Source organism: Ambystoma mexicanum, assembly GCF_040938575.1.
Source record: "Ambystoma mexicanum isolate Mex_15411 chromosome 12 unlocalized genomic scaffold, UKY_AmexF1_1 Mex_chr12_unloc.2, whole genome shotgun sequence".
Lineage (NCBI taxonomy): Eukaryota > Metazoa > Chordata > Amphibia > Caudata > Ambystomatidae > Ambystoma > Ambystoma mexicanum.
In genome coordinates, this window is record NW_027182323.1 from 12786727 (window position 1) to 12848062 (window position 61336).

The window sequence follows — 61336 nt, forward strand, 5'->3', positions numbered from 1 at the left end:
GTAATTTCTGTCCGCCAGCTCGGGTTGAAGTACGCCAGTTGGCGATTGGCCGCAAGCTCTTCTTTTATCGTGGTGAAAGCCTGTTGGCATTGGTCCGTCCACTGGAAGGGTTGGTCTTTTTTTAGCAGGTGCCGCAGTGGGCATGTTAGTGACGCATACTGTGGGAGATAGCGGGCGCAGTATCCCGCCATGCCCAGAAACGAGCGGAGTTCGGAGGTGTCTTGCGGGCTAGGTAGATTGGTAATGGCGCGGATCTTGTCCGGGTCGGCTTTTATTCCTTGGTCCGAGAAGATGTGGCCGAAGAATCATAGGGTGCGTGTGTTGATTTCGCACTTCTGACTGTTGAGTGTCAGTCCGGCGTCTTGTAAGATGCGACACACTTGGTGTAGGGCTGTGTCATGTTGATCCTGTGTGACGCCAAAGATGAGGATGTCATCGCTGTAGTTGAATGCATTGGGGACGGAGCAAATCAGTCTGTGTATTGTTTCCTGAAATATCTCGGCAGCGGACGAGATTCCAAAGTTGAGTCGCTTGTAGCGGAATAGGCCCTCATGGGTGGTGAATGTTGTGATGGGCCTCGATGCCGGGTCAATTACTAGCTGGTGGTATCCCTGGTTGAGGTCCAGCTTTGAGAATTTAGTGGCTTGGTTGAGCCTGATTAGCATGTCCTCTATGTTGGGGCCCGGGTGCCTTTCCCGTTGGATGGCGGTATTGGGGATTCTCATGTCCACACAGAGGCGGAGGCGTCCATCTGATTTGGGGACAACTACTAGTGGGGAAACCCACGGGGTGGGTCCTGTTGCCCTCTCGATGATGTCATTGTCCAGTAGCGTTTGTAACTCGTGCGATACTTTCGCCTGCAGGTGGAACCCTACCCTCCTGGGGTGTTGTGGTACTGGCTGGATCTTGGGATCCACATGTAGTGTGATGACGTTGTCCTTCAGCTTGCCGACGCCTTCAAATAGGGCTGGGTACGCCAATTTCAGATTTCCTATGTTCGGGGCACTGTGATGAATGGCCTGTATGACGCAGGAATTAGGTGGGACGCCTTGGATCACTTCTGACGCATCGTAGTGAAAGTCGATGAGGCCTAGGGCTGTGGCCGTCTTGTGGCTGAGCAGGCATCTGGCTGTTGCCTGGCTGAGGATGACGTGTATCGCGGTCGTTGCTCTCTTGCCCCTGTGTATGAGGTCACATGTGAATTGTCCTTTTGAGGTCAGTGGCTGTGTTGCGCCCCATTGAAATATGTGGGCGTAGGATGGTTGTAAGGGAAACTTGTCTGCTAGATGCTCGTATGCCATGTAACTCATGACATTCACGGTTGCGCCCGTGTCCACTAGGAATGGTGTGTCTCTCTCTCCCAGGTGTACCATCACTCTGGGTGCCGCGCTGTCGTCGGAGGCTTCCGAGATGAGTCGGACGTATTCCCTGCTGTATCGGTCGTATTCAGCATAGGGTAGGTATTCAGCAGGGTGTTATTCCACTGGTGGGTTTTCGTATGGGTCTCTAGTGTTATCTTCCCTCCGGGTTTCCTCTTCAGGGTATGCTTGCATGTGATATATTTGTTCTTGGTTGGCATACGGTGCATCTGCTTGGTCCACTTGTAGATTTTCGACCGCTCTGATGAACCCCGAGTTGTTTGGTGCTCTGGGGTTGACAGCTGGTTTGGCGTATTCTCGTTCCGCGTACGGTCTTGGATTGGGTGGTCTCATTGGCTCGGGCCGCGGCTCGAACTTCTTTGCGATCGGTTGCTGGTTGTGTGGTCTGTATGTTGACAGTGGGGTTGTCTTCTCTCGACACATGCTCTGAAAGTGATTCTCTTGTCCGCACCTCAAGCACATCTGGCCAATTGCGGGGCATTGGCCTCTGTGGGGAAACTCAAACCCGCATCGGTAACATTGTCTTTCAGGCGGTGGGCGTCTTGCGTTGTTCCATTGGTCTTGTCTGTATGTGTTGTTGTGTTGGCGGCTGATCTGATTGGTGGTGATGGCCGCGATGGAGTCTATCTTTCTTGGGTTCTCCATGTGTGCAGCTTGGGCATCCACTCTTTCATATACTCTGGCGAGTTCAGCTATTTCTTTCAGAGGGAGGGGTTTTTTCAGAAGATGTTTGCGGAAAATGGATGACAGGCATCCCTCTATCACTCTCAGGCGGATGGCCTCGTCATCGTTGAAGTTGGCGAAATCACAGTATGCTATTTTCCTTTGCAGGCGTAATATGAATTGGCCAATTGTTTCCTGGGGTAGTTGGGTGCATTGATTGAAGATGTAACGCTCGTAGTCTCTGTTCGGGACTATTATCAATCGACCGTCGATTGCTTCAATGAGTTTTTGGTATGTGTTCCTTTCTGCTGCAGGGATGGTCTTGATGACGCTTTTTATGTCTTTCCCAACCAAGTTAGTGAACATGTCTAGTTTGTTCGGGGCGTTTTGGTTACCTACCGCCCTCATGAATTCCTCGAACTCGTCCATCCATTCTTGCCACCTTTGTCCTTGGTTTTCTTGTGGTTCCAGCGAGAATGGGTTTGGGCGGCGTAGGAAGGAGACTGGATTTGTGGGAGTCACGCCGGGCGTGGCAGGTGCCGTGTTGTCTCCCGTTGCGCTTCCACCACTTCCTTGTTGCGACATGGCTGGTGGGGTCGAGTGTCTGCTGGTATGCGTGTTTTACTTCCCTTACTCTCGGGTTGGCACTCTTTCTTGGTCGTGCTCGGTTGTGCGTAACGTTCCTCGCTTTCAAGTGGCCGTTGCCGTGCTTGTCCGCTCATGCAGTTCCTCTTTTTTTTTTTTTTTTTTTAAGTGGCGCTTTAACGCGTTCCTCGCTTTCGAGTGGCCGTTAACACGCTCACACGTGCGCGCAGTTCCTCGCTTTCAAGTGGCTCATTAAGTGTGTCAGTTCCTCGCTTTCAAGTGGCTCATTCAATCGTATGTGTGGGCATAAAGTTCCTCGCTTTCAAGTGGCTTGTGTTGCTTTGCCGTGCCTACCTCCTTTTTTTCCTGGGCCTGTGGGGTTTATGCAGTGTTCGCGTGTGCTCTTGGCACCTCACGACCTCTAGTTCGCTGTTCCGCGGTCCTCGGCGGCGTGCGTCTCCTTTCCTTGCTTCCGCGGGTCCCTCCTCGGCTCCTGCGCTGTTCCGCGGTCCTCGGCGGCGTGCGTCTCCTTTCCTTACTTCGCGGGTCCCTCCTCGGCTCCGGCTGTTCTCCTCGCGTATGTCTGTACCTCCGGCGTCGGGTCCTCCCGTTGCGCTGGGCTCCAGCTCCTCCTCGCTCACGTGCGTATCTTCGTGCGCGTAGGTACCTCCGTCCCTCGAGTCCAGTCCTCGGCGGCGGGTCCTTATGCTGCTCCGGATATCTTCTTCGGGCGCGCTGGCTCCTCCTTGCCTCGCGTGCTCCCTGTCTGGGCCTTTTCTTCGTGTGCGCGGTCCGTCTGTCTTCGTCGCCAGTTGTTGTGAGGCCTCCGGCCTACAAATACGCTGCGACACTGGGCACGTCTTCACTCCATCTTTATTCATACAGAACTGCCCACTTCCCAACTTTCCCGCTTCCCCCTCCCCTTTGTCCCGCCCCCCGTTCCCTCTGTCCTTTCTCTTCCCTTAAAGGGGCCCTGTCCCTTTCCCATGCCCAACACTCATTTCCTTCCTTTTTTGTTGTTGTAATATTGCCCCAGTTATAGCATCGGATTTTCCATTTCTTTGTTTATTCTGTAACCAGCAAGTACAATGGAACAAAACGGGTGGGATGTCAGGAAGGAGATCAATAGAGCTGCTCGCCAAATCATTTCGAAAGAAAAATCGCATTTTCGGCTCCAGGTGCAACTATCACGTGCACGGCCCCTCTCTCCATCGTGCTGTTTCTTGTAGATGTGTGATGGGCCCTTGGCTGTGTTCTAAGTTGATCTTTAAGTACTTTCGAACCGAACCCGCACGGTACTCTTGGTGTCAAAAAATCACGCGGTATACAGCCTGATAATGAATTTAAGGCATTGAAGTGCAACTATAGGGAGCAGGATCAATATTGAAATCACACGTATAAACAATGATATCTGTCACATTGTGTGCTGGTCATTCAGCATGCCATTTGCAAGCTCTTGTACAGGTATCCTTCGATAGCTCAGTTGGTAGAGCGGAGGACTGTAGTGAGGTAATCAGATATCCTTAGGTCGCTGGTTCAAATCCGGCTCGAAGGACATTTTGCTAATAAAACACTTCTGCCACGTAATATCAATGGAAACCGCACACTTATACTGCGCTGTATTTGGTCACATTGAACGACCGGTTCTCAACATTTTTATGACTTTTGGAAACCAGATTGTGATCGTTTGTGCTGGTTGAAAGGTGAGTTGTCTTCCTTTTTAGCAGGACAAGGTTGCCTGTGCTCGGATTCTGTGTCAAGACTGGAGGCCCGAATTATGCTTACGCTTCTCTTTTCTCGAGCAGCATTAAAGCAAAGAATATTAAAAAGAAACCATCACAAAAACGACATTTCCCATTAAAACAGCTGTTTGTAGTCCGTTTATGATAGGTCGAATGTTGTTTCCATGTGACTATTGTATCCAATCCTCTCTAACCACGTCCATAAACCTGGCTTCCTTTCTCTTCCTTTCCTCTTTCTTTGCTGCTTGGGCAGCAGTTAAGTCAAACTTTATTTACAATTGTGTAGAGATATGCGAGACCTACCGGTCTCGCGAGATCTCGTGCGCGGCCGGAAGTGTGGGCCCCGCACGCTCAGCGAGGCATTCGAGCGGGAGAAAGCCACGGAGCAGGACGTGCTCCCGGGCGCTCCTCCCAAGAAGAGGCCTCCAAGCCGCAAGAGAGACTCTCAGCATGTACACGAGTTGCATCGCAGCTCCAGGGCCTGTTGCCCATCATTGACTCATATCATATATGTTGCAGATTTACTTGAGTGGCACAGAAGAATAAAAGCACACAACTTGTAACCACACCGCCTCCTATCATTTATTGTGAGAATTACACAACATAATTGGCGACGAGGATCATCACTAAAACCCGCATGGAGCCATGCAAGGAGCGACACCACCACCGCCCTTCCTGCAAACTCCAGGTAGGCTTGCCATTCCGTGGACACAATGGCAACCCTTATTCACAACGTATGTAGAGGCCATGGGCGGTGCGGGCTACTCGGCGGCGAGACACAGAGCGATGTTACTAAATGCCCTGGGCGTTGAAGGACAGAGGGTGTTTGGGAGTCTCACCCCGGAGCCAGTAGCTGGTGATAATGATGATGAATTCAAGGAGGCTGTGCGAAGGATTGTTAAAAGGTTCGCCAGCAAGGAGAATACCGTCCTGCACAGGATTCGGTTCTACAGCCGAAAACAGGAGGCGTCCGAACCCGTTGATGATTATGTCACCAAACTGCGCGAACTGGCGGTGCTCTGCAGTTTTGGTAACAACGCTGAGACTCTCATCTGCGACATGCTGGTGGTCCACACCAACAGCAGAAAAGTACAAGATAAGTTCATTTTAGAGAAGGAATTGCAGCTGGAAAAAGCTATTGAAATAGCGAGAGCAGTTGAGGAGATGGTAGGCAGAAGGAAAGAATTTGCAAGCGGCCACGGCCCTACCGAAGTTCAATCAGTGGCAATCCGCCCAAAGAAGGAGAGGCCGGTCCTCGATGCGAGAGAAGGAAAATGGGGAAAGAAAGAACCTTTGAAATGCCACAGGTGCACCAGCACAAAGCATCTAGACTTCGATAGAGAGTGCCCAGCAAGAGACAAGGAGTGCTCAGTATGCAAAAAGATTGGTCACTTCTCAATTATGTCTCGGTGGCGCAACAAGAAGATCACGAGTGTTAACGCTGAACACAACACAGAGAGGGATTCGTCCTCGGAAGATGAAGGGAGACCGACAGTCATCATGGTGAACAGCTCACGGGCCAGAAGGGAAAAGCCCCACTGTGCAATCAAAATAAATGGACTGGAAACAAGGGTCATGGCTGATTCGGGTTCTGATCTCACCATAATACCCCTACGCACGTACAAAGAGATGATGGGTACAGAGACGGTCCAAGTACTCAGCACACGGCACAAGCCTACAGTTTTTGGTGGTGCGTCTGTAGACTTGTTGGGCTACATCAAAGGGAAAGTAGAGTTCAAAGGAAGAGAGACCACCACCAAAGTTTACTTTAGTCAAGAAGGCCCAGGGGTATTAGGGTGGGACGACCAGGCGAAACTGAAAATCAAGCTGGACCCCAGCACAGAGGATCAGATACTGTCAGTCAGTTGGAGGAGCGCACCAGTAGTGAAAAGTGATTACCCCAAACTATTTTTGGAAGAATCTGATCACATCAAGGGCTTCGTCCACAAAATATTACTCAAAACCAACGCAGTTCCGGTCAAGCACAGATTAAGGCCAGTACCGACAACGGCAAGAGACACACTCAGAAGCCAACTGGACAGAATGAAGAAAGATGGCGTCATCGAAGAAATTGAAGCTTCTGAGTGGCTGAGCCCAGTGGTACTCATAAAGAAACAGAACTCACAAGAGCTAAGAGTATGCATTGACCTCCGCAGCCTAAACCTGGAAGTTATTGCAGACAGCTACCCGCTGCCGAGCATAAATGAGTTAATCCTCATGATGAAGGAAGCCAAAGTATTCTCGAAACTGGACATGAGGAACGCCTACCATCAAATTCAACTGCACAAGGAGTCCAAGCCACTCACCGCTTTCATCACCCTGTTTGGCACGTACCAGTTCACCAAAATGCCATTTGGTTTATCATCTGCAGCCTCAGCGTTTCAACGCATGATGGATGCTCTACTGCGGAACGTCAGGAACGTGGCTTATTTCCAGGATGACATCCTTATCTACGCAAAGGACGAACAGATGCACGACGTCACATTGAGAACAGTCCTCACCAAACTGCAAGAAGCGGGTGTGAGATTAAGGTACAAAAAATGTGTGTTCAAAGCAAAAGAAGTTGTGTATTTGTGGTACAAAATATCAGAAAAAGGTATAAGTCCCAAGCAAAACTTACTGCAGGCCTTAATTAAAGCTCCAGAACCCACCAACAAAGACGAAGTGAGGTCATTCCTCGGGATGGCGGAGTACTATGCAAAATTCATCCCCAAATTCTCGGAAACCTCAGCACCGCTCCGAGAGCTCCTCAAAAAAGGGTCGGAGTACACGTGGCAGGAAGATCAGAAGAAAGCGGTGGAAAGCATAAAACAACACATAGTTGAAGCGCCATGCTTGCAACCGTTCAACCCAGAGTGGAGTACAGTCATGACTACAGACGCCAGTGCATATGGACTAGGGGCGGTCCTCACTCAGAAGAAGGGCGACACGGAACATGTGGTAGCGTTTGCCTCGAAAGCCCTATCGTCAGCTGAACAAAACTACTCCACCATAGAGAAGGAGATGTTAGCGTGTACATGGGCTGTGGAACATTTCAGGACATATGTGTGGGGCACGAAGTTCAAGTTGGTTACCGACCATAAGCCCCTCATCCACATGCTCAGCTCAGGTGGCACCAAAGTGTCAACACCCCGATTAGCACGCATAGCAGCAAAACTGCAGGAATACACCTTCGAGGTGCAACACATCTCCGGATGGAAGAATTTGCAGGCAGACTGCATGTCAAGATTGCCAGAGGGCAAGGACAATGCCACCACTTTCTTACAAGAAGAATGCATTGTAGCATCCATTACAGATCTCAAGGCGCCCGACTACCTGGAACTCAGCGAAAAACACTGGATGGAAGAAGACGGAAAGGATCCTACCATGGTGAGAATCAGAGAATGGATCAAAAACGGATGGCCAGACGAAAGGGCAGTGCCAGAAGGTATGAGACCTTATTGGAAAGTGGCAGATGAGATCTCAGAAGCCGACGGCATAATTATGAAAACCGACCAGATAATCCCGCCCGCAGGCATGAGAAAAATCATTCTGTGCAGGGCCCCTGCGGGCCATCTGGGGAACACCATGACACGTTGCAGAGTGAGAGAAGCCTACTGGTGGCCGTCCATGGACCTGGAGATCCGCACCATGATTGAGAGATGCCATGAGTGTCTCAACAGTGACAAGCGCCTGAAAATCGGACAGGCGCCCATGATTCCCACAGAAACCCCGGAAGCGGTGTGGTCAAAAGTGGGTCTAGACTTCATAGGACCATTGGAGACGATGGCGCCCGAGCATCGGTACGGCATAGTGCTAGTGGACTATTTATCGAAATGGTCGAGGCCGAATTTGTTCCTAACATCACGACCGCAACCGTAATAGAGGTCCTGACGGCCATTTTTCAGAGCGAAGGGCTCCCCAACGAGTTAGTAACAGACAACGGAGTACAACTTATATCCAGAGACATGGAACTGTTTCTGAGGAAGCACAACATACACTAGAAGAAAGCAGCACTCTACCATCCCCAAGCAAATGGGCTCGTCGAGAGGGACAATAGGTTAATTAAGGGAGCCATCCAATTAGCAACCGCTTCAGGATTGGATCCCCTCAAAACAACAAAAGAGGCCATCGCAGCTCACAGACTTACCCCCAACGGGATCACCCAAATTTCTCCTTTTCGCATGCTGAGAGGGAGGAGAGCAGCATCCACGCTAGTACCGCCATGGTTGGCCAAAGTAAGAGAAGACGAAGAAGTAAACATGTCGGAAGTGGTGTGGAGAATAGAGAACAACAAGGCACGCATGAAAAGGTGGAGCGACAGAAGAAGAAGGACCAAACAAGAGTCAGAAGTAAAAGAAGGAGATTGGATCAAAATACGGTTACCGACCAAGGATCAGATCACGGGCTCACGGTTCAGCGGACCTGTGAAGGTGATTCACCGAGGAGCCAACCATGTCCGCACCGAAGATGGGCACACATGGAACATGGAAAGAGTAGCCAAGTTTGAAAAGAGGTAAGAGAGAGAAAAGACTTATGAAAGGTCTGAAGCTGAAGGAGTAATGGACAATGAGAGGGGGGAAGAACGAGAGCCGGAGACAGACAGAAGAGAAGTTGAAGGAAATGAGATTCAAGTGGATGCCCCAACTCTCGAGCGAGAAAATGACCAGCAGGACGTGTGCAGTGAGAGAGGCGATCGTCCGCGAAGGGAACACAGAAGACCGGTGAGATACAATGACTATGTATTGCAATGAACTGCCTTTGCATTATCAGGGGGAGGTGTGTAGAGATATCGCAAGACCTGCTGGTCTCGTGAGATCTCATGCGCGGCCGGAAGTGCTGGCCCCGCGCGCTCAGCGAGGCATTCGAGCGGGAGAAAGCCACGGAGCAGGACACGCTCCGGGGCGCTCCTCCCAAGAAGAGGCCTCCAAGCCGCAAGAGAGACTCTCAGCATGTACACGAGTTGTGTCGCAGCTCCAGGGCCTGTTGCCAATCATTGACTCATATCATATATGTTGCAGATTTACTTGAGTGGCACAGAAGAATAAAAGCACACAACTTGCAACCACACCGCCTCCTATCATTTATTGTGAGAATTATACAACAAATTGCTCTAATAACTTACAGGTAATCTTCATTACTCTTAGTCGTACCCTTCCTCGTCACAGCATTTACTTCATGAGGCCCCTGCCTCCGATACAGGACTTTCTTCTATTTCTTTTCTTTTGTCTAACTTCTCCCCTTGACCCTCAGCTTCCTGTTTAACGTATTCAAGCCGCAGCATGGAACCCCCGTAGGGAGGGAGAGGCGGGTCGTCAGTACTGTGACGAGGAAGAGTAGGATTAGGAGTAATGAAGATTGCTTGTAAGTAATCAGAGCATTACCTCCACGTCCACTCTTCCTCGACCCAGTACTTACTTCATGAGGCATACCATAGCAGCAACAGGGAGAGGTCCCAATGAGACACAGAGACAGAAGTGCAGCAACAAAAAAAACACCTTTATTGACTCCAATAATCACATCCCAACAGACAAAACACCAACCCTGAAGGAACCATCCCTAGAGTGAGAGACGTTCAACTGATAGTGGTTGACAAGGTGCTCTGATCCGCCCAGGTTTCAGCCAAACCCCTGTAGAGAAACGCCCAAATCTTCTGTAGAGATAACAGCATCTGGCCAGGAAGCAGCCTAACCCCCTGGTAGATCGACCCTGAACGTGGTCAGGTACAGGCAGGCCAGAAACCAAATAGGACATGGAGACAACAGTACGGATCCACCGGCTAATGAAAACCACAGAGGCCTTACGCCCCGCTCCACGGGGCCACAAGTAACCAAGAGACTATCAGACTGCCGGAAAGGGGCAGTCCGAGCCAAATATTCCAGAACTGCCCGCCGCACCTCAATGGCATGCCAAGCCACCTCGTTCGGCGCCTGGGGTTTCTGAAAAACCGCAGGGAGAACCAGATCCTGAGAAGTGTGAAACTGAGACACAACTTTAGGCAGAAACTTGGGATCACACCGCAAAACCAGAGTCCGGCAGAACTCTCAAGAAAGAGGGTTGACACAACAGAGCCCCAACCTCCCCCAGCCTATGGGCAGACGTGATGGCAATCAGGAAAGCAGTCTTCAGAGTAAGGTGCTTGATATCAATTTCCGACAGGAGCTCAAAGGGATGCCCCTGAAGGAACTTTAAGTCTGGAGGACGATCCCTGGGGGAAGGCCCTTATAGGTACAAGGACGGGAAGCAGAGACACCCCGAAGAAACTTCCCCACCAACACCTCCCCATCCAGGTGGCCATCAGAGTCCCCCAAGAGGATTTTAATGGAGGCCCATTGGGAGCAAAGTGTGGAGATCGCTATGCCCTTGTCAAAACCCTCCTGGAGGAACTGGAGAATAGCGGGTAGACGGTAAGTGATGCAAGTACTCTCCCACCCTCGACACAGTCTGGGCCAAACTTTGCCAGTGTAGGCCAGGTAGCTTGTAGGTTCAACCCCTGCAGTTGCACGTTGCTCTGGCTCTCAGCAGCTGCGGGACAGGACGATCGTCTGTGGCGGGACAGTAGCCTTTTCTCAGCTCACGATGAAGAAAAGAGGACAGTTCCAGTGCAGCACATCACAGGCCACAAGGGGCAGGCAGGCAAGGCTAATACAATAACCGTCACCACATCCGGGCAATGCAGGTACTGCAAATGCTCACGGCATGACACACTCTTTTAAATCGCGACCCAGAGGAGCTAGGACAACATTTGGCGGGAGAGGACCCAGGACCACAAGCTAGCGATTCCCCAAGTCTCGAGTTTCAACTCGGAACAGCAGTGCTCCTATGCGATACCCCAGGTTCAAGCTTGTCAGTTTGCTGGATGGCCCAGGAACACTTCTGATGAGGCTCTTTTTGAGGGTAATCAGGAGGTGCTGAGAGTAGTTGTTCCCCCTACTCCAAAGGGTCGAAGCGCACTTGCAGGCCTTCTGTGGTGGATACAAGAGCAGGGGTCTGACGGAACAACAGCAGGCTCAGGGTGCCAAACCTTCCAGCACTTCTCTGGTGGTTCCAAAGGTCTCCTTTGGCAATTCAGGATACTTGGTCCTTATGTAGTTTGGAGAGAACTTCAGTTGATAGACCTGGAATGGATACAGAGCCCCCTCTCTCATCCGAAATTCGTTTCATGCTCAAATCTAGGATAGCCAACAAAAGATATGCTCTCTTGCATGAACGTCAGGCATGAACCAATCGCGGTCCACATTGGTTCCAGTCATTCAGGCATACCAGACATACTGGCACCAGTAGTGTAGATTGGGACCAGAGAGTCCCAATCCTCTTCCTGGGCATTAGCACACGTGACATGCAGGAGCCCGCGAAAGTTGTGGTTTTCACGGGTGGCTGCATGCCCAAAGCCCTTGTCTGATCGAGCTGGGGGAAGACAAAGGGACAAAATGGACAAAGGACAGAACAAAAGACTTTGTGCCACAGCCATTTTGGCAGTGGTCACAGTCTTGAGCCAAACGCAGTAAACGCAGTATGGTTAACTAAAAAGAATTACAAATACTATAAAAGTAAACTGCTGCCACCAGTTTGTCCTAGGCACACCTGTACAGTCACCAGAAAATCCTTAGAGTGTGTCTAGGGCCATAAAACAAAAGGACCCCTATGTGCGTTACTGTAAGGTACTTGGCACATAGATCAAAAGTTATCAAGAAATGACAACATAATCAAAGACTAAGGGAAATATAGTTTGTCAGTACTGACAGTATGAAGGACGTGTCAGTATCCCCATAACAGATGAACAAAAGCCCAGAGGAGTGCAGCTGAAGGCTGCGCTCCACAGGAAAAAGTCTGGTTAGGTTAGCCAAACAAAAGCAAAAAGTTTGGAGCGGTCCATAAACAGAGGGAAAATTGCACCTAAGGAAAATCTTCCCTAGCGGTGCTTTATTTGGCAAGAGTTAACTTAGTACGATTCTGCTCTGCACTGGCATCCTGGATATGCCGGTGAAGACATTCTTGGCCTCCTCATCCAGGCACCCGGGCAAATGGCACTAAGGTTGGCAGCTTGAACACTCCTTTCATGGGGGCAAAGCTCCCAGCTGAAACCACTGACCGACCACTTCCCTTGCTGAAATCTCGTAACTCCCTCCATTCCTATCCTTTCCCTCTTTCCCCTTTTCTTTATTTGACCCTCCTCATTTCAATGTACATACTTACCTGTTAGCTGGCAGCTTAGCCCCATGGCAGACGCTGTCTCTTGTTGCAGTTCCCAAACCCCCCCACAACCCTCCTCAATCATTGGATTGCCCTGTGGCCATTACTAAGGACTTGTACCCCTGGGTGCCGTGCTCTAACTCCTGGTTGCAGTGGACCCTTGTGGTCTCAACCTGCACTTTTTTTATGTATACACCTCATAACTCCGCCTCGGGGCTCTGAAAAAACGAACAAAGTAGTGCTCAGTACGACAGTAAAATAGAGAGAAAATTGATACAGAAACAATATAGTTATGAGAGAAAGGGAGGGTAGTTTTCGGTTGCACCCGTGCTCGATCACTGTCTGGGGACTGGATAGGACCGGGATGTATAAAACCTTGCCTGGGGGAACGAAACGCCCCTCTGATCTTCTGCCACTGCCTAGATCCTGCCTCTGATCCGCAGACCGCCTCCGACGTTCAGCCCTGCGACTCTCTACCAGATATACAGACAAAGCCCGGCACCGTGGTGGGTCCATCTCCGCTCCATCCTTTTTTGCACCCCTTGTCTCCCTATCCAGTCCTGTGTGATTGGTGCGGTACCCGGCTTAGCCGCATCAACACACACTTGCCCTCCGCAAGATAAATTAGAAAATTGGAACACTTATACTGCTTCATGGGGCATAGCTGCACCCCCCACCCCCCGATCTTGAAACATTTGACGCCCCCGCCCTTACCCCCTTCCCGAACCACCATCACCTTAGCCGGACAAAAACAATAGACACGAGTGGTGTGTGTTGAAAGAAAACACCTGCTGCGTGCTTTATTTGGCAAGAGTTAATTTACGGGTGCTCCGTGTACAGTGCATCACAGTGACAGGATTCTACTCTGCACTGGTGTTTTGTATATGCTGGTGAAGATATTCTTGGCCAACATAATTATAGGGAAGGTTACACAGAAGAATGGCACGTGCCAGTGATTGTGACTTCTGCAAAATCTTAAATCCATCACTTTTTGTTTTGGTGGGAAACTGGACATCATTAACAAGGACTGTGTGTCGCTCACAGGTAATTGGATGTCACTGCTTATGATGTCATGTTGTGTGATGGCATTCTGTAGAATATAATTTCCCAGGACATCATCTGGGTCAAAAGTTGCACCAAATGGTTCACCCACCTACCCTACCCCACCCCACCCGCGCAAATTCAAAAGTTGTCACCACTTCACCTATTCCTTCAACCGCAGCCCTTTAAAAAAAAAAACACCTATGCAACTGGAAATCTTTGCAAAAGCATTAAACTAAATAATGCCCAGTACTGTGAGTTGTGAATTATGGCCATATGTGCCCTGAGTCACATTGAAATATGATGACCCCTATAAGTCTCCTTTCCATTTCATGGCACAGACAGGACATGTTGAAATGAGCAACAAGTTTTAACATGGAAATTACATTTGGGGAGATATAGTAGAAAAATAAGAATTAGAGATTTATTTCCACTGCATCGTCTGCCATTCAATGATAACTTTAAGTGTGAAAAGATTCTGATTATCAAATGGAGCAGCATGAAAAACCTTTAAAAAATATCCCCTGCCGAAACCCGGGATCGCACCAGGGACCTTTAGATCTTCAGTCTAACGCTCGCCCAACTGAGCTATTTCGGCTGATTGATTGTGCTCTTCGGTCGTCTTGCAAAGAAACAGACATCTGCAATCCTAGACCTCATTTCCTTCCTTTTTTGTTGTTGTAATATTGCCCCAGTTATAGCATCGGATTTTCCATTTCTTTGTTTATTCTGTAACCAGCAAGTACAATGGAACAAAACGGGTGGGATGTCAGGAAGGAGATCAATAGAGCTGCTCGCCAAATCATTTCGAAAGAAAAATCGCATTTTCGGCTCCAGGTGCAACTATCACGTGCACGGAGCCTCTCTCCATCGTGCTGTTTCTTGTAGATGTGTGATGGGCCCTTGGCTGTGTTCTAAGTTGATCTTTAAGTACTTTCGAACCAAACCCGCACGGTACTCTTGGTGTCAAAAAATCACGCGGTATACAGCCTGATAATGAATTTAAGGCATTGAAGTGCAACTATAGGGAGCAGGATCAATATTGAAATCACACGTATAAACAATGATATCTTTCACGTTGTGTGCTGGTCATTCAGCATGCCATTTGCAAGCGCTCGTACATGTATCCTTCGATAGCTCAGTTGGTAGAGCGGAGGACTGTAGTGAGGTAATCAGATATCCTTAGGTCGCTGGTTCAAATCCGGCTCGAAGGACATTTTGCTAATAAAACACTTCCGCCACGTAATATCAATGGAAACCGCACACTTATACTGCGCTGAATTTGGTCACATTGAACGACCGGTTCTCAACATTTTTATGACTTTTGGAAACCAGATTGTGATCGTTTGTGCTGGTTGAAAGGTGAGTTGTCTTCCTTTTTAGCAGGACAAGGTTGCCTGTGCTCGGATTCTGTGTCAAGACTGGAGGCCCGAATTATGCTTACTCTTCTCTTTTCTCGAGCAGCATTAAAGCAAAGAATATTAAAAAGAAACCATCACAAAAACGACATTTCCCATTAAAACAGCTGTTTGTAGTCCGTTTATGATAGGTCGAATGTTGTTTCCATGTGACTATTGTATCCAATCCTCTCTAACTGCGTCCATAAACCTGGCTTCCTTTCTCTTCCCTTCCTCTTTCTTTGCTGCTTGGGCAGCAGTTAAGTCAAACTTTATTTACAATTGTGTAGAGATATGCGAGACCTACCGGTCTCGCGAGATCTCGTGCGCGGCCGGAAGTGCGGGCCCCGCACGCTCAGCGAGGCATTCGAGCGGGAGAAAGCCACGGAGCAGGACGTGCTCCCGGGCGCTCCTCCCAAGAAGAGGCCTCCAAGCCGCAAGAGAGACTCTCAGCATGTACACGAGTTGCATCGCAGCTCCAGGACCTGTTGCCCATCATTGACTCATATCATATATGTTGCAGATTTACTTGAGTGGCACAGAAGAATAAAAGCACACAACTTGTAACCACACCGCCTCCTATCATTTATTGTGAGAATTACACAACATAATTGGCGACGAGGATCATCACTAAAACCCGCATGGAGCCATGCAAGGAGCGACACCACCACCGCCCTTCCTGCAAACTCCAGGTAGGCTTGCCATTCCGTGGACACAATGGCAACCCTTATTCACGACGTATGTAGAGGCCATGGGCGGTGCGGGCTACTCGGCGGCGAGACACAGAGCGATGTTACTAAATGCCCTGGGCTTTGAAGGACAGAGGGTGTTTAAGAGTCTCACCCCGGAGCCGGTAGCTGGTGATAATGATGATGAATTCAAGGAGGCTGTGCGAAGGATTGTTAAAAGGTTCGCCAGCAAGGAGAATACCGTCCTGCACAGGATTCGGTTCTACAGCCGCAAACAGGAGGCGTCCGAACCCGTTGATGATTATGTCACCAAACTGCGCGAACTGGCGGTGCTCTGCAGTTTTGGTAACAACGCTGAGACTCTCATCTGCGACATGCTGGTGGTCCACACCAACAGCAGAAAAGTACAAGATAAGTTCATTTTAGAGAAGGAATTGCAGCTGGAAAAAGCTATTGAAATAGCGAGAGCAGTTGAGGAGATGGTAGGCAGAAGGAAAGAATTTGCAAGCGGCCACGGCCCTACCGAAGTTCAATCAGTGGCAATCCGCCCAAAGAAGGAGAGGCCGGTCCTCGATGCGAGAGAAGGAAAATGGGGGAAGAAAGAACCGTTGAAATGCCACAGGTGCACCAGCACGAAGCATCTAGACTTCGATACAGAGTGCCCAGCAAGAGACAAGGAGTGCTCAGTATGCAAAAAGATTGGTCACTTCTCAATCATGTCTCGGTGGCGCAACAAGAAGATCACGAGTGTTAACGCTGAACACAACACAGAGAGGGATTCGTCCTCGGAAGATGAAGGGAGACCGACAGTCATCATGGTGAACAGCTCACGGGCCAGAAGGGAAAAGCCCCACTGTGCAATCAAAATAAATGGACTGGAAACAAGGGTCATGGCTGATTTGGGTTCTGATCTCACCATAATACCCCTACGCACGTACAAAGAGATGATGGGTACAGAGACGGTCCAAGTACTCAGCACACGGCACAAGCCTACAGTTTTTGGTGGTGCGTCTGTAGACTTGTTGGGCTACATCAAAGGGAAAGTAGAGTTCAAAGGAAGAGAGACCACCACCAAAGTTTACTTTAGTCAAGAAGGCCCAGCGGTATTAGGGTGGGACGACCAGGCGAAACTGAAAATCAAGCTGGACCCCAGCACAGAGGATCAGGTACTGTCAGTCAGTTGGAGGAGCGCACCAGTAGTGAAAAGTGATTACCCCAAACTATTTTTGGAAGAATCTGGTCACATCAAGGGCTTCGTCCACAAAATATTACTCAAAACCAACGCAGTTCCGGTTAAGCACAGATTAAGGCCAGTACCGACAACGGCAAGAGACACACTCAGAAGCCAACTGGACAGAATGAAGAAAGATGGCGTCATCGAAGAAATTGAAGCTTCTGAGTGGCTGAGCCCAGTGGTACTCATAAAGAAACAGAACTCACAAGAGCTAAGAGTATGCATTGACCTCCGCAGCATAAACCTGGAAGTTATTGCAGACAGCTACCCGCTGCCGAGCATAAATGAGTTAATCCTCATGATGAAGGAAGCCAAAGTATTCTCGAAACTGGACATGAGGAACGCCTACCATCAAATTCAACTGCACAAGGAGTCCAAGCCACTCACCGCTTTCATCACCCTGTTTGGCACGTACCAGTTCACCAAAATGCCATTTGGTTTATCATCTGCAGCCTCAGCGTTTCAACGCATGATGGATGCTCTACTGCGGAACGTCAGGAACGTGGCTTATTTCCAGGATGACATCCTTATCTACGCAAAGGACGAACAGATGCACGACGTCACATTGAGAACAGTCTTCACCAAACTGCAAGAAGCGGGTGTGAGATTAAGGTACAAAAAATGTGTGTTCAAAGCAAAAGAAGTTGTGTATTTGTGGTACAAAATATCAGAGAAAGGTATAAGTCCCAAGCAAAACTTACTGCAGGCCTTAATTAAAGCTCCAGAACCCACCAACAAAGACGAAGTGAGGTCATTCCTCGGGATGGCGGAGTACTATGCAAAATTCATCCCCAAATTCTCGGAAACCTCAGCACCGCTCCGAGAGCTCCTCAAAAAAGGGTCGGAGTACACGTGGCAGGAAGATCAGAAGAAAGCGGTAGAAAGCATAAAACAACACATAGTTGAAGCGCCATGCTTGCAACCGTTCAACCCAGAGTGGAGTACAGTCATGACTACAGACGCCAGTGCATATGGACTAGGGGCGGTCCTCACTCAGAAGAAGGGCGACACGGAACATGTGGTAGCGTTTGCCTCGAAAACCCTATCGTCAGCTGAACAAAACTACTCCACCATAGAGAAGGAGATGTTAGCGTGTACATGGGCTGTGGAACATTTCAGGACATATGTGTGGGGCACGAAGTTCAAGTTGGTTACCGACCATAAGCCCCTCATCCACATGCTCAGCTCAGGTGGCACCAAAGTGTCAACACCCCGATTAGCACGCATAGCAGCAAAACTGCAGGAATACACCTTCGAGGTGCAACACATCTCCGGATGGAAGAATTTGCAGGCAGACTGCATGTCAAGATTGCCAGAGGGCAAGGACAATGCCACCACTTTCTTACAAGAAGAATGCATTGTAGCACCCATTACAGATCTCAAGGCGCCCGACTACCTGGAACTCAGCGAAAAACACTGGATGGAAGAAGACGGAAAGGATCCTACCATGGTGAGAATCAGAGAATGGATCAAAAACGGATGGCCAGACAAAAGGGCAGTGCCAGAAGGTATGAGACCTTATTGGAAAGTGGCAGATGAGATCTCAGAAGCCGACGGCATAATTATGAAAACCGACCAGATAATCCCGCCCGCAGGCATGAGAAAAATCATTCTGTGCAGGGCCCCTGCGGGCCATCTGGGGAACACCATGACACGTTGCAGAGTGAGAGAAGCCTACTGGTGGCCGTCCATGGACCTGGAGATCCGCACCATGATTGAGAGATGCCATGAGTGTCTCAACAGTGACAAGCGCCTGAAAATCGGACAGGCGCCCATGATTCCCACATAAACCCCGGAAGCGGTGTGGTCAAAAGTGGGTCTAGACTTCATAGGACCTTTGGAGACGATGGCGCCCGAGCATCGGTACGGCATAGTACTAGTGGACTATTTATCGAAATGGTCGAGGCCGAGTTTGTTCCTAACATCACGACCGCAAACGTAATAGAGGTCCTGACGGCCATTTTTCAGAGCGAAGGGCTCCCCAACGAGTTAGTAACAGACAACGGAGTACAACTTATATCCAGAGACATGGAACTGTTTCTGAGGAAGCACAACATACACCAGAAGAAAGCAGCACTCTACCATCCCCAAGCAAATGGGCTTGTCGAGAGGGACAATAGGTTAATTAAGGGAGCCATCCAATTAGCAACCGCTTCAGGATTGGATCCCCTCAAAACAATAAAAGAGGCCATCGCAGCTCACAGACTGACCCCCAACGGGATCACCCAAATTTCTCCTTTTCGCATGCTGAGAGGGAGGAGAGCAGCATCCACGCTAGTACCGCCATGGTTGGCCAAAGTAAGAGAAGACGAAGAAGTAAACATGTCGGAAGTGGTGTGGAGAATAGAGAACAACAAGGCACGCATGAAAAGGTGGAGCGACAGAAGAAGAAGGACCAAACAAGAGTCAGAAGTAAAAGAAGGAGATTGGATCAAAATACGGTTACCGACCAAGGATCAGATCACGGGCTCACGGTTCAGCGGACCTGTGAAGGTGATTCACCGAGGAGCCAACCATGTCCGCACCGAAGATGGGCACACATGGAACATGGAAAGAGTAGCCACGTTTGAAAAGAGGCAAGAGAGAGAAAAGACTTATGAAAGGTCTGAAGCTGAAGGAGTAATGGACAATGAGAGGGGGGAAGAACGAGAGCCGGAGACAGACAGAAGAGAAGTTGAAGGAAATGAGATTCAAGTGGATGCCCCAACTCTCGAGCGAGAAAATGACCAGCAGGACGTGTGCAGTGAGAGAGGCGATCGTCCGCGAAGGGAACACAGAAGACCGGTGAGATACAATGACTATGTATTGCAATGAACTGCCTTTGCATTATCAGGGGGAGGTGTGTAGAGATATCGCAAGACCTGCTGGTCTCGCGAGATCTCATGCGCGGCCGGAAGTGCAGGCCCCGCGCGCTCAGCGAGGCATTCGAGCGGGAGAAAGCCACGGAGCAGGACGCGCTCCGGGGCGCTCCTCCCAAGAAGAGGCCTCCAAGCCGCAAGAGAGACTCTCAGCATGTACACGAGTTGTGTCGCAGCTCCAGGGCCTGTTGCCGATCATTGACTCATATCATATATGTTGCAGATTTACTTGAGTGGCACAGAAGAATAAAAGCACACAACTTGCAACCACACCGCCTCCTATCATTTATTGTGAGAATTATACAACAAATTGCTCTAATAACTTACAGGTAATCTTCATTACTCTTAGTCGTACCCTTCCTCGTCACAGCATTTACTTCATGAGGCCCCTGCCTCCGATACAGGACTTTCTTCTATTTCTTTTCTTTTGTCTAACTTCTCCCCTTGACCCTCAGCTTCCTGTTTAACGTATTCAAGCCGCAGCATGGGAACCCCCGTAGGGAGGGAGAGGCGGGTCGTCAGTACTGTGACGAGGAAGAGTAGGATTAGCAGTAATGAAGATTGCTGGTAAGTAATCAGAGCATTACCTCCACGTCCACTCTTCCTCGACCCAGTACTTACTTCATGAGGCATACCATAGCAGCAACAGGGAGAGGTCCCAATGAGACACAGAGACAGAAGTGCAGCAACAAAAAAAACACCTTTATTGACTCCAATAATCACATCCCAACAGACAAAACACCAACCCTGAAGGAACCATCCCTAGAGTGAGAGACGTTCAACTGATAGTGGTTGACAAAGGTGCTCTGATCCGCCCAGGTTTCAGCCAAACCCCTGTAGAGAAACGCCCAAATCTTCTGTAGAGATAACAGCATCTGGCCAGGAAGCAGCCTAACCCCCTGGTAGATCGACCCTGAACTTGGTCAGGTACAGGCAGGCCAGAAACCAAATAGGACATGGAGACAACAGTACGGATCCACCGGCTAATGAAAACCACAGAGGCCTTACGCCCCGCTCCACGCGGCCACAAGTAACCAAGAGACTATCAGACTGCCGGAAAGGGGCAGTCCGAGCCAAATATTCCAGAACTACCCGCCGCACCTTAATGGCATGCCAAGCCACCTCGTTCGGCGCCTGGGGTTTCTGAAAAACAGCAGGGAGAACCAGATCCTGAGAAGTGTGAAACTGAGACACAACTTTAGGCAGAAACTTGGGATCACACCGCAAAACCACAGAGTCCGGCAGAACTCTCAAGAAAGAGGGTTGACACAACAGAGCCCCAACCTCCCCCAGCCTATGGGCAGACGTGATGGCAATCAGGAAAGCAGTCTTCAGAGTAAGGTGCTTGATATCAATTTCCGACAGGAGCTCAAAGGGATGCCCCTGAAGGAACTTTAAGTCTGGAGGACGATCCCTGGGGGAAGGCCCTTATAGGTACAAGGACGGGAAGCAGAGACACCCCGAAGAAACTTCCCCACCAACACCTCCCCATCCAGGTGGCCATCAGAGTCCCCCAAGAGGATTTTAATGGAGGCCCATTGGGAGCAAAGTGTGGAGATCGCTATGCCCTTGTCAAAACCCTCCTGGAGGAACTGGAGAATAGCGGGTAGACGGTAAGTGATGCAAGTACTCTCCCACCCTCGACACAGTCTGGGCCAAACTTTGCCAGTGTAGGCCAGGTAGCTTGTAGGTTCAACCCCAGCAGTTGCACGTTGCTCTGGCTCTCAGCAGCTGCGGGACAGGACGATTGTCTGTGGCAGGACAGTAGCCTTTTCTCAGCTCACGATGAAGAAAAGAGGACAGTTCCAGTGCAGCACATCACAGGGCACAAGGGGGCAGGCAGGCAAGGCTAATACAATAACCGTCACCACATCCGGGCAATGCAGGTACTGCAAATGCTCACGGCATGACACACTCTTTTAAATCGCGACCCAGAGGAGCTAGGACAACATTTGGCGGGAGAGGGCCCAGGACCACAAGCTAGCGATTCCCCAAGTCTCGAGTTTCAACTCGGAACAGCAGTGCTCCTATGCGATACCCCAGGTTCAAGCTTGTCAGTTTGCTGGATGGCCCAGGAACACTTCTGATGAGGCTCTTTTTGAGGGTAATCAGGAGGTGCTGAGAGTAGTTGTTCCCCCTACTCCAAAGGGTCGAAGCGCACTTGCAGGCCTTCTGTGGTGGATACAAGAGCAGGGGTCTGACGGAACAACAGCAGGCTCAGGGTGCCAAACCTTCCAGCACTTCTCTGGTGGTTCCAAAGGTCTCCTTTGGCAATTCAGGATACTTGGTCCTTATGTAGTTTGGAGAGAACTTCAGTTGATAGACCTGGAATGGATACAGAGCCCCCTCTCTCATCCGAAATTCGTTTCATGCTCAAATCTAGGATAGCCAACAAAAGATATGCTCTCTTGCATGAACGTCAGGCATGAACCAATCGCGGTCCACATTGGTTCCAGTCATTCAGGCATACCAGACATACTGGTACAAGTAGTGTAGATTGGGACCAGAGAGTCCCAATCCTCTTCCTGGGCATTAGCACACGTGACATGCAGGAGCCCGCGAAAGTTGTGGTTTTCACGGGTGGCTGCATGCCCAAAGCCCTTGTCTGATCGAGCTGGGGGAAGACAAAGGGACAAAATGGACAAAGGACAGAACAAAAGACTTTGTGCCACAGCCATTTCGGCAGTGGCCACAGTCTTGAGCCAAACGCAGTAAACGCAGTATGGTTAACTAAAAAGAATTACAAATACTATAAAAGTAAACTGTTGCCACCAGTTTGTCCTAGGCACACCTGTACAGTCACCAGAAAATCCTTAGAGTGTGTCTAGGGCCATAAAACAAAAGGACACCTATGTGCGGTACTGTAAGGTACTTGGCACATAGATCAAAAGTTATCAAGAAATGACAACATAATCAAAGACTAAGGGAAATATAGTTTGTCAGTACTGACAGTATGAAGGACGTGTCAGTATCCCCATAACAGATGAACAAAAGCCCAGAGGAGTGCAGCTGAAGGCTGCGCTCCACAGAAAAAAGTCCGGTTAGGTTAGCCAAACAAAAGCAAAAAGTTTGGAGCGGTCCATAAACACAGGGAAAATTGCACCTAAGGAAAATCTTCCCTAGCCGTGCTTTATTTGGCAAGAGTTAACTTAGTACGATTCTGCTCTGCACTGGCATCCTGGATATGCCGGTGAAGACATTCTTGGCCTCCTCATCCAGGCACCCGGGCAAATGGCACTAAGGTTGGCAGCTTGAACACTCCTTTCATGGGGGCAAAGCTCCCAGCTGAAACCACTGACCGACCACTTCCCTTGCTGAAATCTCGTAACTCCCTCCATTCCTATCCTTTCCCTCTTTCCCCTTTTCTTTATTTGACCCTCCTCATTTCAATGTACATACTTACCTGTTAGCTGGCAGCTTAGCCCCATGGCAGACGCTGTCCCTTGTTGCAGTTCCCAAACCCCCCCACAACCCTCCTCAATCATTGGATTGCCCTGTGGCCATTACTAAGGACTTGTACCCCTGGGTGCCGTGCTCTAACTCCTGGTTGCAGTGGACCCTTGTGGTCTCAACCTGCACTTTTTTTATGTATACACCTCATAACTCCGCCTCGGGGCTCTGAAAAAACGAACAAAGTAGTGCTCAGTACGACAGTAAAATAGAGAGAAAATTGATACAGAAACAATATAGTTATGAGAGAGAGGGAGGGTATTCGGTTGCACCCGTGCTCGATCACTGTCTGGGGACTGGATAGGACCGGGATGTATAAAACCTTGCCTGGGGGAACGAAACGCCCCTCTGATCTTCTGCCACTGCCTAGATCCTGCCTCTGATCCGCAGACCGCCTCCGACGTTCAGCCCTGCGACTCTCTACCAGATATACAGACAAAGCCCGGCACCGTGGTGGGTCCATCTCCGCTCCATCCTTTTTTGCACCCCTTGTCTCCCTATCCAGTCCTGTGTGATTGGTGCGGTACCCGGCTTAGCCGCATCAACACACACTTGCCCTCCGCAAGATAAATTAGAAAATTGGAACACTTATACTGCTTCATGGGGCATAGCTGCACCCCCCACCCCCGATCTTGAAACATTTGACGCCCCCGCCCTTAGCCCCTTCCCGAACCACCATCACCTTAGCCGGACAAAAACAATAGACACGAGTGGTGTGTGTTGAAAGAAGATTTAACAAGGGGGGTCCTGGGAGTCCCTCTGCCAGACATTAGTCCTGGTTACGAGTGACTTACCCAGAGTCTTTAGCTCACTATCTTTCACAGAGAAGAAATATCCCAAACATATCAGTCTTTGTCCTGCCCTGGGGCAGTCCAGCACCGAAATGCGAGGCAATTCTCCTCTGAACAAGAGTACCAACAGAAACCCCAGACACGTGTTTCGGTCTGGTTGGACCTCATCAGTAGGGTGGATCTGTGCCTCTCTAAGAATAGTGAGCAAGGGGTCCACGTCTGGATTCCCCTAGTAACTTAGGGTGAGACCCAAAGTTACTTAAATATGCAGATTTAACAAGGGGGGTCCTGGGAGTCCCTCTGCCAGACATTAGTCCTGGTTACGAGTGACTTACCCAGAGTCTTTAGCTCACTATCTTTCACAGAGAAGAAATATCCCAAACATATCAGTCTTTGTCCTGCCCTGGGGCAGTCCAGCACCGAAATGCGAGGCAATTCTCCTCTGAACAAGAGTACCAACAGAAACCCCAGACACGTGTTTCGGTCTGGTTGGACCTCATCAGTAGGGTGGATCTGTGCCTCTCTAAGAATAGTGAGCAAGGGGTCCAACCAGACCGAAACACGTGTCTGGGGATGCTGTTGGTACTCTTGTTCAGAGGAGAATTGCCTAGCATTTCGGTGCTGGACTGCCCCAGGGCAGGACAAAGACTGATATGTTTAGGATATTTCTTCTCTGTGAAAGATAGTGAGCTAAAGACTCTGGGTAAGCCTCTCGCAACCAGGACTAATGTCTGGCAGAGGGACTCCCAGGACCCCCCTTGTTAATTTGCGTGTGTTGAAAGAAAACACCTGCTGCGTGCTTTATTTGGCAAGAGTTAATTTACGGGTGCTCCGTGTACAGTGCATCACAGTGACAGGATTCTACTCTGCACTGGTGTTTTGTATATGCTGGTGAAAATATTCTTGGCCAACATAATTATAGGGAAGGTTACACAGAAGAATGGCACGTGCCAGTGATTATGACTTCTGCAAAACCTTAAATCCATCACTTTTTGTTTTGGTGGGAAACTGGACATCATTAACAAGGACTGTGTGTCGCTCACAGGTAATTGGATGTCACTGCTTATGATGTCATGTTGTGTGATGGCATTCTGTAGAATATAATTTCCCAGGACATCATCTGGGTCAAAAGTTGCACCAAATGGTTCACCCACCTACCCTACCCTACCCTACCCCACCCCACCCGCGCAAATTCAAAAGTTGTCACCACTTCACCTATTCCTTCAACCGCAGCCCTTTAAAAAAAAAAAACACCTATGCAACTGGAAATCTTTGCAAAAGCATTAAACTAAATAATGCCCAGTACTGTGAGTTGTGAATTATGGCCATATGTGCCCCGAGTCACATTGAAATATTATGACCCCTATAAGTCTCTTTTCCATTTCATGGCACAGACAGGACATGTTGAAATGAGCAACAAGTTTTAACATGGAAATTACATTTGGGGAGATATGGTAGAAAAATAAGAATTAGAGATTTATTTCCACTGCATTGTCTGCCATTCAATGATAACTTTAAGTGTGAAAAGATTCTGATTATCAAATGGAGCAGCATGAAAAACCTTTAAAAAATATCCCCTGCCGAAACCCGGGATAGAACCAGGGACCTTTAGAACTTCAGTCTAACGCTCTGCCAACTGAGCTATTTCAGCTGATTGATTGTGCTCTTCGGTCGTCTTGCAAAGAAACAGACATCTGCAATCCTAGACCTCATTTCCTTCCTTTTTTGTTGTTGTAATATTGCCCCAGTTATAGCATCGGATTTTCCATTTCTTTGTTTATTCTGTAACCAGCAAGTACAATGGAACAAAACGGGTGGGATGTCAGGAAGGAGATCAATAGAGCTGCTCGCCAAATCATTTCGGAAGAAAAATCGCATTTTCGGCTCCAGGTGCAACTATCACGTGCACGGAGCCTCTCTCCATCGTGCCGTTTCTTGTAGATGTGTGATGGGCCCTTGGCTGTGTTCTAAGTTGATCTTTAAGTACTTTCGAACCAAACCCGCACGGTACTCTTGGTGTCAAAAAATCACGCGGTATACAGCCTGATAATGAATTTAAGGCATTGAAGTGCAACTATAGGGAGCAGGATCAATATTGAAATCACACGTATAAACAATGATATCTTTCACGTTGTGTGCTGGTCATTCAGCATGCCATTTGCAAGCACTCGTACATGTATCCTTCGATAGCTCAGTTGGTAGAGCGGAGGACTGTAGTGAGGTAATCAGATATCCTTAGGTCGCTGGTTCAAATCCGGCTCGAAGGACATTTTGCTAATAAAACACTTCTGCCACGTAATATCAATGGAAACCGCACACTTATACTGCGCTGTATTTGGTCACATTGAACGACCGGTTCTCAACATTTTTATGACTTTTGGAAACCAGATTGTGATCGTTTGTGCTGGTTGAAAGGTGAGTTGTCTTCCTTTTTAGCAGGACAAGGTTGCCTGTGCTCGGATTCTGTGTCAAGACTGAATTATGCTTACTCTTCTCTTTTCTCGAGCAGCATTAAAGCAAAGAATATTAAAAAGAAACCATCACAAAAAGGACATTTCCCATTAAAACAGCTGTTTGTAGTCCGTTTATGATAGGTCGAATGTTGTTTCCATGTGACTATTGTATCCAATCCTCTCTAACTGCGTCCATAAACCTGGCTTCCTTTCTCTTCCCTTCCTCTTTCTTTGCTGCTTGGGCAGCAGTTAAGTCAAACTTTATTTACAATTGTGTAGAGATATGCGAGACCTACCGGTCTCGCGAGATCTCGTGCGCGGCCGGAAGTGCGGGCCCCGCACGCTCAGCGAGGCATTCGAGCGGGAGAAAGCCACGGAGCAGGACGTGCTCCCGGGCGCTCCTCCCAAGAAGAGGCCTCCAAGCCGCAAGAGAGGCTCTCAGCATGTACACGAGTTGCATCGCAGCTCCAGGGCCTGTTGCCCATCATTGACTCATATCATATATGTTGCAGATTTACTTGAGTGGCACAGAAGAATAAAAGCACACAACTTGTAACCACACCGCCTCCTATCATTTATTGTGAGAATTACACAACATAATTGGCGACGAGGATCATCACTAAAACCCGCATGGAGCCATGCAGGGAGTGACACCACCACCGCCCTTCCTGCAAACTCCAGGTAGGCTTGCCATTCCGTGGACACAATGACAACCCTTATTCACAACGTATGTAGAGGCCATGGGCGGTGCGGGCTACTCGGCGGCGAGACACAGAGCGATGTTACTAAATGCCCTGGGCGTTGAAGGACAGAGGGTGTTTGAGAGTCTCACCCCAGAGCCGGTAGCTGGTGATAATGATGATGAATTCAAGGAGGCTGTGCGAAGGATTGTTAAAAGGTTCGCCAGCAAGGAGAATACCGTCCTGCACAGGATTCGGTTTTACAGCCGCAAACAGGAGGCGTCCGAACCCGTTGATGATTATGTCACCAAACTGCGCGAACTGGCGGTGCTCTGCAGTTTTGGTAACAACGCTGAGACTCTCATCTGCGACATGCTGGTGGTCCACACCAACAGCAGAAAAGTACAAGATAAGTTCATTTTAGAGAAGGAATTGCAGCTGGAAAAAGCTATTGAAATAGCAAGAGCAGTTGAGGAGATGGTAGGCAGAAGGAAAGAATTTGCAAGCGGCCACGGCCCTACCGAAGTTCAATCAGTGGCAATCCGCCCAAAGAAGGACAGGCCGGTCCTCGATGCGAGAGAAGGAAAATGGGGGAAGAAAGAACCGTTGAAATGCCACAGGTGCACCAGCACGAAGCATCTAGACTTCGATAGAGAGTGCCCAGCAAGAGACAAGGAGTGCTCAGTATGCAAAAAGATTGGTCACTTCTCAATCATGTCTCGGTGGCGCAACAAGAAGATCACGAGTGTTAACGCTGAACACAACACAGAGAGGGATTCGTCCTCGGAAGATGAAGGGAGACCGACAGTCATCATGGTGAACAGCTCACGGGCCAGAAGGGAAAAGCCCCACTGTGCAATCAAAATAAATGGACTGGAAACAAGGGTCATGGCTGATTCGGGTTCTGATCTCACCATAATACCCCTACGCACGTACAAAGAGATGATGGGTACAGAGACGGTCCAAGTACTCAGCACACGGCACAAGCCTACAGTTTTTGGTGGTGCGTCTGTAGACTTGTTGGGCTACATCAAAGGGAAAGTAGAGTTCAAAGGAAGAGAGACCACCACCAAAGTTTACTTTAGTCAAGAAGGCCCAGCGGTATTAGGGTGGGACGACCAGGCGAAACTGAAAATCAAGCTGGACCCCAGCACAGAGGATCAGGTACTGTCAGTCAGTTGGAGGAGCGCACCAGTAGTGAAAAGTGATTACCCCAAACTATTTTTGGAAGAATCTGGTCACATCAAGGGCTTCGTCCACAAAATATTACTCAAAACCAACGCAGTTCCAGTCAAGCACAGATTAAGGCCAGTACCGACAACGGCAAGAGGCACACTCAGAAGCCAACTGGACAGAATGAAGAAAGATGGCGTCATCGAAGAAATTGAAGCTTCTGAGTGGCTGAGCCCAGTGGTACTCATAAAGAAACAGAACTCACAAGAGCTAAGAGTATGCATTGACCTCCGCAGCCTAAACCTGGAAGTTATTGCAGACAGCTACCCGCTGCCGAGCATAAATGAGTTAATCCTCATGATGAAGGAAGCCAAAGTATTCTCGAAACTGGACATGAGGAACGCCTACCATCAAATTCAACTGCACAAGGAGTCCAAGCCACTCACCGCTTTCATCACCCTGTTTGGCACGTACGAGTTCACCAAAATGCCATTTGGTTTATCATCTGCAGCCTCAGCGTTTCAACGCATGATGGATGCTCTACTGCGGAACGTCAGGAACGTGGCTTATTTCCAGGATGACATCCTTATCTACGCAAAGGACGAACAGATGCACGACGTCACATTGAGAACAGTCCTCACCAAACTGCAAGAAGCGGGTGTGAGATTAAGGTACAAAAAATGTGTGTTCAAAGCAAAAGAAGTTGTGTATTTGTGGTACAAAATATCAGAGAAAGGTATAAGTCCCAAGCAAAACTTACTGCAGGCCTTAATTAAAGCTCCAGAACCCACCAACAAAGACGAAGTGAGGTCATTCCTCGGGATGGTGGAGTACTATGCAAAATTCATCCCCAAATTCTCAGAAACCTCAGCACCGCTCCGAGAGCTCCTCAAAAAAGGGTCGGAGTACAGGTGGCAGGAAGATCAGAAGAAAGCGGTGGAAAGCATAAAACAACACATAGTTGAAGCGCCATGCTTGCAACCGTTCAACCCAGAGTGGAGTACAGTCATGACTACAGACGCCAGTGCATATGGACTAGGGGCGGTCCTCACTCAGAAGAAGGGCGACACGGAACATGTGGTAGCGTTTGCCTCGAAAGCCCTATCGTCAGCTGAACAAAACTACTCCACCATAGAGAAGGAGATGTTAGCGTGTACATGGGCTGTGGAACATTTCAGGACATATGTGTGGGGCACGAAGTTCAAGTTGGTTACCGACCATAAGCCCCTCATCCACATGCTCAGCTCAGGTGGCACCAAAGTGTCAACACCCCGATTAGCACGCATAGCAGCAAAACTGCAGGAATACACCTTCGAGGTGCAACACATCTCCGGATGGAAGAATTTGCAGGCAGACTGCATGTCAAGATTGCCAGAGGGCAAGGACAATGCCACCACTTTCTTACAAGAAGAATGCATTGTAGCATCCATTACAGATCTCAAGGCGCCCGACTACCTGGAACTCAGCGAAAAACACTGGATGGAAGAAGACGGAAAGGATCCTACCATGGTGAGAATCAGAGAATGGATCAAAAACGGATGGCCAGACGAAAGGGCAGTGCCAGAAGGTATGAGACCTTATTGGAAAGTGGCAGATGAGATCTCAGAAGCCGACGGCATAATTATGAAAACCGACCAGATAATCCCACCCGCAGGCATGAGAAAAATCATTCTGTGCAGGGCCCCTGCGGGCCATCTGGGGAACACCATGACACGTTGCAGAGTGAGAGAAGCCTACTGGTGGCCGTCCATGGACCTGGAGATCCGCACCATGATTGAGAGATGCCATGAGTTTCTCAACAGTGACAAGCGCCTGAAAATCGGACAGGCGCCCATGATTCCCACATAAACCCCGGAAGCGGTGTGGTCAAAAGTGGGTCTAGACTTCATAGGACCTTTGGAGACGATGGCGCCCGAGCATCGGTACGGCATAGTACTAGTGGACTATTTATCGAAATGGTCGAGGCCGAGTTTGTTCCTAACATCACGACCGAAACCGTAATAGAGGTCCTGACGGCCATTTTTCAGAGCGAAGGGCTCCCCAACGAGTTAGTAACAGACAACGGAGTACAACTTATATCCAGAGACATGGAACTGTTTCTGAGGAAGCACAACATACACCAGAAGAAAGCAGCACTCTACCATCCCCAAGCAAATGGGCTCGTCGAGAGGGACAATAGGTTAATTAAGGGAGCCATCCAATTAGCAACCGCTTCAGGATTGGATCCCCTCAAAACAACAAAAGAGGCCATCGCAGCTCACAGACTGACCCCCAACGGGATCACCCAAATTTCTCCTTTTCGCATGCTGAGAGGGAGGAGAGCAGCATCCACGCTAGTACCGCCATGGTTGGCCAAAGTAGGAGAAGACGAAGAAGTAGACATGTCGGAAGTGGTGTGGAGAATAGAGAACAGCAAGGCATGCATGAAAAGGTGGAGCGACAGAAGAAGAAGGACCAAACAAGAGTCAGAAGTAAAAGAAGGAGACTGGATCAAAATACGGTTACCGACCAAGGATCAGATCACGGGCTCACGGTTCAGCGGACCTGTGAAGGTGATTCACCGAGGAGCCAACCATGTCCGCACCGAAGATGGGCACACATGGAACATGGAAAGAGTAGCCACGTTTGAAAAGAGGCAAGAGAGAGAAAAGACTTATGAAAGGTCTGAAGCTGAAGGAGTAATGGACAATGAGAGGGGGGAAGAACGAGAGCCGGAGACAGACAGAAGAGAAGTTGAAGGAAATGAGATTCAAGTGGATGCCCCAACTCTCGAGCGAGAAAATGACCAGCAGGACGTGTGCAGTGAGAGAGGCGATCGTCCGCGAAGGGAACACAGAAGACCGGTGAGATACAATGACTATGTATTGCAATGAACTGCCTTTGCATTATCAGGGGGAGGTGTGTAGAGATATCGCAAGACCTGCTGGTCTCGCGAGATCTCATGCGCGGCCGGAAGTGCGGGCCCCGCGCGCTCAGCGAGGCATTCGAGCGGGAGAAAGCCACGGAGCAGGACGCGCTCCGGGGCGCTCCTCCCAAGAAGAGGCCTCCAAGCCGCAAGAGAGACTCTCAGCATGTACACGAGTTGTGTCGCAGCTCCAGGGCCTGTTTCCGATCATTGACTCATATCATATATGTTGCAGATTTACTTGAGTGGCACAGAAGAATAAAAGCACACAACTTGCAACCACACCGCCTCCTATCATTTATTGTGAGAATTATACAACAAATTGCTCTAATAACTTACAGGTAATCTTCATTACTCTTAGTCGTACCCTTCCTCGTCACAGCATTTACTTCATGAGGCCCCTGCCTCCGATACAGGACTTTCTTCTATTTCTTTTATTTTGTCTAACTTCTCCCCTTGACCCTCAGCTTCCTGTTTAACGTATTCAAGCCGCAGCATGGGAACCCCCGTAGGGAGGGAGAGGCGGGTCGTCAGTACTGTGACGAGGAAGAGTAGGATTAGGAGTAATGAAGATTGCTGGTAAGTAATCAGAGCATTACCTCCACGTCCACTCTTCCTCGACCCAGTACTTACTTCATGAGGCATACCATAGGAGCAACAGGGAGAGGTCCCAATGAGACACAGAGACAGAAGTGCAGCAACAAAAAAAACACCTTTATTGACTCCAATAATCACATCCCAACAGACAAAACACCAACCCTGAAGGAACCATCCCTAGAGTGAGAGACGTTCAACTGATAGTGGTTGACAAAGGTGCTCTGATCCGCCCAGGTTTCAGCCAAACCCCTGTAGAGAAACGCCCAAATCTTCTGTAGAGATAACAGCATCTGGCCAGGAAGCAGCCTAACCCCCTGGTAGATCGACCCTGAACGTGGTCAGGTACAGGCAGGCCAGAAACCAAATAGGACGTGGAGACAACAGTACGGATCCACCGGCTAATGAAAACCACAGAGGCCTTACGCCCCGCTCCACGGGGCCACAAGTAACCAAGAGACTATCAGACTGCCGGAAAGGGGCAGTCCGAGCCAAATATTCCAGAACTGCCCGCCGCATCTTAATGGCATGCCAAGCCACCTCGTTCGGCGCCTGGGGTTTCTGAAAAACCGCAGGGAGAACCAGATCCTGAGAAGTGTGAAACTGAGACACAACTTTAGGCAGAAACTTGGGATCACACCGCAAAACCACAGAGTCCGGCAGAACTCTCAAGAAAGAGGGTTGACACAACAGAGCCCCAACCTCCCCAAGCCTATGGGCAGATGTGATGGCAATCAGGAAAGCAGTCTTCAGAGTAAGGTGCTTGATATCAATTTCCGACAGGAGCTCAAAGGGATGCCCCTGAAGGAACTTTAAGTCTGGAGGACGATCCCTGGGGGAAGGCCCTTATAGGTACAAGGATGGGAAGCAGAGACACCCCGAAGAAACTTCCCCACCAACACCTCCCCATCCAGGTGGCCATCAGAGTCCCCCAAGAGGATTTTAATGGAGGCCCATTGGGAGCAAAGTGTGGAGATCGCTATGCCCTTGTCAAAACCCTCCTGGAGGAACTGGAGAATAGCGGGTAGAGGGTAAGTGATGCAAGTACTCTCCCACCCTCGACACAGTCTGGGCCAAACTTTGCCAGTGTAGGCCAGGTAGCTTGTAGGTTCAACCCCTGCAGTTGCACGTTGCTCTGGCTCTCAGCAGCTGCGGGACAGGACGTTCGTCTGTGGCGGGACAGTAGCCTTTTCTCAGCTCACGATGAAGAAAAGAGGACAGTTCCAGTGCAGCACATCACAGGGCACAAGGGGGCAGGCAGGCAAGGCTAATACAATAACCGTCACCACATCCGGGCAATGCAGGTACTGAAAATGCTCACGGCATGACACACTCTTTTAAATCGCGACCCAGAGGAGCTAGGACAACATTTGGCGGGAGAGGGCCCAGGACCACAAACTAGCGATTCCCCAAGTCTCGAGTTTCAACTCGGAACAGCAGTGCTCCTATGCGATACCCCAGGTTCAAGCTTGTCAGTTTGCTGGATGGCCCAGGAACACTTCTGATGAGGCTCTTTTTGAGGGTAATCAGGAGGTGCTGAGAGTAGTTGTTCCCCCTACTCCAAAGGGTCGAAGCGCACTTGCAGGCCTTCTGTGGTGGATACAAGAGCAGGGGTCTGACGGAACAACAGCAGGCTCAGGGTGCCAAACCTTCCAGCACTTCTCTGGTGGTTCCAAAGGTCTCCTTTGGCAATTCAGGATACTTGGTCCTTATGTAGTTTGGAGAGAACTTCAGTTGATAGACCTGGAATGGATACAGAGCCCCCTCTCTCATCCGAAATTCGTTTCATGCTCAAATCTAGGATAGCCAACAAAAGATATGCTCTCTTGCATGAACGTCAGGCATGAACCAATCGCGGTCCACATTGGTTCCAGTCATTCAGGCATACCAGACATACTGGCACCAGTAGTGTAGATTGGGACCAGAGAGTCCCAATCCTCTTCCTGGGCATTAGCACACGTGACATGCAGGAGCCCGCGAAAGTTGTGGTTTTCACGGGTGGCTGCATGCCCAAAGCCCTTGTCTGATCGAGCTGGGGGAAGACAAAGGGACAAAATGGACAAAGGACAGAACAAAAGACTTTGTGCCACAGCCATTTCGGCAGTGGCCACAGTCTTGAGCCAAACGCAGTAAACGCAGTATGGTTAACTAAAAAGAATTACAAATACTATAAAAGTAAACTGCTGCCACCAGTTTGTCCTAGGCACACCTGTACAGTCACCAGAAAATCCTTAGAGTGTGTCTAGGGCCATAAAACAAAAGGACCCCTATGTGCGGTACTGTAAGGTACTTGGCACATAGATCAAAAGTTATCAAGAAATGACAACATAATCAAAGACTAAGGGAAATATAGTTTGTCAGTACTGACAGTATGAAGGACGTGTCAGTATCCCCATAACAGATGAACAAAAGCCCAGAGGAGTGCAGCTGAAGGCTGCGCTCCACAGAAAAAAGTCCGGTTAGGTTAGCCAAACAAAAGCAAAAAGTTTGGAGCGGTCCATAAACAGAGGGAAAATTGCACCTAAGGAAAATCTTCCCTAGCGGTGCTTTATTTGGCAAGAGTTAACTTAGTACGATTCTGCTCTGCACTGGCATCCTGGATATGCCGGTGAAGACATTCTTGGCCTCCTCATCCAGGCACCCGGGCAAATGGCACTAAGGTTGGCAGCTTGAACACTCCTTTCAAGGGGGCAAAGCTCCCAGCTGAAACCAGTGACCGACCACTTCCCTTGCTGAAATCTCGTAACTCCCTCCATTCCTATCCTTTCCCTCTTTCCCCTTTTCTTTATTTGACCCTCCTCATTTCAATGTACATACTTACCTGTTAGCTGGCAGCTTAGCCCCATGGCAGACGCTGTCTCTTGTTGCAGTTCCCAAACCCCCCCACAACCCTCCTCAATCATTGGATTGCCCTGTGGCCATTACTAAGGACTTGTACCCCTGGGTGCCGTGCTCTAACTCCTGGTTGCAGTGGACCCTTGTGGTCTCAACCTGCACTTTTTTTATGTATACACCTCACAACTCCGCCTCGGGGCTCTGAAAAAACGAACAAAGTAGTGCTCAGTACGACAGTAAAATAGAGAGAAAATTGATACAGAAACAATATAGTTATGAGAGAGAGGGAGGGTAGTTTTCGGTTGCACCCGTGCTCGATCACTGTCTGGGGACTGGATAGGACCGGGATGTATAAAACCTTGCCTGGGGGAACGAAACGCCCCTCTGATCTTCTGCCACTGCCTAGATCCTGCCTCTGATCCGCAGACCGCCTCCGACGTTCAGCCCTGCGACTCTCTACCAGATATACAGACAAAGCCCGGCACCGTGGTGGGTCCATCTCCGCTCCATCCTTTTTTGCACCCCTTGTCTCCCTATCCAGTCCTGTGTGATTGGTGCGGTACCCGGCTTAGCCGCATCAACACACACTTGCCCTCCGCAAGATAAATTAGAAAATTGGAACACTTATACTGCTTCATGGGGCATAGCTGCACCCCCCACCCCCCGATCTTGAAACATTTGACGCCCCCGCCCTTACCCCCTTCCCGAACCACCATCACCTTAGCCGGACAAAAACAATAGACACGAGTGGTGTGTGTTGAAAGAAAACACCTGCTGCGTGCTTTATTTGGCAAGAGTTAATTTACGGGTGCTCCGTGTACAGTGCATCACAGTGACAGGATTCTACTCTGCACTGGTGTTTTGTATATGCTGGTGAAGATATTCTTGGCCAACATAATTATAGGGAAGGTTACACAGAAGAATGGCACGTGCCAGTGATTATGACTTCTGCAAAACCTTAAATCCATCACTTTTTGTTTTGGTGGGAAACTGGACATCATTAACAAGGACTGTGTGTCGCTCACAGGTAATTGGATGTCACTGCTTATGATGTCATGTTGTGTGATGGCATTCTGTAGAATATAATTTCCCAGGACATCATCTGGGTCAAAAGTTGCACCAAATGGTTCACCCACCTACCCTACCCCACCCTACCCGCGCAAATTCAAAAGTTGTCACCACTTCACCTATTCCTTCAACCGCAGCCCTTTAAAAAAAAAAACACCTATGCAACTGGAAATCTTTGCAAAAGCATTAAACTAAATAATGCCCAGTACTGTGAGTTGTGAATTATGGCCATATGTGCCCTGAGTCACATTGAAATATTATGACCCCTATAAGTCTCTTTTTTCCATTTCATGGCACAGACAGAACATGTTGAAATGAGCAACAAGTTTTAACATGGAAATTACATTTGGGGAGATATAGTAGAAAAATAAGAATTAGAGATTTATTTCCACTGCATCGTCTGCCATTCAATGATAACTTTAAGTGTGAAAAGATTCTGATTATCAAATGGAGCAGCATGAAAAACCTTTAAAAAATATCCCCTGCCGAAACCCGGGATCGAACCAGGGACCTTTAGATCTTCAGTCTAACGCTCTCCCAACTGAGCTATTTCGGCTGATTGATTTTGTTCTTCGGTCGTCTTGCAAAGAAACAGACATCTGCAATCCTAGACCTCATTTCCTTCCTTTTTTGTTGTTGTAATATTGCCCCAGTTATAGCATCGGATTTTCCATTTCTTTGTTTATTCTGTAACCAGCAAGTACAATGGAACAAAACGGGTGGGATGTCAGGAAGGAGATCAATAGAGCTGCTCGCCAAATCATTTCGAAAGAAAAATCGCATTTTCGGCTCCAGGTGCAACTATCACGTGCACTCCATCGTGCCGTTTCTTGTAGATGTGTGATGGGCCCTTGGCTGTGTTCTAAGTTGATCTTTAAGTACTTTCGAACCAAACCCGCACGGTACTCTTGGTGTCAAAAAATCACGCGGTATACAGCCTGATAATGAATTTAAGGCATTGAAGTGCAACTATAGGGAGCAGGATCAATATTGAAATCACACGTATAAACAATGATATCTTTCACGTTGTGTGCTGGTCATTCAGCATGCTATTTGCAAGCGCTCGTCCATGTATCCCTCGATAGCTCAGTTGGTAGAGCGGAGGACTGTAGTGAGGTAATCAGATATCCTTAGGTCGCTGGTTCAAATCCGGCTCGAAGGACATTTTGCTAATAAAACACTTCTGCCACGTAATATCAATGGAAACCGCACACTTATACTGCGCTGTATTTGGTCACATTGAACGACCGGTTCTCAACATTTTTATGACTTTTGGAAACCAGATTGTGATCGTTTGTGCTGGTTGAAAGGTGAGTTGTCTTCCTTTTTAGCAGGACAAGGTTGCCTGTGCTCGGATTCTGTGTCAAGACTGGAGGCCCGAATTATGCTTACTCTTCTCTTTTCTCGAGCAGCATTAAAGCAAAGAATATTAAAAAGAAACCATCACAAAAACGACATTTCCCATTAAAACAGCTGTTTGTCGTCCGTTTATGATAGGTCGAATGTTGTTTCCATGTGACTATTGTATCCAATCCTCTCTAACTGCGTCCATAAACCTGGCTTCCTTTCTCTTCCCTTCCTCTTTCTTTGCTGCTTGGGCAGCAGTTAAGTCAAACTTTATTTACAATTGTGTAGAGATATGCGAGACCTACCGGTCTCGCGAGATCTCGTGCGCGGCCGGAAGTGCGGGCCCCGCACGCTCAGCGAGGCATTCGAGCGGGAGAAAGCCACGGAGCAGGACGTGCTCCCGGGCGCTCCTCCCAAGAAGAGGCCTCCAAGCCGCAAGAGAGACTCTCAGCATGTACACGAGTTGCATCGCAGCTCCAGGGCCTGTTGCCCATCATTGACTCATATCATATATGTTGCAGATTTACTTGAGTGGCACAGAAGAATAAAAGCACACAACTTGTAACCACACCGCCTCCTATCATTTATTGTGAGAATTACACAACATAATTGGCGACGAGGATCATCACTAAAACCCGCATGGAGCCATGCAAGGAGCGACACCACCACCGCCCTTCCTGCAAACTCCAGGTAGGCTTGCCATTCCGTGGACACAATGGCAACCCTTATTCACAACGTATGTAGAGGCCATGGGCGGTGCGGGCTACTCGGCGGCGAGACACAGAGCGATGTTACTAAATGCCCTGGGCGTTGAAGGACAGAGGGTGTTTGAGAGTCTCACCCCGGAGCCGGTAGCTGGTGATAATGATGATGAATTCAAGGAGGCTGTGCGAAGGATTGTTAAAAGGTTCGCCAGCAAGGAGAATACCGTCCTGCACAGGATTCGGTTCTACAGCCGCAAACAGGAGGCGTCCGAACCCGTTGATGATTATGTCACCAAACTGCGCGAACTGGCGGTGCTCTGCAGTTTTGGTAACAACGCTGAGACTCTCATCTGCGACATGCTGGTGGTCCACACCAACAGCAGAAAAGTACAAGATAAGTTCATTTTAGAGAAGGAATTGCAGCTGGAAAAAGCTATTGAAATAGCGAGAGCAGTTGAGGAGATGGTAGGCAGAAGGAAAGAATTTGCAAGCGGCCACGGCCCTACCGAATTTCAATCAGTGGCAATCCGCCCAAAGAAGGAGAGGCCGGTCCTCGATGCGAGAGAAGGAAAATGGGGGAAGAAAGAACCGTTGAAATGCCACAGGTGAACCAGCACGAAGCATCTAGACTTCGATAGAGAGTGCCCAGCAAGAGACAAGGAGTGCTCAGTATGCAAAAAGATTGGTCACTTCTCAATCATGTCTCGGTGGCGCAACAAGAAGATCACGAGTGTTAACGCTGAACACAACACAGAGAGGGATTCGTCCTCGGAAGATGAAGGGAGACCGACAGTCATCATGGTGAACAGCTCACGGGCCAGAAGGGAAAAGCCCCACTGTGCAATCAAAATAAATGGACTGGAAACAAGGGTCATGGCTGATTCGGGTTCTGATCTCACCATAATACCCCTACGCACGTACAAAGAGATGATGGGTACAGAGACGGTCCAAGTACTCAGCACATGGCACAAGCCTACAGTTTTTGGTGGTGCGTCTGTAGACTTGTTGGGCTACATCAAAGGGAAAGTAGAGTTCAAAGGAAGAGAGACCACCACCAAAGTTTACTTTAGTCAAGAAGGCCCAGCGGTATTAGGGTGGGACGACCAGGCGAAACTGAAAATCAAGCTGGACCCCAGCACAGAGGATCAGGTACTGTCAGTCAGTTGGAGGAGCGCACCAGTAGTGAAAAGTGATTACCCCAAACTATTTTTGGAAGAATCTGGTCACATCAAGGGCTTCGTCCACAAAATATTACTCAAAACCAACGCAGTTCCGGTCAAGCACAGATTAAGGCCAGTACCGACAACGGCAAGAGACACACTCAGAAGCCAACTGGACAGAATGAAGAAAGATGGCGTCATCGAAGAAATTGAAGCTTCTGAGTGGCTGAGCCCAGTGGTACTCATAAAGAAACAGAACTCACAAGAGCTAAGAGTATGCATTGACCTCCGCAGCCTAAACCCGGAAGTTATTGCAGACAGCTACCCTCTGCCGAGCATAAATGAGTTAATCCTCATGATGAAGGAAGCCAAAGTATTCTCGAAACTGGACATGAGGAACGCCTACCATCAAATTCAACTGCACAAGGAGTCCAAGCCACTCACCGCTTTCATCACCCTGTTTGGCACGTACGAGTTCACCAAAATGCCATTTGGTTTATCATCTGCAGCCTCAGCGTTTCAACGCATGATGGATGCTCTACTGCGGAACGTCAGGAACGTGGCTTATTTCCAGGATGACATCCTTATCTACGCAAAGGACGAACAGATGCACGACGTCACATTGAGAACAGTCCTCACCAAACTGCAAGAAGCGGGTGTGAGATTAAGGTACAAAAAATGTGTGTTCAAAGCAAAAGAAGTTGTGTATTTGTGGTACAAAATATCAGAGAAAGGTATAAGTCCCAAGCAAAACTTACTGCAGGCCTTAATTAAAGCTCCAGAACCCACCAACAAAGACGAAGTGAGGTCATTCCTCGGGATGGTGGAGTACTATGCAAAATTCATCCCCAAATTCTCAGAAACCTCAGCACCGCTCCGAGAGCTCCTCAAAAAAGGGTGGGAGTACAGGTGGCAGGAAGATCAGAAGAAAGCGGTGGAAAGCATAAAACAACACATAGTTGAAGCGCCATGCTTGCAACCGTTCAACCCAGAGTGGAGTACAGTCATGACTACAGACGCCAGTGCATATGGACTAGGGGCGGTCCTCACTCAGAAGAAGGGCGACACGGAACATGTGGTAGCGTTTGCCTCGAAAGCCCTATCGTCAGCTGAACAAAACTACTCCACCATAGAGAAGGAGATGTTAGCGTGTACATGGGCTGTGGAACATTTCAGGACATATGTGTGGGGCACGAAGTTCAAGTTGGTTACCGACCATAAGCCCCTCATCCACATGCTCAGCTCAGGTGGCACCAAAGTGTCAACACCCCGATTAGCACGCATAGCAGCAAAACTGCAGGAATACACCTTCGAGGTGCAACACATCTCCGGATGGAAGAATTTGCAGGCAGACTGCATGTCAAGATTGCCAGAGGGCAAGGACAATGCCACCACTTTCTTACAAGAAGAATGCATTGTAGCATCCATTACAGATCTCAAGGCGCCCGACTACCTGGAACTCAGCGAAAAACACTGGATGGAAGAAGACGGAAAGGATCCTACCATGGTGAGAATCAGAGAATGGATCAAAAACGGATGGCCAGACGAAAGGGCAGTGCCAGAAGGTATGAGACCTTATTGGAAAGTGGCAGATGAGATCTCAGAAGCCGACGGCATAATTATGAAAACCGACCAGATAATCCCACCCGCAGGCATGAGAAAAATCATTCTGTGCAGGGCCCCTGCGGGCCATCTGGGGAACACCATGACACGTTGCAGAGTGAGAGAAGCCTACTGGTGGCCGTCCATGGACCTGGAGATCCGCACCATGATTGAGAGATGCCATGAGTTTCTCAACAGTGACAAGCGCCTGAAAATCGGACAGGCGCCCATGATTCCCACATAAACCCCGGAAGCGGTGTGGTCAAAAGTGGGTCTAGACTTCATAGGACCTTTGGAGACGATGGCGCCCGAGCATCGGTACGGCATAGTACTAGTGGACTATTTATCGAAATGGTCGAGGCCGAGTTTGTTCCTAACATCACGACCGAAACCGTAATAGAGGTCCTGACGGCCATTTTTCAGAGCGAAGGGCTCCCCAACGAGTTAGTAACAGACAACGGAGTACAACTTATATCCAGAGACATGGAACTGTTTCTGAGGAAGCACAACATACACCAGAAGAAAGCAGCACTCTACCATCCCCAAGCAAATGGGCTCGTCGAGAGGGACAATAGGTTAATTAAGGGAGCCATCCAATTAGCAACCGCTTCAGGATTGGATCCCCTCAAAACAACAAAAGAGGCCATCGCAGCTCACAGACTGACCCCCAACGGGATCACCCAAATTTCTCCTTTTCGCATGCTGAGAGGGAGGAGAGCAGCATCCACGCTAGTACCGCCATGGTTGGCCAAAGTAAGAGAAGACGAAGAAGTAAACATGTCGGAAGTGGTGTGGAGAATAGAGAACAACAAGGCACGCATGAAAAGGTGGAGCGACAGAAGAAGAAGGACCAAACAAGAGTCAGAAGTAAAAGAAGGAGATTGGATCAAAATACGGTTACCGACCAAGGATCAGATCACGGGCTCACGGTTCAGCGGACCTGTGAAGGTGATTCACCGAGGAGCCAACCATGTCCGCACCGAAGATGGGCACACATGGAACATGGAAAGAGTAGCCACGTTTGAAAAGAGGCAAGAGAGAGAAAAGACTTATGAAAGGTCTGAAGCTGAAGGAGTAATGGACAATGAGAGGGGGGAAGAACGAGAGCAGGAGACAGACAGAAGAGAAGTTGAAGGAAATGAGATTCAAGTGGATGCCCTAACTCTCGAGCGAGAAAATGACCAGCAGGACATGTGCAGTGAGAGAGGCGATCGTCCGCGAAGGGAACACAGAAGACCGGTGAGATACAATGACTATGTATTGCAATGAACTGCCTTTGCATTATCAGGGGGAGGTGTGTAGAGATATCGCAAGACCTGCTGGTCTCGCGAGATCTCATGCGCGGCCGGAAGTGCGGGCCCCGCGCGCTCAGCGAGGCATTCGAGCGGGAGAAAGCCACGGAGCAGGACGCGCTCCGGGGCGCTCCTCCCAAGAAGAGGCCTCCAAGCCGCAAGAGAGACTCTCAGCATGTACACGAGTTGTGTCGCAGCTCCAGGGCCTGTTGCCGATCATTGACTCATATCATATATGTTGCAGATTTACTTGAGTGGCACAGAAGAATAAAAGCACACAACTTGCAACCACACCGCCTCCTATCATTTATTGTGAGAATTATACAACAAATTGCTCTAATAACTTACAGGTAATCTTCATTACTCTTAGTCGTACCCTTCCTCGTCACAGCATTTACTTCATGAGGCCCCTGCCTCCGATACAGGACTTTCTTCTATTTCTTTTCTTTTGTCTAACTTCTCCCCTTGACCCTCAGCTTCCTGTTTAACGTATTCAAGCCGCAGCATGGGAACCCCCGTAGGGAGGGAGAGGCGGGTCGTCAGTACTGTGACGAGGAAGAGTAGGATTAGGAGTAATGAAGATTGCTGGTAAGTAATCAGAGCATTACCTCCACGTCCACTCTTCCTCGACCCAGTACTTACTTCATGAGGCATACCATAGGAGCAACAGGGAGAGGTCCCAATGAGACACAGAGACAGAAGTGCAGCAACAAAAAAAACACCTTTATTGACTCCAATAATCACATCCCAACAGACAAAACACCAACCCTGAAGGAACCATCCCTAGAGTGAGAGACGTTCAACTGATAGTGGTTGACAAAGGTGCTCTGATCCGCCCAGGTTTCAGCCAAACCCCTGTAGAGAAACGCCCAAATCTTCTGTAGAGATAACAGCATCTGGCCAGGAAGCAGCCTAACCCCCTGGTAGATCGACCCTGAACGTGGTCAGGTACAGGCAGGCCAGAAACCAAATAGGACGTGGAGACAACAGTACGGATCCACCGGCTAATGAAAACCACAGAGGCCTTACGCCCCGCTCCACGGGGCCACAAGTAACCAAGAGACTATCAGACTGCCGGAAAGGGGCAGTCCGAGCCAAATATTCCAGAACTGCCCGCCGCACCTTAATGGCATGCCAAGCCACCTCGTTCGGCGCCTGGGGTTTCTGAAAAACCGCAGGGAGAACCAGATCCTGAGAAGTGTGAAACTGAGACACAACTTTAGGCAGAAACTTGGGATCACACCGCAAAACCACAGAGTCCGGCAGAACTCTCAAGAAAGAGGGTTGACACAACAGAGCCCCAACCTCCCCAAGCCTATGGGCAGACGTGATGGCAATCAGGAAAGCAGTCTTCAGAGTAAGGTGCTTGATATCAATTTCCGACAGGAGCTCAAAGGGATGCCCCTGAAGGAACTTTAAGTCTGGAGGACGATCCCTGGGGGAAGGCCCTTATAGGTACAAGGATGGGAAGCAGAGACACCCCGAAGAAACTTCCCCACCAACACCTCCCCATCCAGGTGGCCATCAGAGTCCCCCAAGAGGATTTTAATGGAGGCCCATTGGGAGCAAAGTGTGGAGATCGCTATGCCCTTGTCAAAACCCTCCTGGAGGAACTGGAGAATAGCGGGTAGAGGGTAAGTGATGCAAGTACTCTCCCACCCTCGACACAGTCTGGGCCAAACTTTGCCAGTGTAGGCCAGGTAGCTTGTAGGTTCAACCCCTGCAGTTGCACGTTGCTCTGGCTCTCAGCAGCTGCGGGACAGGACGATCGTCTGTGGCGGGACAGTAGCCTTTTCTCAGCTCACGATGAAGAAAAGAGGACAGTTCCAGTGCAGCACATCACAGGGCACAAGGGGGCAGGCAGGCAAGGCTAATACAATAACCGTCACCACATCCGGGCAATGCAGGTACTGCAAATGCTCACGGCATGACACACTCTTTTAAATCGCGACCCAGAGGAGCTAGGACAACATTTGGCGGGAGAGGGCCCAGGACCACAAACTAGCGATTCCCCAAGTCTCGAGTTTCAACTCGGAACAGCAGTGCTCCTATGCGATACCCCAGGTTCAAGCTTGTCAGTTTGCTGGATGGCCCAGGAACACTTCTGATGAGGCTCTTTTTGAGGGTAATCAGGAGGTGCTGAGAGTAGTTGTTCCCCCTACTCCAAAGGGTCGAAGCGCACTTGCAGGCCTTCTGTGGTGGATACAAGAGCAGGGGTCTGACGGAACAACAGCAGGCTCAGGGTGCCAAACCTTCCAGCACTTCTCTGGTGGTTCCAAAGGTCTCCTTTGGCAATTCAGGATACTTGGTCCTTATGTAGTTTGGAGAGAACTTCAGTTGATAGACCTGGAATGGATACAGAGCCCCCTCTCTCATCCGAAATTCGTTTCATGCTCAAATCTAGGATAGCCAACAAAAGATATGCTCTCTTGCATGAACGTCAGGCATGAACCAATCGCGGTCCACATTGGTTCCAGTCATTCAGGCATACCAGACATACTGGCACCAGTAGTGTAGATTGGGACCAGAGAGTCCCAATCCTCTTCCTGGGCATTAGCACACGTGACATGCAGGAGCCCGCGAAAGTTGTGGTTTTCACGGGTGGCTGCATGCCCAAAGCCCTTGTCTGATCGAGCTGGGGGAAGACAAAGGGACAAAATGGACAAAGGACAGAACAAAAGACTTTGTGCCACAGCCATTTCGGCAGTGGCCACAGTCTTGAGCCAAACGCAGTAAACGCAGTATGGTTAACTAAAAAGAATTACAAATACTATAAAAGTAAACTGCTGCCACCAGTTTGTCCTAGGCACACCTGTACAGTCACCAGAAAATCCTTAGAGTGTGTCTAGGGCCATAAAACAAAAGGACCCCTATGTGCGGTACTGTAAGGTACTTGGCACATAGATCAAAAGTTATCAAGAAATGACAACATAATCAAAGACTAAGGGAAATATAGTTTGTCAGTACTGACAGTATGAAGGACGTGTCAGTATCCCCATAACAGATGAACAAAAGCCCAGAGGAGTGCAGCTGAAGGCTGCGCTCCACAGAAAAAAGTCCGGTTAGGTTAGCCAAACAAAAGCAAAAAGTTTGGAGCGGTCCATGAACAGAGGGAAAATTGCACCTAAGGAAAATCTTCCCTAGCGGTGCTTTATTTGGCAAGAGTTAACTTAGTACGATTCTGCTCTGCACTGGCATCCTGGATATGCCGGTGAAGACATTCTTGGCCTCCTCATCCAGGCACCCGGGCAAATGGCACTAAGGTTGGCAGCTTGAACACTCCTTTCATGGGGGCAAAGCTCCCAGCTGAAACCAGTGACCGACCACTTCCCTTGCTGAAATCTCGTAACTCCCTCCATTCCTATCCTTTCCCTCTTTCCCCTTTTCTTTATTTGACCCTCCTCATTTCAATGTACATACTTACCTGTTAGCTGGCAGCTTAGCCCCATGGCAGACGCTGTCTCTTGTTGCAGTTCCCAAACCCCCCCACAACCCTCCTCAATCATTGGATTGCCCTGTGGCCATTACTAAGGACTTGTACCCCTGGGTGCCGTGCTCTAACTCCTGGTTGCAGTGGACCCTTGTGGTCTCAACCTGCACTTTTTTTATGTATACACCTCACAACTCCGCCTCGGGGCTCTGAAAAAACGAACAAAGTAGTGCTCAGTACGACAGTAAAATAGAGAGAAAATTGATACAGAAACAATATAGTTATGAGAGAGAGGGAGGGTAGTTTTCGGTTGCACCCGTGCTCGATCACTGTCTGGGGACTGGATAGGACCGGGATGTATAAAACCTTGCCTGGGGGAACGAAACGCCCCTCTGATCTTCTGCCACTGCCTAGATCCTGCCTCTGATCCGCAGACCGCCTCCGACGTTCAGCCCTGCGACTCTCTACCAGATATACAGACAAAGCCCGGCACCGTGGTGGGTCCATCTCCGCTCCATCCTTTTTTGCACCCCTTGTCTCCTTATCCAGTCCTGTGTGATTGGTGCGGTACCCGGCTTAGCCGCATCAACACACACTTGCCCTCCGCAAGATAAATTAGAAAATTGGAACACTTATACTGCTTCATGGGGCATAGCTGCACCCCCCACCCCCCGATCTTGAAACATTTGACGCCCCCGCCCTTACCCCCTTCCCGAACCACCATCACCTTAGCCGGACAAAAACAATAGACACGAGTGGTGTGTGTTGAAAGAAAACACCTGCTGCGTGCTTTATTTGGCAAGAGTTAATTTACGGGTGCTCCGTGTACAGTGCATCACAGTGACAGGATTCTACTCTGCACTGGTGTTTTGTATATGCTGGTGAAGATATTCTTGGCCAACATAATTATAGGGAAGGTTACACAGAAGAATGGCACGTGCCAGTGATTATGACTTCTGCAAAACCTTAAATCCATCACTTTTTGTTTTGGTGGGAAACTGGACATCATTAACAAGGACTGTGTGTCGCTCACAGGTAATTGGATGTCACTGCTTATGATGTCATGTTGTGTGATGGCATTCTGTAGAATATAATTTCCCAGGACATCATCTGGGTCAAAAGTTGCACCAAATGGTTCACCCACCTACCCTACCCCACCCCACCCGCGCAAATTCAAAAGTTGTCACCACTTCACCTATTCCTTCAACCGCAGCCCTTTAAAAAAAAAAACACCTATGCAACTGGAAATCTTTGCAAAAGCATTAAACTAAATAATGCCCAGTACTGTGAGTTGTGAATTATGGCCATATGTGCCCTGAGTCACATTGAAATATTATGACCCCTATAAGTCTCTTTTTTCCATTTCATGGCACAGACAGAACATGTTGAAATGAGCAACAAGTTTTAACATGGAAATTACATTTGGGGAGATATAGTAGAAAAATAAGAATTAGAGATTTATTTCCACTGCATCGTCTGCCATTCAATGATAACTTTAAGTGTGAAAAGATTCTGATTATCAAATGGAGCAGCATGAAAAACCTTTAAAAAATATCCCCTGCCGAAACCCGGGATCGAACCAGGGACCTTTAGATCTTCAGTCTAACGCTCTCCCAACTGAGCTATTTCGGCTGATTGATTTTGCTTTTCGGTCGTCTTGCAAAGAAACAGACATCTGCAATCCTAGACCTCATTTCCTTCCTTTTTTGTTGTTGTAATATTGCCCCAGTTATAGCATCGGATTTTCCATTTCTTTGTTTATTCTGTAACCAGCAAGTACAATGGAACAAAACGGGTGGGATGTCAGGAAGGAGATCAATAGAGCTGCTCGCCAAATCATTTCGAAAGAAAAATCGCATTTTCGGCTCCAGGTGCAACTATCACGTGCACTCCATCGTGCCGTTTCTTGTAGATGTGTGATGGGCCCTTGGCTGTGTTCTAAGTTGATCTTTAAGTACTTTCGAACCAAACCCGCACGGTACTCTTGGTGTCAAAAAATCACGCGGTATACAGCCTGATAATGAATTTAAGGCATTGAAGTGCAACTATAGGGAGCAGGATCAATATTGAAATCACACGTATAAACAATGATATCTTTCACGTTGTGTGCTGGTCATTCAGCATGCCATTTGCAAGCGCTCGTACATGTATCCTTGGATAGCTCAGTTGGTAGAGCGGAGGACTGTAGTGAGGTAATCAGATATCCTTAGGTCGCTGGTTCAAATCCGGCTCGAAGGACATTTTGCTAATAAAACACTTCTGCCACGTAATATCAATGGAAACCGCACACTTATACTGCGCTGTATTTGGTCACATTGAACGACCGGTTCTCAACATTTTTATGACTTTTGGAAACCAGATTGTGATCGTTTGTGCTGGTTGAAAGGTGAGTTGTCTTCCTTTTTAGCAGGACAAGGTTGCCTGTGCTCGGATTCTGTGTCAAGACTGGAGGCCCGAATTATGCTTACTCTTCTCTTTTCTCGAGCAGCATTAAAGCAAAGAATATTAAAAAGAAACCATCACAAAAACGACATTTCCCATTAAAACAGCTGTTTGTCGTCCGTTTATGATAGGTCGAATGTTGTTTCCATGTGACTATTGTATCCAATCCTCTCTAACTGCGTCCATAAACCTGGCTTCCTTTCTCTTCCCTTCCTCTTTCTTTGCTGCTTGGGCAGCAGTTAAGTCAAACTTTATTTACAATTGTGTAGAGATATGCGAGACCTACCGGTCTCGCGAGATCTCGTGCGCGGCCGGAAGTGCGGGCCCCGCACGCTCAGCGAGGCATTCGAGCGGGAGAAAGCCACGGAGCAGGACGTGCTCCCGGGCGCTCCTCCCAAGAAGAGGCCTCCAAGCCGCAAGAGAGACTCTCAGCATGTACACGAGTTGCATCGCAGCTCCAGGGCCTGTTGCCCATCATTGACTCATATCATATATGTTGCAGATTTACTTGAGTGGCACAGAAGAATAAAAGCACACAACTTGTAACCACACCGCCTCCTATCATTTATTGTGAGAATTACACAACATAATTGGCGACGAGGATCATCACTAAAACCCGCATGGAGCCATGCAAGGAGCGACACCACCACCGCCCTTCCTGCAAACTCCAGGTAGGCTTGCCATTCCGTGGACACAATGGCAACCCTTATTCACAACGTATGTAGAGGCCATGGGCGGTGCGGGCTACTCGGCGGCGAGACACAGAGCGATGTTACTAAATGCCCTGGGCGTTGAAGGACAGAGGGTGTTTGAGAGTCTCACCCCAGAGCCGGTAGCTGGTGATAATGATGATGAATTCAAGGAGGCTGTGCGAAGGATTGTTAAAAGGTTCGCCAGCAAGGAGAATACCGTCCTGCACAGGATTCGGTTCTACAGCCGCAAACAGGAGGCGTCCGAACCCGTTGATGATTATGTCACCAAACTGCGCGAACTGGCGGTGCTCTGCAGTTTTGGTAACAACGCTGAGACTCTCATCTGCGACATGCTGGTGGTCCACACCAACAGCAGAAAAGTACAAGATAAGTTCATTTTAGAGAAGGAATTGCAGCTGGAAAAAGCTATTGAAATAGCGAGAGCAGTTGAGGAGATGGTAGGCAGAAGGAAAGAATTTGCAAGCGGCCACGGCCCTACCGAATTTCAATCAGTGGCAATCCGCCCAAAGAAGGAGAGGCCGGTCCTCGATGCGAGAGAAGGAAAATGGGGGAAGAAAGAACCGTTGAAATGCCACAGGTGAACCAGCACGAAGCATCTAGACTTCGATAGAGAGTGCCCAGCAAGAGACAAGGAGTGCTCAGTATGCAAAAAGATTGGTCACTTCTCAATCATGTCTCGGTGGCGCAACAAGAAGATCACGAGTGTTAACGCTGAACACAACACAGAGAGGGATTCGTCCTCGGAAGATGAAGGGAGACCGACAGTCATCATGGTGAACAGCTCACGGGCCAGAAGGGAAAAGCCCCACTGTGCAATCAAAATAAATGGACTGGAAACAAGGGTCATGGCTGATTCGGGTTCTGATCTCACCATAATACCCCTACGCACGTACAAAGAGATGATGGGTACAGAGACGGTCCAAGTACTCAGCACACGGCACAAGCCTACAGTTTTTGGTGGTGCGTCTGTAGACTTGTTGGGCTACATCAAAGGGAAAGTAGAGTTCAAAGGAAGAGAGACCACCACCAAAGTTTACTTTAGTCAAGAAGGCCCAGCGGTATTAGGGTGGGACGACCAGGCGAAACTGAAAATCAAGCTGGACCCCAGCACAGAGGATCAGGTACTGTCAGTCAGTTGGAGGAGCGCACCAGTAGTGAAAAGTGATTACCCCAAACTATTTTTGGAAGAATCTGGTCACATCAAGGGCTTCGTCCACAAAATATTACTCAAAACCAACGCAGTTCCGGTCAAGCACAGATTAAGGCCAGTACCGACAACGGCAAGAGACACACTCAGAAGCCAACTGGACAGAATGAAGAAAGATGGCGTCATCGAAGAAATTGAAGCTTCTGAGTGGCTGAGCCCAGTGGTACTCATAAAGAAACAGAACTCACAAGAGCTAAGAGTATGCATTGACCTCCGCAGCCTAAACCCGGAAGTTATTGCAGACAGCTACCCGCTGCCGAGCATAAATGAGTTAATCCTCATGATGAAGGAAGCCAAAGTATTCTCGAAACTGGACATGAGGAACGCCTACCATCAAATTCAACTGCACAAGGAGTCCAAGCCACTCACCGCTTTCATCACCCTGTTTGGCACGTACGAGTTCACCAAAATGCCATTTGGTTTATCATCTGCAGCCTCAGCGTTTCAACGCATGATGGATGCTCTACTGCGGAACGTCAGGAACGTGGCTTATTTCCAGGATGACATCCTTATCTACGCAAAGGACGAACAGATGCACGACGTCACATTGAGAACAGTCCTCACCAAACTGCAAGAGGCGGGTGTGAGATTAAGGTACAAAAAATGTGTGTTCAAAGCAAAAGAAGTTGTGTATTTGTGGTACAAAATATCAGAGAAAGGTATAAGTCCCAAGCAAAACTTACTGCAGGCCTTAATTAAAGCTCCAGAACCCACCAACAAAGACGAAGTGAGGTCATTCCTCGGGATGGTGGAGTACTATGCAAAATTCATCCCCAAATTCTCAGAAACCTCAGCACCGCTCCGAGAGCTCCTCAAAAAAGGGTGGGAGTACAGGTGGCAGGAAGATCAGAAGAAAGCGGTGGAAAGCATAAAACAACACATAGTTGAAGCGCCATGCTTGCAACCGTTCAACCCAGAGTGGAGTACAGTCATGACTACAGACGCCAGTGCATATGGACTAGGGGCGGTCCTCACTCAGAAGAAGGGCGACACGGAACATGTGGTAGCGTTTGCCTCGAAAGCCCTATCGTCAGCTGAACAAAACTACTCCACCATAGAGAAGGAGATGTTAGCGTGTACATGGGCTGTGGAACATTTCAGGACATATGTGTGGGGCACGAAGTTCAAGTTGGTTACCGACCATAAGCCCCTCATCCACATGCTCAGCTCAGGTGGCACCAAAGTGTCAACACCCCGATTAGCACGCATAGCAGCAAAACTGCAGGAATACACCTTCGAGGTGCAACACATCTCCGGATGGAAGAATTTGCAGGCAGACTGCATGTCAAGATTGCCAGAGGGCAAGGACAATGCCACCACTTTCTTACAAGAAGAATGCATTGTAGCATCCATTACAGATCTCAAGGCGCCCGACTACCTGGAACTCAGCGAAAAACACTGGATGGAAGAAGACGGAAAGGATCCTACCATGGTGAGAATCAGAGAATGGATCAAAAACGGATGGCCAGACGAAAGGGCAGTGCCAGAAGGTATGAGACCTTATTGGAAAGTGGCAGATGAGATCTCAGAAGCCGACGGCATAATTATGAAAACCGACCAGATAATCCCACCCGCAGGCATGAGAAAAATCATTCTGTGCAGGGCCCCTGCGGGCCATCTGGGGAACACCATGACACGTTGCAGAGTGAGAGAAGCCTACTGGTGGCCGTCCATGGACCTGGAGATCCGCACCATGATTGAGAGATGCCATGAGTTTCTCAACAGTGACAAGCGCCTGAAAATCGGACAGGCGCCCATGATTCCCACATAAACCCCGGAAGCGGTGTGGTCAAAAGTGGGTCTAGACTTCATAGGACCTTTGGAGACGATGGCGCCCGAGCATCGGTACGGCATAGTACTAGTGGACTATTTATCGAAATGGTCGAGGCCGAGTTTGTTCCTAACATCACGACCGAAACCGTAATAGAGGTCCTGACGGCCATTTTTCAGAGCGAAGGGCTCCCCAACGAGTTAGTAACAGACAACGGAGTACAACTTATATCCAGAGACATGGAACTGTTTCTGAGGAAGCACAACATACACCAGAAGAAAGCAGCACTCTACCATCCCCAAGCAAATGGGCTCGTCGAGAGGGACAATAGGTTAATTAAGGGAGCCATCCAATTAGCAACCGCTTCAGGATTGGATCCCCTCAAAACAACAAAAGAGGCCATCGCAGCTCACAGACTGACCCCCAACGGGATCACCCAAATTTCTCCTTTTCGCATGCTGAGAGGGAGGAGAGCAGCATCCACGCTAGTACCGCCATGGTTGGCCAAAGTAAGAGAAGACGAAGAAGTAAACATGTCGGAAGTGGTGTGGAGAATAGAGAACAACAAGGCACGCATGAAAAGGTGGAGCGACAGAAGAAGAAGGACCAAACAAGAGTCAGAAGTAAAAGAAGGAGATTGGATCAAAATACGGTTACCGACCAAGGATCAGATCACGGGCTCACGGTTCAGCGGACCTGTGAAGGTGATTCACCGAGGAGCCAACCATGTCCGCACCGAAGATGGGCACACATGGAACATGGAAAGAGTAGCCACGTTTGAAAAGAGGCAAGAGAGAGAAAAGACTTATGAAAGGTCTGAAGCTGAAGGAGTAATGGACAATGAGAGGGGGGAAGAACGAGAGCCGGAGACAGACAGAAGAGAAGTTGAAGGAAATGAGATTCAAGTGGATGCCCCAACTCTCGAGCGAGAAAATGACCAGCAGGACGTGTGCAGTGAGAGAGGCGATCGTCCGCGAAGGGAACACAGAAGACCGGTGAGATACAATGACTATGTATTGCAATGAACTGCCTTTGCATTATCAGGGGGAGGTGTGTAGAGATATCGCAAGACCTGCTGGTCTCGCGAGATCTCATGCGCGGCCGGAAGTGCGGGCCCCGCGCGCTCAGCGAGGCATTCGAGCGGGAGAAAGCCACGGAGCAGGACGCGCTCCGGGGCGCTCCTCCCAAGAAGAGGCCTCCAAGCCGCAAGAGAGACTCTCAGCATGTACACGAGTTGTGTCGCAGCTCCAGGGCCTGTTGCCGATCATTGACTCATATCATATATGTTGCAGATTTACTTGAGTGGCACAGAAGAATAAAAGCACACAACTTGCAACCACACCGCCTCCTATCATTTATTGTGAGAATTATACAACAAATTGCTCTAATAACTTACAGGTAATCTTCATTACTCTTAGTCGTACCCTTCCTCGTCACAGCATTTACTTCATGAGGCCCCTGCCTCCGATACAGGACTTTCTTCTATTTCTTTTCTTTTGTCTAACTTCTCCCCTTGACCCTCAGCTTCCTGTTTAACGTATTCAAGCCGCAGCATGGGAACCCCCGTAGGGAGGGAGAGGCGGGTCGTCAGTACTGTGACGAGGAAGAGTAGGATTAGGAGTAATGAAGATTGCTGGTAAGTAATCAGAGCATTACCTCCACGTCCACTCTTCCTCGACCCAGTACTTACTTCATGAGGCATACCATAGGAGCAACAGGGAGAGGTCCCAATGAGACACAGAGACAGAAGTGCAGCAACAAAAAAAACACCTTTATTGACTCCAATAATCACATCCCAACAGACAAAACACCAACCCTGAAGGAACCATCCCTAGAGTGAGAGACGTTCAACTGATAGTGGTTGACAAAGGTGCTCTGATCCGCCCAGGTTTCAGCCAAACCCCTGTAGAGAAACGCCCAAATCTTCTGTAGAGATAACAGCATCTGGCCAGGAAGCAGCCTAACCCCCTGGTAGATCGACCCTGAACGTGGTCAGGTACAGGCAGGCCAGAAACCAAATAGGACGTGGAGACAACAGTACGGATCCACCGGCTAATGAAAACCACAGAGGCCTTACGCCCCGCTCCACGGGGCCACAAGTAACCAAGAGACTATCAGACTGCCGGAAAGGGGCAGTCCGAGCCAAATATTCCAGAACTGCCCGCCGCACCTTAATGGCATGCCAAGCCACCTCGTTCGGCGCCTGGGGTTTCTGAAAAACCGCAGGGAGAACCAGATCCTGAGAAGTGTGAAACTGAGACACAACTTTAGGCAGAAACTTGGGATCACACCGCAAAACCACAGAGTCCGGCAGAACTCTCAAGAAAGAGGGTTGACACAACAGAGCCCCAACCTCCCCAAGCCTATGGGCAGACGTGATGGCAATCAGGAAAGCAGTCTTCAGAGTAAGGTGCTTGATATCAATTTCCGACAGGAGCTCAAAGGGATGCCCCTGAAGGAACTTTAAGTCTGGAGGACGATCCCTGGGGGAAGGCCCTTATAGGTACAAGGATGGGAAGCAGAGACACCCCGAAGAAACTTCCCCACCAACACCTCCCCATCCAGGTGGCCATCAGAGTCCCCCAAGAGGATTTTAATGGAGGCCCATTGGGAGCAAAGTGTGGAGATCGCTATGCCCTTGTCAAAACCCTCCTGGAGGAACTGGAGAATAGCGGGTAGAGGGTAAGTGATGCAAGTACTCTCCCACCCTCGACACAGTCTGGGCCAAACTTTGCCAGTGTAGGCCAGGTAGCTTGTAGGTTCAACCCCTGCAGTTGCACGTTGCTCTGGCTCTCAGCAGCTGCGGGACAGGACGATCGTCTGTGGCGGGACAGTAGCCTTTTCTCAGCTCACGATGAAGAAAAGAGGACAGTTCCAGTGCAGCACATCACAGGGCACAAGGGGGTAGGCAGGCAAGGCTAATACAATAACCGTCACCACATCCGGGCAATGCAGGTACTGCAAATGCTCACGGCATGACACACTCTTTTAAATCGCGACCCAGAGGAGCTAGGACAACATTTGGCGGGAGAGGGCCCAGGACCACAAACTAGCGATTCCCCAAGTCTCGAGTTTCAACTCGGAACAGCAGTGCTCCTATGCGATACCCCAGGTTCAAGCTTGTCAGTTTGCTGGATGGCCCAGGAACACTTCTGATGAGGCTCTTTTTGAGGGTAATCAGGAGGTGCTGAGAGTAGTTGTTCCCCCTACTCCAAAGGGTCGAAGCGCACTTGCAGGCCTTCTGTGGTGGATACAAGAGCAGGGGTCTGACGGAACAACAGCAGGCTCAGGGTGCCAAACCTTCCAGCACTTCTCTGGTGGTTCCAAAGGTCTCCTTTGGCAATTCAGGATACTTGGTCCTTATGTAGTTTGGAGAGAACTTCAGTTGATAGACCTGGAATGGATACAGAGCCCCCTCTCTCATCCGAAATTCGTTTCATGCTCAAATCTAGGATAGCCAACAAAAGATATGCTCTCTTGCATGAACGTCAGGCATGAACCAATCGCGGTCCACATTGGTTCCAGTCATTCAGGCATACCAGACATACTGGCACCAGTAGTGTAGATTGGGACCAGAGAGTCCCAATCCTCTTCCTGGGCATTAGCACACGTGACATGCAGGAGCCCGCGAAAGTTGTGGTTTTCACGGGTGGCTGCATGCCCAAAGCCCTTGTCTGATCGAGCTGGGGGAAGACAAAGGGACAAAATGGACAAAGGACAGAACAAAAGACTTTGTGCCACAGCCATTTCGGCAGTGGCCACAGTCTTGAGCCAAACGCAGTAAACGCAGTATGGTTAACTAAAAAGAATTACAAATACTATAAAAGTAAACTGCTGCCACCAGTTTGTCCTAGGCACACCTGTACAGTCACCAGAAAATCCTTAGAGTGTGTCTAGGGCCATAAAACAAAAGGACCCCTATGTGCGGTACTGTAAGGTACTTGGCACATAGATCAAAAGTTATCAAGAAATGACAACATAATCAAAGACTAAGGGAAATATAGTTTGTCAGTACTGACAGTATGAAGGACGTGTCAGTATCCCCATAACAGATGAACAAAAGCCCAGAGGAGTGCAGCTGAAGGCTGCGCTCCACAGAAAAAAGTCCGGTTAGGTTAGCCAAACAAAAGCAAAAAGTTTGGAGCGGTCCATGAACAGAGGGAAAATTGCACCTAAGGAAAATCTTCCCTAGCGGTGCTTTATTTGGCAAGAGTTAACTTAGTACGATTCTGCTCTGCACTGGCATCCTGGATATGCCGGTGAAGACATTCTTGGCCTCCTCATCCAGGCACCCGGGCAAATGGCACTAAGGTTGGCAGCTTGAACACTCCTTTCATGGTGGCAAAGCTCCCAGCTGAAACCAGTGACCGACCACTTCCCTTGCTGAAATCTCGTAACTCCCTCAATTCCTATCCTTTCCCTCTTTCCCCTTTTCTTTATTTGACCCTCCTCATTTCAATGTACATACTTACCTGTTAGCTGGCAGCTTAGCCCCATGGCAGACGCTGTCTCTTGTTGCAGTTCCCAAACTCCCCCACAACCCTCCTCAATCATTGGATTGCCCTGTGGCCATTACTAAGGACTTGTACCCCTGGGTGCCGTGCTCTAACTCCTGGTTGCAGTGGACCCTTGTGGTCTCAACCTGCACTTTTTTTATGTATACACCTCACAACTCCGCCTCGGGCCTCTGAAAAAACGAACAAAGTAGTGCTCAGTACGACAGTAAAATAGAGAGAAAATTGATACAGAAACAATATAGTTATGAGAGAGAGGGAGGGTAGTTTTCGGTTGCACCCGTGCTCGATCACTGTCTGGGGACTGGATAGGACCGGGATGTATAAAACCTTGCCTGGGGGAACGAAACGCCCCTCTGATCTTCTGCCACTGCCTAGATCCTGCCTCTGATCCGCAGACCGCCTCCGACGTTCAGCCCTGCGACTCTCTACCAGATATACAGACAAAGCCCGGCACCGTGGTGGGTCCATCTCCGCTCCATCCTTTTTTGCACCCCTTGTCTCCCTATCCAGTCCTGTGTGATTGGTGCGGTACCCGGCTTAGCCGCATCAACACACACTTGCCCTCCGCAAGATAAATTAGAAAATTGGAACACTTATACTGCTTCATGGGGCATAGCTGCACCCCCCACCCCCCGATCTTGAAACATTTGACGCCCCCGCCCTTACCCCCTTCCCGAACCACCATCACCTTAGCCGGACAAAAACAATAGACACGAGTGGTGTGTGTTGAAAGAAAACACCTGCTGCGTGCTTTATTTGGCAAGAGTTAATTTACGGGTGCTCCGTGTACAGTGCATCACAGTGACAGGATTCTACTCTGCACTGGTGTTTTGTATATGCTGGTGAAGATATTCTTGGCCAACATAATTATAGGGAAGGTTACACAGAAGAATGGCACGTGCCAGTGATTATGACTTCTGCAAAACCTTAAATCCATCACTTTTTGTTTTGGTGGGAAACTGGACATCATTAACAAGGACTGTGTGTCGCTCACAGGTAATTGGATGTCACTGCTTATGATGTCATGTTGTGTGATGGCATTCTGTAGAATATAATTTCCCAGGACATCATCTGGGTCAAAAGTTGCACCAAATGGTTCACCCACCTACCCTACCCCACCGCACCCGCGCAAATTCAAAAGTTGTCACCACTTCACCTATTCCTTCAACCGCAGCCCTTTAAAAAAAAAACACCAATGCAACTGGAAATCTTTGCAAAAGCATTAAACTAAATAATGCCCAGTACTGTGAGTTGTGAATTATGGCCATATGTGCCCTGAGTCACATTGAAATATTATGACCCCTATAAGTCTCTTTTCCATTTCATGGCACAGACAGAACATGTTGAAATGAGCAATAAGTTTTAACATGGAAATTACATTTGGGGAGATATAGTAGAAAAATAAGAATTAGAGATTTATTTCCACTGCATCGTCTGCCATTCAATGATAACTTTAAGTGTGAAAAGATTCTGATAATCAAATGGAGCAGCATGAAAAACCTAAAAAATATCCCCTACCGAAACCCGGGATCGAACCAGGGACCTTTAGATCTTCAGTCTAACGCTCTCCCAACTGAGCTATTTCGGCTGATTGATTTTGCTCTTCGGTCGTCTTGCAAAGAAACAGACATCTGCAATCCTAGACCTCATTTCCTTCCTTTTTTGTTGTTGTAATATTGCCCCAGTTATAGCATCGGATTTTCCATTTCTTTGTTTATTCTGTAACCAGCAAGTACAATGGAACAAAACGGGTGGGATGTCAGGAAGGAGATCAATAGAGCTGCTCGCCAAATCATTTCGAAAGAAAAATCGCATTTTCGGCTCCAGGTGCAACTATCACGTGCACTCCATCGTGCCGTTTCTTGTAGATGTGTGATGGGCCCTTGGCTGTGTTCTAAGTTGATCTTTAAGTACTTTCGAACCAAACCCGCACGGTACTCTTGGTGTCAAAAAATCACGCGGTATACAGCCTGATAATGAATTTAAGGCATTGAAGTGCAACTATAGGGAGCAGGATCAATATTGAAATCACACGTATAAACAATGATATCTTTCACGTTGTGTGCTGGTCATTCAGCATGCCATTTGCAAGCGCTCGTACATGTATCCTTGGATAGCTCAGTTGGTAGAGCGGAGGACTGTAGTGAGGTAATCAGATATCCTTAGGTCGCTGGTTCAAATCCGGCTCGAAGGACATTTTGCTAATAAAACACTTCTGCCACGTAATATCAATGGAAACCGCACACTTATACTGCGCTGTATTTGGTCACATTGAACGACCGGTTCTCAACATTTTTATGACTTTTGGAAACCAGATTGTGATCGTTTGTGCTGGTTGAAAGGTGAGTTGTCTTCCTTTTTAGCAGGACAAGGTTGCCTGTGCTCGGATTCTGTGTCAAGACTGGAGGCCCGAATTATGCTTACTCTTCTCTTTTCTCGAGCAGCATTAAAGCAAAGAATATTAAAAAGAAACCATCACAAAAACGACATTTCCCATTAAAACAGCTGTTTGTCGTCCGTTTATGATAGGTCGAATGTTGTTTCCATGTGACTATTGTATCCAATCCTCTCTAACTGCGTCCATAAACCTGGCTTCCTTTCTCTTCCCTTCCTCTTTCTTTGCTGCTTGGGCAGCAGTTAAGTCAAACTTTATTTACAATTGTGTAGAGATATGCGAGACCTACCGGTCTCGCGAGATCTCGTGCGCGGCCGGAAGTGCGGGCCCCGCACGCTCAGCGAGGCATTCGAGCGGGAGAAAGCCACGGAGCAGGACGTGCTCCCGGGCGCTCCTCCCAAGAAGAGGCCTCCAAGCCGCAAGAGAGACTCTCAGCATGTACACGAGTTGCATCGCAGCTCCAGGGCCTGTTGCCCATCATTGACTCATATCATATATGTTGCAGATTTACTTGAGTGGCACAGAAGAATAAAAGCACACAACTTGTAACCACACCGCCTCCTATCATTTATTGTGAGAATTACACAACATAATTGGCGACGAGGATCATCACTAAAACCCGCATGGAGCCATGCAAGGAGCGACACCACCACCGCCCTTCCTGCAAACTCCAGGTAGGCTTGCCATTCCGTGGACACAATGGCAACCCTTATTCACAACGTATGTAGAGGCCATGGGCGGTGCGGGCTACTCGGCGGCGAGACACAGAGCGATGTTACTAAATGCCCTGGGCGTTGAAGGACAGAGGGTGTTTGAGAGTCTCACCCCGGAGCCGGTAGCTGGTGATAATGATGATGAATTCAAGGAGGCTGTGCGAAGGATTGTTAAAAGGTTCGCCAGCAAGGAGAATACCGTCCTGCACAGGATTCGGTTCTACAGCCGCAAACAGGAGGCGTCCGAACCCGTTGATGATTATGTCACCAAACTGCGCGAACTGGCGGTGCTCTGCAGTTTTGGTAACAACGCTGAGACTCTCATCTGCGACATGCTGGTGGTCCACACCAACAGCAGAAAAGTACAAGATAAGTTCATTTTAGAGAAGGAATTGCAGCTGGAAAAAGCTATTGAAATAGCGAGAGCAGTTGAGGAGATGGTAGGCAGAAGGAAAGAATTTGCAAGCGGCCACGGCCCTACCGAATTTCAATCAGTGGCAATCCGCCCAAAGAAGGAGAGGCCGGTCCTCGATGCGAGAGAAGGAAAATGGGGGAAGAAAGAACCGTTGAAATGCCACAGGTGCACCAGCACGAAGCATCTAGACTTCGATAGAGAGTGCCCAGCAAGAGACAAGGAGTGCTCAGTATGCAAAAAGATTGGTCACTTCTCAATCATGTCTCGGTGGCGCAACAAGAAGATCACGAGTGTTAACGCTGAACACAACACAGAGAGGGATTCGTCCTCGGAAGATGAAGGGAGACCGACAGTCATCATGGTGAACAGCTCACGGGCCAGAAGGGAAAAGCCCCACTGTGCAATCAAAATAAATGGACTGGAAACAAGGGTCATGGCTGATTCGGGTTCTGATCTCACCATAATACCCCTACGCACGTACAAAGAGATGATGGGTACAGAGACGGTCCAAGTACTCAGCACACAGCACAAGCCTACAGTTTTTGGTGGTGCGTCTGTAGACTTGTTGGGCTACATCAAAGGGAAAGTAGAGTTCAAAGGAAGAGAGACCACCACCAAAGTTTACTTTAGTCAAGAAGGCCCAGCGGTATTAGGGTGGGACGACCAGGCGAAACTGAAAATCAAGCTGGACCCCAGCACAGAGGATCAGGTACTGTCAGTCAGTTGGAGGAGCGCACCAGTAGTGAAAAGTGATTACCCCAAACTATTTTTGGAAGAATCTGGTCACATCAAGGGCTTCGTCCACAAAATATTACTCAAAACCAACGCAGTTCCGGTCAAGCACAGATTAAGGCCAGTACCGACAACGGCAAGAGACACACTCAGAAGCCAACTGGACAGAATGAAGAAAGATGGCGTCATCGAAGAAATTGAAGCTTCTGAGTGGCTGAGCCCAGTGGTACTCATAAAGAAACAGAACTCACAAGAGCTAAGAGTATGCATTGACCTCCGCAGCCTAAACCCGGAAGTTATTGCAGACAGCTACCCGCTGCCGAGCATAAATGAGTTAATCCTCATGATGAAGGAAGCCAAAGTATTCTCGAAACTGGACATGAGGAACGCCTACCATCAAATTCAACTGCACAAGGAGTCCAAGCCACTCACCGCTTTCATCACCCTGTTTGGCACGTACCAGTTCACCAAAATGCCATTTGGTTTATCATCTGCAGCCTCAGCGTTTCAACGCATGATGGATGCTCTACTGCGGAACGTCAGGAACGTGGCTTATTTCCAGGATGACATCCTTATCTACGCAAAGGACGAACAGATGCACGACGTCACATTGAGAACAGTCCTCACCAAACTGCAAGAAGCGGGTGTGAGATTAAGGTACAAAAAATGTGTGTTCAAAGCAAAAGAAGTTGTGTATTTGTGGTACAAAATATCAGAGAAAGGTATAAGTCCCAAGCAAAACTTACTGCAGGCCTTAATTAAAGCTCCAGAACCCACCAACAAAGACGAAGTGAGGTCATTCCTCGGGATGGTGGAGTACTTTGCAAAATTCATCCCCAAATTCTCGGAAACCTCAGCACCGCTCCGAGAGCTCCTCAAAAAAGGGTCGGAGTACACGTGGCAGGAAGATCAGAAGAAAGCGGTGGAAAGCATAAAACAACACATAGTTGAAGCGCCATGCTTGCAACCGTTCAACCCAGAGTGGAGTACAGTCATGACTACAGACGCCAGTGCATATGGACTAGGGGCGGTCCTCACTCAGAAGAAGGGCGACACGGAACATGTGGTAGCGTTTGCCTCGAAAGCCCTATCGTCAGCTGAACAAAACTACTCCACCATAGAGAAGGAGATGTTAGCGTGTACATGGGCTGTGGAACATTTCAGGACATATGTGTGGGGCACGAAGT

General features: G+C 48.9%; 8 non-coding genes across 8 annotated transcripts; 3 read left to right on the plus strand and 5 right to left on the minus strand.

Moving 5' to 3' along the window:
- Positions 1-4095: 4095 nt before the first annotated feature.
- Positions 4096-4182, plus strand: TRNAY-GUA (transfer RNA tyrosine (anticodon GUA)). Its single transcript is given in 2 exon segments — positions 4096-4132; positions 4147-4182. It is a non-coding gene; the product is annotated as a tRNA-Tyr (tRNA).
- A 9925-nt stretch (positions 4183-14107) lies between these two features.
- On the minus strand, positions 14108-14180 carry TRNAF-GAA (transfer RNA phenylalanine (anticodon GAA)). Its single transcript has one exon. It is a non-coding gene; the product is annotated as a tRNA-Phe (tRNA).
- A 529-nt stretch (positions 14181-14709) lies between these two features.
- TRNAY-GUA (transfer RNA tyrosine (anticodon GUA)) lies at positions 14710-14796 on the plus strand. Its single transcript is given in 2 exon segments — positions 14710-14746; positions 14761-14796. It is a non-coding gene; the product is annotated as a tRNA-Tyr (tRNA).
- A 10783-nt stretch (positions 14797-25579) lies between these two features.
- TRNAF-GAA (transfer RNA phenylalanine (anticodon GAA)) lies at positions 25580-25652 on the minus strand. Its single transcript has one exon. It is a non-coding gene; the product is annotated as a tRNA-Phe (tRNA).
- A 529-nt stretch (positions 25653-26181) lies between these two features.
- Positions 26182-26268, plus strand: TRNAY-GUA (transfer RNA tyrosine (anticodon GUA)). Its single transcript is given in 2 exon segments — positions 26182-26218; positions 26233-26268. It is a non-coding gene; the product is annotated as a tRNA-Tyr (tRNA).
- A 9924-nt stretch (positions 26269-36192) lies between these two features.
- TRNAF-GAA (transfer RNA phenylalanine (anticodon GAA)) lies at positions 36193-36265 on the minus strand. Its single transcript has one exon. It is a non-coding gene; the product is annotated as a tRNA-Phe (tRNA).
- A 10538-nt stretch (positions 36266-46803) lies between these two features.
- Positions 46804-46876, minus strand: TRNAF-GAA (transfer RNA phenylalanine (anticodon GAA)). The gene has a single exon. It is a non-coding gene; the product is annotated as a tRNA-Phe (tRNA).
- Positions 46877-57409: 10533 nt separating this feature from the next.
- Positions 57410-57482, minus strand: TRNAF-GAA (transfer RNA phenylalanine (anticodon GAA)). Its single transcript has one exon. It is a non-coding gene; the product is annotated as a tRNA-Phe (tRNA).
- Between the last annotated feature and the right edge of the window lie 3854 nt (positions 57483-61336).